This window comes from Lissotriton helveticus, chromosome 12, assembly GCF_964261635.1.
Source record: "Lissotriton helveticus chromosome 12, aLisHel1.1, whole genome shotgun sequence".
Taxonomy (NCBI): Eukaryota; Metazoa; Chordata; class Amphibia; order Caudata; family Salamandridae; genus Lissotriton; species Lissotriton helveticus.
In genome coordinates this window covers 88,469,959-88,542,047 of record NC_136073.1, presented here as the reverse complement: position 1 = coordinate 88,542,047, position 72,089 = coordinate 88,469,959, and the positions used below count along the sequence as shown (strand labels likewise).

At 42.6% G+C, this 72,089-nt stretch overlaps 1 protein-coding gene across 1 annotated transcript; it reads left to right on the top strand.

Moving 5' to 3' along the window:
• The first annotated feature begins 30,906 nt into the window (after window positions 1-30,906).
• Window positions 30,907-67,885, top strand: LOC144797900 (extracellular calcium-sensing receptor-like). The gene is made up of 5 exons (XM_078668702.1): window positions 30,907-31,091; window positions 36,665-36,956; window positions 39,448-40,266; window positions 66,751-66,874; window positions 66,981-67,885. The coding sequence occupies exons 1-5, from the start codon at window positions 30,907-30,909 to the stop codon at window positions 67,883-67,885; spliced, it is 2,325 nt and encodes a 774-aa protein (XP_078524828.1).
• Window positions 67,886-72,089: the final 4,204 nt, after the last annotated feature.

Here is a 72,089-nt window from a genome sequence, read left to right as displayed (position 1 = left end):
GCTGGAATGGATCATCTCCTTCCTCGACGGAAGAACACAGAGAGTCCGCCTACCACCGTACAAGTCAGAGGCCTCCGAAGTCATCTGCGGCGTCCCTCAAGGATCATCTCTGAGCCCCACCCTCTTCAACGTCTACATGAGCCCCCTCGCGGCCATCGTACGCAAACACAACCTCAGCATAATCTCCTACGCCGACGACACCCAGCTGATCCTCTCCCTGACCAACGACCCCGCCTCCGCCAGAGCCAACCTGCACGAAGGGATGAAAGAGGTAGCCGAGTGGATGACGACCAGCCGCCTGAAACTGAACTCTGACAAGACGGAGGTCCTCATCCTGGGCTCTTCACCCTCCGCCTGGGACGACTCCTGGTGGCCTCCCGCCCTGGGCACCGCACCCAAACCGACAGACCATGCACGCAACCTGGGCTTCATCCTGGACTCCTCCCTCTCCATGACCAGGCAAGTCAACAACGTCTCCTCGGCGTGCTTCAACATCCTACGCATGCTACGGAAGATCTTCTGGTGGATCCCCACCGAGACCAGGAAGACCGTCACCCAGGCCCTCGTCACCAGCCGACTGGACTACGGCAACGCCCTCTACGCCGGTACCACCGCCAAGACCCAGAAGAGACTCCAGCGGATCCAGAACGCCTCAGCCAGACTCATCCTCGACATCCCACGAACCAGCCACATCACCGGACACCTGAGAGACCTTCACTGGCTTCCCGTCAACAAAAGAATCACCTTCCGCCTCCTCACCCACGCACACAAAGCCCTACACGACCAAGGCCCGAGCTACCTCAACAGCCGGATCAACTTCTACGCTCCCAAACGCCACCTCCGATCAGCCAACCACGCCCTCGCCGCCGTCCCCCGCATCCGAAGAGCGACTACAGGAGGAAGGTCCTTCTCCTACCTGGCCGCCAAGACCTGGAACTCCCTCCCGACCGACCTGCGCCTGACCCAAGACCACCTCTCCTTCAGGAAGAAGCTGAAGACCTGGCTGTTCGAGCAGTAGCGGCACCCCCCCCCCAGCGCCTTGAGACCCTACGGGTATGTAGCGCGCTCTATAAGTGTCATTGATTGATTGATTGATTGAAGACAACTGATACTAAAGCTCTAACCAGGAGGAGGAGAGCAGACAAGGAGAATGATTCAGGTGAAGAAGTTATGGACCGCAAGAAAAAAAGTTGTAACTTTCCAAGGACAAATGTCTGAAAGGCTATTGTATTCTGATGAGAAAACGGAGAGTTTGCTTTTTCCCAGGAGTTCGTTATATTCTATTGGTGGATGAAGAAGACAAAGAAAATAATCTTACAACATAGAATTTTTGTGTTGATATTTGTGCATGTTCCTAGAGTAGGGCAGATCCTATCCCCAACATTCTGGCCACAGACCTTTCTCTGATCTTCTAGTTTATTTCTATATGTCTGCTGATTTATGACTGAGAATAATTTCCACTCTATTTTGCACAAGCTTTGTTGGTGTGCATTAATCTCTCTCTTGTCAGAACTCTTAATTGGGTTTTTGAACTGACACTATTTTCTCTCTTAATCTCAATTGCATTTAGAATAGTGAATTCTGTTTTGGAACATGCTAGTTGTATTATTACTATTTTGACTATGATTTTGACAAATATTTTATTCTATTTTATAATCAAATATCGATTGATGGATTATATTAACTTTTAATGCTGAAATTTAAGGACTAATAAATCAACAGAGGAAAAGCTAAAATATTTGTAAATAAAACCCTTTTAACTCATGCTAACTCTCTTTATTGACTGAAATGTAAAGTCTTTAATGATTCATTGATTATGTAGATGGTGGTGCCTCATTTCTCTTCCTTGACTAACAAAGATCCAAACAACCAGTGGTGGGGGTTATTTAATGAGTACACCCAAAATACTGAGATATATACAACTCCACTCCCTCAAGTAGTAGCCAGAGGACGGTTTGTTTCACGAGCAACAGGAGCTGAATTAAGTTTCCCCAATCTAAAATTACCCATGTTCTTTAATTTGTGTCACAAGAGAGTGGAGCTGAATTAAGTTACCCCAATCTAGAATTGCCCACGTCCTTTAAACCCAAAGCCTGAACTTGAATACTAATGGAGTTGAGGTTTGGAAGATGGTTGTGGTATTGGAGGTGTGGCTACCAATAGGGTTATGTGTCACCAGTTTCCTTTTGTGATTGTGTCCCTATGTTAAGAATATGTGTTTTGTGTCTTGTAAAATATCAATCAATCAATCGTCAATCTTTATTCTGCTGAGTGTCAGCCATAAAAGAGTACATCAAAAGACATAAAAAATTAAATGTAATGGGCACTGGACAGACTTAGAGTCACAGTGGCACAGATCCAGTTTGGCATTGCAATAGAGGTTTTGTGAGGATAAGAGACCAAAAGATGTGAGATGCCAAATATGAATCTTATAACAGTTTGGTTTGGCTAAAATGGAAGGAAAGATAGGGCTCAATGCCAGGGGTGCAGACTAGCAAAAGTGCTCTAAGACACTCTTTTTTACCATCTCTAGAGTTCCTCTGATTGAATATAGATGATTTAAATAATCCCTTTTCAATTTTACTTTTGGTATTTTAGCAATGCTACCTGGACTATAAAAACAATCTGCCAGCCCCATGGTCTCTAACTGTTTTTTTTATGTAACTAAGTCAATGTATTTTTGTCAAATGATTCAGTTTGAGACAATCTAAAATAATTGCTTGATTTAGGGCTGGTTCTTCCTTTACCCAGATAGAATGCCACAGTAATATCGGTGCTAACTGTATACAGAAGGACAGACGTATCAAATCCAATTCGCTGTGACAGATAGTGGCAGGAAGACTTTTGGGAACTGTCAACAAGTGTATCATGAAGGAGCTCTTGGCACTTTGTAGGCTCCCTACATTTCAAAACCCACATACTCCAGCTCCATACAAAATAGTAGAGCAATAGCTTGCCTTGTAGATAGTAGTGATTGTATTGATTGGTTTGGAGCCTAACTTTTTCGTAAATTTAAAAATCGCCTCCAGATATTGATTAAAACTGCTGATCCTTGAATCTACTTAATGATGCGAGGTACTATTTTGATCGTAGAGAATTCCCAAATAGGAAAAGGTGGGGACATAGAACAACTTTTCATTTTTTATAATACATGATTTTAAAACGTTGAGGGGTTTATCCACCACCATAGTATAACATTTCTCTACATTGGCCATTAAACCAAGTGTGTTCATAAAATCATGAGACCTAGTTAAAAGCCTCTGCAACCCCACCCTAGTTCTAGACATTAAAACACAATCATCTGCATAGAGTAATGCCGGCAACAACATACAACCTATCATCTTGTAAAATAGTGGTGTTTATGCTTAGATGTTAAGCAGTTGAAGTTGTTATTGGAGTCAAAGTAGTCAAAGATTCCGTGATAGATAGATGAAAAATAAAAGGTGTTACTTGTGTGATAATCGTTTATGGAGCAGATTTGTGAGGTACTATTGACCGCACAATTAAGATAGGGACCCTAATGATTTGTTGGGATTGTACTAATATAGATTGCCGCTTGTGTAACCTATTGCACAAACGGAAATCTACGTCAGTCAGGATCATTACCCACTGCTTCGAGATCATAGTGTGCTGCTCTTAGGAAAGTTGTTATGAAGTGCTGCACAGAGATTAGTTGATGAGTCATCACAAAGTAAGCTGTTTAGCCTTGAAGAGTTGGTGGTCCTCAGGCATCCAAGAAGGCCCCCACATTAATCTATTTCAGCCCCAGGGAGGCAGTGGTCCATGGGGCTGATGGGAGGAACCACCTTATATTCAATCAATTTCCCCGGGATGTGGTGGTCCCTAGGCTGCAGAGGAGCTGTGTGGACCCACACGTGTTCATTTTTTACATTTTTCCCTGGGGAGTTGGCTATCTTTAGGGTGCGGACAGACTGAGTTGGCCTGCTTGAGTACATAATCTATGAGCAGTGCCCATGGGAGGTGGCAGTCCCCAGGGCAGCGGCAGGCTGTGCAGGTGCCCCTGCATTCATTTAATTACTTTTGCCCTGGGGAGGTAGTGGTCCCAGGGGTGAGGGCGTATCAAGTGGGCCCTACTGCATACACTATAAGCAGTGTCCAGGGGATGTGGTGGCACCTGAAGCTTTTTGATAAGCCCAAGGAGGGGGCCCTGTACCCCCTCTCCTATTTTTAAGGTATGCCCCTAGGACCTGGTCAACCTCAAGCGCAGGAACCTGCACTTGTGTTTTCTTATTTTTTCCTAAGAATTTCACGAATTTGCTGTATTTGGTTTTTTTATGGTTCTTTGGGCTGTTGGGGTCCCTCTGGGACCCCAGGACCAACTTTATGGGGTCAGGTTATTTCTAGAAAATCCATTCAAAAAAGGAGGTGAGGACTACTTCCTAATTCAACCTCCCCAAACTATTAATGTCCACACAAAAGTGCGGTAGGAGTGGAGGAAGTAACAGTGTCATTTTGTGCAAGTGGCATGTGCTCAGTGCAACAAAACTGCCCTCACTCACAAATTGTGACATGCTACATCATTGGGCTTGCTAACTAACACCCCTGCACAGACCGATGCCTGGGGTGGAGCAAAGGGGAGGGGAAGACGATACAAGCATATAAATATTAATTGGATAAAAAAAATAATAGATTTGCTGTTAGTGATCATTAAAACTAGCATGAGTATATCCTCAGCTACTCTTTATTCCTGGATTACACAGCCAGGGTTAAAAGAGTTTAGGATGGTGGTGAAAAGGATTGTTAGTAACCATTCATCCCTCCTTACTGCATGTTCATCAACATCTTTTAGCTGACGCGAGGAGAGCAGTGCGAAGGCAGAGGTCTTGCCTTGAAAAATGTGTGACTACAGAGCTGCTTCCACTCCCACCCCATTTTGAGCGCAAATACTGATGAGACTCAATACCACTGGAGTATGTTTTAGATATCCCCTGAATGAAAAGGGACATTTCCGAATTACGGTAGGACAGAGGAGGTCTTAAATAGGGATCAAGCGGTCCTGATGAAAGCCATACACCCCTTCTATTGACTCCTATTTGAAACCGGCTGAAACATGTTGACGAACATGCAGTAAGGATGTTAGGATGTAAGGACACACTCAGAGAAATAATGGTCAAAGGAGGACTTCTGTTCATCATGTACCAAGATGGTGGGAAGCTCAAGGATGAGCATTGCAGTCCCAGTTTTGATGTGATAGGAACTTAAAGGAGTGTGCTGATTTCTTTCAAATTCACCAACTTGGTTGGTTCCAGTTGGTGTAGGCGAGATAATGAAGTGTTTGAGGCTACTATTATTTTAATTGGTGTTTCCATAGTTAGTTAGGCAGACTTTACCCCACTATGACAATGGGCAGACATATCAGACCGTGTTAATACCGAAAAAAACAATGTTGATAAACACAATGATATATGTACGTATAATAACAAACTTGCATCTCCATTGTTGAATTCACCTGAAATGACCTCCCCCTCAACCCTGAGTCAGAAATACGTGGTTAGGTAGGCACTGGGACTTAGGTATGAAGCACCTGATTGGCAGATCACAGGTGGGGTGGATATGTAACCCTTAGACAAAGGCGCAAACAGGAAAACCCAGCTCAATCCTACAGAATGTAGCAGAGATAATATAGTAACCACTAAACGACCGGATGTGGAGAAGAAAACGAATGAAAAACAGGTGTAACCAAATGACCTTTGAATGAAGCAATGAAGTGTCTTCAAATAGGAATAATTGTATACACAAAACAACATCACTTGGTTGTGAGATTTAAACACATGTTTACTTACGCATGAGATACATTTTACTCAATAATCATGACCTCAAATTTGTTATAGTAATGATAGCACAGAAATGTTTTTTAAACGTTCACATTTAGTTCGATAAAAGAAAGGACAATCCACAATCAACTCGATGGATACACAGTGAACATTTTTTGAAAAACGTGTGAAATATCAAAAGATAAATCAGATATACATTGTGATAACACAACATTAATACATGAACTTAGCTAAAATTGCATCTTCACCAATCCAAGATTTTACAAGAACGGAGCATAACATTCCATTCACAGAAAGTGCTCTTAGTACCGGAACTTATAAAGGGTCCAAAGGTGTGTAATATGGGCTTCCAATATTTGTTTTAAAACAAATGAATTTATATGTCCATATTTATACTGGTTGAACTAGGATCCCCTATTGATCCCGGTCTACGCGTTTAGAACACACACTTTCTTTGGGGGTTCTCTTCAGGACAAGGGTTTGGTGAAATCTTTTTTAAGTTCAAAACGATTTTATTGAAGTTTTATGCAACAAAAGAAATAAACAAGTACAATACAGAAAAAATAATTTGTACATGCGTAATGAGTAATTGATAAATATGAAATGCAATAAACCAAAAATGAAGAGGAAGGGAAGGGGGGAGAAAAGGGAAGGGAGGATAGGGGAATGAAGATATTATATAATCATAAAAACCATAACATATAGAGTTACAAGTTGATTAAATATAACAAAGATGGCAACTAAAGAAAAAAGTAATCATCAAGAGACATGAAAGCATATGAATTACATCATTGTAGAACATACGAATCAATAGGCGACCAAAGAGATTGAATGACTGTGAATTGTGAGTAACGCCTTTAGGAGACAACTGAGCCCCTCTTCTTGTAAAGGTAATCCAAGACCACCAAGCATGAACTGAAAGAGAGGAAGCGTCTTTCCAACAAAAAGTAATGGATTTTAGAGCAGCTGTAATAAAAAAATTAAATAACTTTGCCTCCGAATCATTAAGAGGATGAGAGAGGGCAACCGATTTGCATATTAACACATCATAAGAAATATCATCATGTAAAGGTAATATTTTCAGAATGACATTCCAAACATCCACCCAAAATTTCATAATAATTGTACATTCAAATAACATATACCGAAGTGATCCAGAAGTTGACTTGCAGTGCCAACAAACATCAGATGGTATTAGTTTTGCATGACTTAATCGAGATGGGGTCCATAAAGCGTTAAATAAAATATAAGCATTAGTCTGATAAAGGGACACCAGAAGCCAACCGGAGATGCTGTTGAGCCATATTGAGGACCATGAGTCATCTGATAGGGAAATGGAAAGTTCTGTGTTCCAAAAAGATGATATTGCACCAACATTGGAGCCCTGGAATGTAGAAAGTTTTTTTATAAAAAACAGAGACAGCTTTGGAAGATGACATAACAGCCGCAAGAAAAATCAAGAGGTCATTATTGGTGAACGAGGGAATACCATTGGGAAAGGAATCTAAAATAGAATTACATAAATATTGGTATTTTGAAAAGTCAGAAACCGGGATACCAAACTCTAACTGTAGCTGCTCAAAAGGAATAAAGGCATTGTTACAAAAGACATCTTTAAGATATAAAATTCCTTTTGATATCCATGAGGACCAAAAATTAATGTTTCTGTTTAATTTAAGTAGGGCGCTGTGCCATAAAGACAAGTGAACTGTAGAGAGTAAGGGTAGTTCAAAATTGGAGTCTAAGTCACTAAGTATTAATCTAAAGGATTTAATTATAGATGACCGATGAACAACCTTAGAAGCAGAGGACATTGACATCAAAAAAAGCAATGTAAAGGGGCGTATAAGTGAGGTTTCAATATCTAACCATATTGGAGGTGTGACCACATGTGAATTTGAAAACCACAAGGAACTTTGTTTTAAGATAAAAGCTTTATGGTAAAGGTAAAAGTCAGGAAGGGCAAATCCTATCTGGGACTTGGGGAGTTTTAATTTCCTGTAAGCAATACGAGGAACTTTGTTGGACCAAAGGAATTTAGATAGCAGTTTATCAACATCTTTATAAAATTTGAGAGGAAACTGAGTGGGAATCATAGCCAAAGAGTAAAAGATTTTTTGTGCAATATTCATCTTTACAGCCTCCATTCTCCCCCACCAGGTGAGATGAAGAGGAGACCATTTGGATGTTTTGTCTCTGATGTAATCAAGTAGAAAATCCGTATTAAGTTTTAATGTAGCAGGCAATGAAGAGGCAAATAAAATACCCAAGTACTTAAGCTTAATGTTTTGCCAAAGAATATCTGTGTTTGGTAGCATATCCGGTGTACAAAAAACATTTAAAGGAAATAATTCAGTTTTACTTACATTTAACTTGCAACCTGAAACTACAGAATAATGTGTAATAATGTCTAAGAGGGAGGGAACAGAGGAAAGAGGATTGCTAATAAACAATAACACATCATCTGCATATGCTAAAGTTTTAATAGTGACATCATTTATCGCAACACCCTGAATAGTATCACAGCATCGAATATAATTAAGAAACGGCTCAATTCCTAATAAAAATAACAGTGGGGAAAGGGGACAACCCTGCCTAGTACCTCTAAAGAGTGGAAATTGAGTAGAAATCTGACCATTAATAAACAAACAGGCAGTAGGGGCAAAATATAAGGCAGAAATCATACAAATAAAATGGATACCAAAATTAAAAGACAATAAAGTTTTAAATAAAAATTGCCAATGAATTTTGTCAAATGCTTTTTCAGCATCTAAAGCCATCACTCCTGCAGGAGAAGTAAGGTGAGAGCTCTGTTCAATAACGTGTAAAAGCGTTCTGGTATTATTTGCAGAGTATCTGTTTTTCATGAAACCAGATTGATTTGGATGAATGATGGAATGAAGGATAGGAGCCAATCTAGTGGCAAGGATTTTAGCATGAAGCTTACAATCCTGGTTTATTAGGGAAATGGGACGATAATTAGAAACCAGGGTAGGGTCCTTATCAGGTTTTGGCAGAACAATGATTAAAGCATCCGTAAAGGAGCCCGAAATAGTACCAGAGGAACCAAAATGGGAAAAAAGGGCACTTAAATAAGGTAAAAGGTGAGAATCAAATTCTTTATAAAACTCAGCTGGGATACCATCCGGACCTGGGGATTTATTCTTAGGAAGGGATTTGATAGCCAGTAAGATCTCATCACAAGTAATTGGGGAGTCTAAAGATAATCTATTGGAGGGAGAGATTTGAGGTAAATTACATTTATTTAAAAATGAATCAATTAGAGAATCATCACAGGTATCAGGTTTACTGTATAAGGTAGAGTAAAAAGACAAAAATTCTTGGACAATGTCATTATGGGAAACAGCAACTTGGCCATTAGCACCACGTATCGAACTAATTTGGGTCTTATTCTTCTTGATTCGTAAATAATTTGCAAGGAGTTTCCCAGACTTGTTGGCAATAAGGCGAAATTTGGCATTGGATTTTGCAAGTTGAATCCCTGCTCTAGTACTAAGTAGAGCATTAAATTCATAATGAAGCTTTTGTAGTGTAAATTTGTGTGTAGGATCATTAGAAGAAATAAATAAACGTTCATATTTGGCAATTTGTTTGTCCAAAAGTTTAACTTTAGAGTTAAATTGCTTGTTTGCATGGGCCATAATAGAAATTGTGGTACCTCTAATGTATGCCTTAAACGCATCCCATCGATTGACAAGTGAAGTTGAACCATCAGGGTTAAATAAAAAATAGTCCTTGACAGCTTGTAATAGTTTAGGTTTATGCGTGTCATTAAGTACAACATTCGCGTTCATACACCACCTATTTTGTTTGGTAAAATTAGAGGAGACATTTAAAACAAAGGAGATTAAAGCATGGTCCGAGATATCAATATTACCTACTACAGGATTGTCAGCTGATTGGAGTAAAGAAGGCAAAAGCAAAAAATAATCAATCCTTGAATGAGAATTATGGGTGTTAGAGAAAAAAGAAAACCATTTATCAGTAGGAAAGTGTATTCTCCAAATATCAGCCAACTTGGTGGATCTAAGGAAAGATTTAAAGGCATAAAAAACTTTAGGAGGGCGGAATTTTGCAGAGGAAAGCCTATCTAATAACGGATCAATAATCACATTGAAATCCCCCCCAACAATTAAAGGAACTTGTCCTAACTTTAGAACTTCAGTAGTTAAAGCAGACCAGAACGAAGGGTCATCAGCCGTAGGGCCATAAATATTAAGCAAATAGAAGGTTGAGTCATAAACTTTTACCTTAACCACAATATATCTACCTTCAGCGTCAATAAACTTACTAAGAATCTGACAGTGTAACCGTTTTGCAAAGAAAATCGCAACCCCATTTTTCTTCCCCAACGCAGGCGAGGAAACAATATTATCAACCCATTTTTTCTTCATGTATTGCAAAATCTTATCATCAACATGCGTTTCTTGAAGGAAACAGATGTCAGCTTTGCAGGCACCCAGGTAGTCCAAGATTTTCGTGCGTTTTACTGGATGCGGCAGGCCCTTGACATTAAGTGAAACAAGTTTAACAGAGTGAGTATTAGCCATTAGGAGTTAGAAAGAAGAGGATAGGAAAAGAGTCATAGGAAGAGGAACTGAAAAACAGCCATAGAGAAAAAGTAACTCTACGTAGAGAGTAATAAAAGGAAGGACACAAAAGGGAGAAACACAAAGGAAGGAAAGAAAAACAAACAAAAAACAGAGACATAAATAAGAAGATAGAGACGCACACACGTTCCTCAAGCATGGCCATATAAACTGTTGGAGCCCGTGAAGAGAGAGAATTATATATGTCAGGAGAAATCAGAGTAGACGTCTTCAAGTAACTGGATCATGAGTGTCCATTGACGGTGAAGCTTGTTGTGCTAAAAAGAGTCTCAAATCTTCAGGACGATGAAAAGATTTAGAAAAGGTGTCTTTCCAGATTCTCATCGCAGAGGGATCAAATAGACCATACTTAAAACCAAGGCTTCCCAATTGTGGACGAAAAGAGGAGAATTCCTTGCGAATAGTAACCGTTTCCTTAGCAAAGTCTTGATGAATAAAGATTTTACAGCCATCGACTAAGAGGGTGGGAATGTCTCTTGCAGCTTTCCTGATAAGGACCAAATGATGGTGTCGCAGAACCTTAAAAATCATCTGCCTGGGCTTCGAGTGGCGAGGATTCCTGTGTGAGGGAATTCTGTGAGCCTTATCTATCTCAAATTTTTCCGGAAATTTGATATTTAGGAGACCAGGAAGCAAGGACTCTAGATATAATCGGCAATCAGATCCCTCAACCTCTTCAGGAAGATTAAAAAGACGAAGATTGTATTGTCTATTACGGTTTTCCAATTCCAGCAGTTGAGTATGCATTGGTACTATTTGACTCACCAAAGGAGTAAAAGCGTCTAATTTATTTTTATTGTCCTGAATTTTGATAGTATTATCAGACACTTTCATGGAGATAGAAGCCATATCTTTGCACACATTTTTCACTTCAGTGGCAATAGAGTCTGTATTCAGACGCAGCACTTGAATTTCCTCAAAAATCAAAGCAAGGGAAGGTTCAGAAGATTCAACAACCTTAGACTTATTTGGAGGAGGTGATATCTGCTGTTTCCTCTTATTAGTAGGCACATTTTTATTTTCCATCTTGAGGTGAAAAAATAACCCTTTGTGTCAGAAAACTGCAAAAAAGTAAAAATCACCTCAGATTTTAATAAATATGTGGGAAAAAGGATGTAAATGCCCCACAAGTACTGTAAAAAGGCTTGGTGCAGCAGCTAAACAGGAGCGTGGGCGTGGCCAGACCAAAGCCAGGCCTTTTCTTTGTGTTCACTCCGCCCCTCAAGCAGAGCAAGCCGGCAGAATCTGGAGCAGAGGCAGGGGAGAGGACCGAGGAGCGAACAGAAGCACTTTCCCTCGAATAAATCTCCCAAAATTAGAGCAGCAGGTAGGAAACGGTGAAAGTAAACAAGCGCCGCTATAAATTGGTGAAACCTGACTAAAAATGTGTTGTTTTCCGGCTAATTGGGCCGGTAAACTTACGGAGCTCCGGCGGTGGCGGCCATCTTGGTCGACGCGCTCGCGCGACTCTCCTGGGTTTGGTGAAATCTGAAAGGGTGAAGGAAAAAGACTTTTGAGTTGAGTGATCAGCAAACTCCAACAAACTTTCACATGGCGCATGAGATATGAGTTGACCTTAGGGGGCATGACAAAAGGTTTGGATTCCGATTGATCAGTTGTCGAGTTTATTAGGGCCTTGTACTCATGCACCAAATCATAGGAGCAGGACAGGCTTTACTGGAGTGAGCATGTTGTTCTGAGAGGAAGAGAAGAACTTAAATAAATCAGGTATTTTAAACTTGGTAATGAAGCACAAAGTTTGTGGTAATTTACAAAGCTTCTATTACCTGTGAGTCTCTGTAGTTTTTATTTGTTTAGAAGTGGATTATAGAGCCCAATATGGTTTCTTTCTGTAAAAAACTAAACAGGCCTGTTTCAGTACTTGTCTTTTTGCCTGCGCGCTTTAAAACACAATAAACACTCAACACAGCTTGTCGTCAGGATTAGTAGTTCCGGCTTTTTACAAACTTGAGAAGCACCTTGTTGCCAAACCTTTCGTACTGCATTGTATCAAGGTCACTTTTGCTGCTCATGTACTTAAGTTGCATTTGTCTTCCCTGTTTAATGAAACTGTTTTCTCAGAGTGCATATTCACAAAAAACAAGCGTGGAAGACCAAGTGTTATAGTATTTAAAGTATGCGCTTTTGGTGTATGGCGTGTTATCACCACAGCTAAGACTCCAGGGTTGCCTGGGAGTGCAAAAATGCTTAATTCTTTTTAAAAAACGAGATGCCACAGATCTTTGTTTTCACTTACACAAAAGCTTGCTAGGGCTCCCTCTGGATTACATCGTACTCCTGCCACATGGTTAATAGGGCTGTGTTCCTTTGACCTTTATTTTGTAAATTGAGTATGCCCCACAGGAACGGTCCTGCTCGAGGATTCTGGGTGATGTAGTGTGTTGTCACTGAACTTCTATAATGGTGCACAATTCATGATTCTTTTTTACTGAAGCGAAGCCTCAGGATGTTGGTTATTAAATAATCATATGTTATTTTTGAATATTTGATGCAAAATGAGATGAGTGACGTTTTTGAATAAAGGATTACAAAGGGTGATGTAAAATATGAAATGGATCAAAGCCAGCATGGACTCTGCCTTGTTTTTAAATGGAATAAACTTTACATTTTTATTGTTGAAACAGGTGCAAGAGACCAAGTATGAATGCAGGGTTGCACTAATGGGTTGGCTAACAATCTATTTGTTTCAGACATCTCATTCAGACCTCTTAATACCGAATTAAATTTCATAATCAACCATGCTTCTTTTCGCATTAGCCTGGTGTCAATATCTCCACTTCAAGGGTCTGTTTGGATGGCACTTCGCACAGTTCAGTGGAAATCTTTCTCTATGTTTCCCATTTAATTGAAATGGTTCACCATTGGTGCTGTTTGAATGTTCATTTTGATGTGTGATTTATGCTGGATGATGTGTTGTCTCACTTGATTAGTCTTGCCAATGTAGATCTTTTGACATGGGCAAACTATAGCGTAAACCACATTTTTGTTTTGCAGTTTGAGAATTCCTCATGGGTCCAGGTGATCTTTCCATTTGAGAAGAAACCTCCTTCCAGCGTGTGTTTGCAGATACTACATGTATCACATTTGTGGTGGCCTTGAAATTGGCTTCAAATTCCATGCTGCCAGTAAATCGCTCTGCTTTTTTGCCTTGGTTAGACTTGCGCAAACTATTTGGAATCGCACAGTTGGACACTTCCTCATTGGAAACATTGGCAATTCTAGGCTGCATTCAGAGTTCTTTATTAAGTGCCCATTGTTACATATGATCCTCTTGAACTGTGTTGCATGTGGGCAAAATGTGGAAACACATACTAGTTTTGAACTAGGTTCCTTTACAAACAATGTCTCACGGGGTGAACCAGGTTCTTTTCATTGAGTTCTTTAGAAGTTTTTGTGGGTATCCTCTTTGCTTGAGTTTTTGTTGCTACACTTCTGCGTGCATGAAAAAGTCTTCTTTTATCATACAATTCCTGTGTACATGGAGAAATTGCCCGTAGGGCAAGTTGTCACGTACATTCTCGGATGAAAACATTTGTAGTGCAGGGATTTGTTTTTGTCCGTTGGCTTGTGGTATAAGGTTGTATACAGTATGTCATTGCTTGATCGAACTTGAACTTCCAGAAAAGTTAGCGATGATTTGCTTTTGGACATACTACTTTGGATATCTTGATTTCTGTTTTCTAGCCAGCTGTGAAACATATCCAGTTGTTCTTCGGTACCTATACCACGCCCCCTTTGTGATAAAACGCACGCTGACTACAAGTGCAGCGTCTAATAGCTGAATCTCCTGAGGCACAGCCGGGAGCAGGGACTAGATCGTTTTTAAAACTTTACCTGTGTGATATTTGTGATTTTAAAGCGTAATTTGCACTAACTCCTCCGCACAGCGGATAGAACGCTGACGCGGGCGGGTACTTTTTCTGTTGAACCGCCGCTATTGTCTGGATTCCAGAGGCGCGCCCACTAACTATAGCCACGCCCCCTTTGTACCTATTTCACCCCTATAAAGCATGTGTCCTTACCGGAAGCGCAGCGGATGAGCGCAGCGGGCGAGAGCAGCGGGCGAGAGCAGCGGGCGCAACGATTGCGCGCCAAAGGCGCGCTTAAGGCAAGCTCGTTTGCGCTCGTCCGCGCCGAGACCGGGCAAGGGGCAATCCCCCCTGGTCGACCAATTCCGGACTTTGAGGCACACAGATACATTAGGGAAACACTTATGCAGCTGAATCCACTGGCAGACACAGCCGACTGCCCACGCCTAGCCCCTAACATAGCACATGAGGACAAGAACCCCTGTCCCAACTGCCGAGGGCGTCTGCCAAATATTAATCCCCTCCCACTTAAATCTTTATTGAAACCCAATCTGATCTTAGATAACAGACATATCCCGTCAACTCATGCTGGATCTAAGCACACTATTAAGGGAAAATTAATCAGTGGATTACTAAATGTCAGATCCCTCCCGAAACATGCCACTGAAATACATTTACTGATTGAGTCCAACAACTTGGACATTTTATTTCTAACCGAGACATGGATGGCTGCGGGAATGGAACCAGAGCTAGGGCCAGCATGTCCAGCAGGATATAAGATTATTCATAAACCCAGGAATATAGGACGAGGAGGAGGAATAGGAATCATTTTCAAGGAGGAGCTAAACATTGCAACCTTGGATGTTGATACAGTCTCATGCGCTAAAATCCTTGGGGTTTTGATCAAACATGATTCAGGCCATTGCCTCACGGGCCTAATCTGCTACAGGACACCGGGGCATATCAATGCAACACAACAGCAGGAATTGATTGCTGTTATTAATAATATATCAATCTCACATAGCAGGCTATTGGTACTGGGAGATTTTAACTTATGGGATAATGACCAACTACACACGGCCTTTTATAACATCACTTAATCTTGTAACAATTTGGGGCTGAAACAATGGATAACTACCCCTACACATAAACAAGGAAATATACTGGACTTAATATTCGCTGCGGAGGATCTAATCACTATGGGTACCATTCTACCAGTAGATTGGTCAGACCACCACCTCCTTCTATTCAACATCCACACCCTGATTAACACAGGACCTACAAATGTGCAGACTAGGACCTTCACTGGTCATGATTGGAAGGGCCTGCTAAAAAGGAAAGAGGAAGGAAAGTTTGACTTCCATCAAGTTGGGATTTCGTTCAATTCAGAGAGCGATGTCAATACAAACTATCTTTCATTATGTAAAGAGATAACCAAGAAACTTGATGAGACTGTACCTCTGAAAACAATCAGGAAAAGAGGAAAACCCTCCGCGCCCTGGTATACGGATAAACTGAAATAACTAAAAAGTGCCTGTAAAAAGGCGGAGAAGCTTTGGAGAAAAATTATTCGGAACAGGAGAAACTGATATGGAGGCTTACAATTGTACAACATAAGAAAGAAATCACTATAGCCAAAGCAAGCCACTTCGCAGACTTAATATTAAATAGTTCTAATATGTCTCGTGACACCTTCAGGATAATCAGAGAGCTATCCCATCCTGCTTGTGCTAAAAGCCAAATCAAGCCCTCACAAGAACTGTGTGACGGTTTAGCATTATTCTTTCAGGAGAAAATCATTAAAATTATTGAGGGAATGAAAGGTGTTTCTATTCCTCCGGTGCAGGATAATAGCAATCCAGAGAACAGGGAGAAGAATGTAGAAAATGTAAGATGTCCCTCTCCAAAGGCCATCTTGGAAAATTTTGAGACCCCTACAGAGCAAGAATTCAAAAGAATAGCCCTTAACACGACATCAGGATCCCCTTTGGACCCTTTACCTCACAAAATAGTAAAGGAGTTCGAGGATGAACTCCTCCCAGTTTTGCATCAGCTGTGCAATCAATCTCTCCACACAGGCACCGTACCAAAAGACTGGAAATTGGCGGTTGTCACCCCACTATTAAAGAAACCAAATCTGGACCCGAATTGCCAAAAAAACGACCGACCTATATCGCTCCTGCCATACCCTATAAAGATCATAGAGCGGTGGGTCAGCAGATCATTAGCCCTCTTCCTAGAAACTAACAACATCCTGGAAGAGGAACAATTTGGCTTCAGACCAGCTCACGGAACTGAGTCAGCTTTGCTGACAGTTCTGGACGACCTACGAATGAGGGCGGACAGGGGAGAATCAGCAATCTTAATCTTGCTGGACCTGTCCGCCGCATTCGATACGGTGAGTCACGACATTCTGCTGACAAGACAGAGGAACATTGGAGTCAGGGGAGCTGCGCTTGACTGGTTTTGCTCCTACCTGATGGACAGATGGCAGGCAGTAGCTATCCCTCCATATCAGTCAGAGTTTGTCAAAGTTCTACATGGGGTCCCACAGGGGTCTGCAATTAGTCCAATACTCTTCAACATATATATGCAACCCCTGATGAGCATCATCAAGGCTCACGGCATTATCGTGATCAACTATGCGGACGACACGCAGCTGATGATTTCTCTTGATGGTGCCCATGCAGACTCACTTGAGACCTTCCACACCTGCATGTTGGAAATGACACTCTGGTTAAATCAGAATTCACTACAATTTAACAGTGACAAGACTGAAATAATGCATTGCACGGTAGGTAGAATCCCCAGAAGGCTACCCACAGATTTCTGGCCTCCGGAGTTAGGGGACTCACTAACCCCAGTGAAATCAGTGAGGAACCTCGGAGTCACTTTTAATAACAGTCTAAGCTTAGAGACCAATGGTAACAAGCAGGTTAGTAGCTGCTTTGCTCTAATGCGAGGACTGCAAAAGCTACTACCCCTTTTACCTTCACAGGTTAGAGCCACTATAGTTAGGAGCACCATTCTCAGCCGCCTGGACTACTGTAATGCCCTATTACTGGAATCCCCTGCCTACCTGATTTCCAGACTTTAGAGCATCCAGGCGGCTGCAGCAAAACTGGCACTTTCTCAAGAGCGAAGATCTTCTACCACCCTCGCCCTGGCGGACCTACACTGGCTGCCTATACACCAGAGGATCTGCTTTAAATCCCTATGCATTGTCTTTAGGGCAGTGCATGGGCTAGGCCCCCGACCACTTCAAAACAAATTTAAATGGTATGAACCTACCCAGTCTCTTCGATCCTCTTTTTCAAATTTCATAAGTATACCCAGGATCAAGAAAGCCACTTTTGGCGGCAGAGCCTTTAGCATAGCTGCAGCTCATCTGTGGAATGGTCTACCTATTGACATCAGAAAAACAAATGAACTGATGGCCTTTCGAAAAAAGGTAAAAACATGGCTCTTCCCGAAAATCTAACCTACCAGAATCTAATGCTACTATCCCACCTCTGATGCACAGTGTTTTTCAGCCATATGTACACAGCGCCAGGATGCCCGTAGGGTTGCAGAGCGCTTTACAAATACCATAAATAAAATAAATAAAAATAAACCTTTCCAAAGACACCAAACATCATCGATGTATCTGAACAAGGGGACTATGTGGTTCGAATGAGGGTTATTGTTGATTTCATGAGGTCATGAGTATTGAGTAAAATGTATCTCATGCATAAGTAAAGATGTGTTTAAATCTCTCAACCACCTGATGTTTTTGTGTATACAGGTGTCTAAGGCCCAAGGTGGTTGTAGATAAGGGCCAGACCCCCCAATTCATTCAAATATGAATAAAGCACAAATTACTTAAAATTGTAAGATTGGCAATTTCCAAGGAAGGTGTAAACATCAAGTCTTGGACCTAGCACAATGAAATGCAGATAATGATTCACTTTCACCAAAAACATTTCTCCCTTACATACCCTGTCATAGAGGTAATCAGTCTAAAGTCAGGCTTAAGTTCTATGCAGTTGCTTGAATTATATACAAACCAGGTATTATTTAGACCAAAATACATGCAACGCAAACTGTATTTCAAGTGTGACACCAAAATCCTAAACAAAAAATCTGCAGGCTTGCCACGATTCATTGAGGGTTAGAAACTAGGACCACAGAGAAAGCTGAGTTGGTTTGTGACAGGTATCTTAAGTCTATTGCTTTTTTGGTGCCTGATAGTGCTTCTTTCTAAAAATATGAGTGCGTAAATTGATCTTTTGGTGTCTATCATTCTTCCTGAGGCAGATAACATAATTCAGTCTCTGGGCGCCTCTTGCATGTTCTTTGTATATCATGCTTTTAACTTCTTTTCCTTTTTCTTTTCCCAAACTCTTCTGAAGTGCTATTTCCGTAACACAGTTTCTCCTTTCTCCTCTCATGTGTTCACTGTTCATGTTTATATGGTCTGTTCGTAAACATCCTTTTTGAAAAAATCTTTGCGGAGGGAGAGTAACCTGCAGCCTGGATGCAGGCTTCGATTGCGCCTTTGGCAGGTATGTCTAACTATTGCCCTAGTTCAATGCTACCCTACATGGCAAAGGTGTTTGAAAGACTAGCAAACATCCAACTAACTCAACATTTGGAGAGTAACAACTTGCTTGACCCTTTTCAAACCGAGTTTAGAGCTAAAATCAGTACCAAGTCTACCTTATTGGTGTCAGTGAATCAGGGCAAATCAGTAGCCTTGATCCTTTTGGAGCTCCACCCGCAAGAAGAAACCAGTTGACAACCATCAGCTGGATTTTAAAAGATTTGGCCAGGATCATTGTGGGAGGATGTAGTCCCAACATCCCAGGTAGCTTCTACAACCTTGGATTGGTAGAGTGGACTCTTTGGAAACCCAAAGGGACTTTCTGGAAGAAGATCTAGAAGTTTGGATAAGATTGGAGAATTTTTGGTAAAAAGCTCCACAAGTTGACCAACCCATCAACAAGAGTAAATCTGGCGACACTGAACCATCACCCGTCCTGAGATTGAGATTCGTCCAGCTGAAACTCCAGAGCTTTTCCTCATCAACGAGACATTAAGGAGTTGACTGAGGTATTGCAGTGAGTCAAGCCACTGTTGTTGACTCGAAAACCGGCATCTGGAGGAGCCTCACTCAACATCAAAAGAAAAAGCACCAAAAAAGTAATTAAGTCTGAAGATAGAGACTTAACTGGGCCATACAGCTAAGTTTGTCTGACCTGTACTCCATAGCGATCAGCCAGAAACTTTGACTTTGTCCAGGTCAAGCATGACTAGATATACCAAAGTGGCGCTTTTGGTTTTTAGACAATATAAGGGCCAGATGTGGGTCACCAAATACCGGTCGGTAACGGCCGATTTCGGCCGTTACCGACCGGTATTTGGAGTTTGAGATGTAGGGGGCCTAACTTTAATGAATCAGTAAAGTTACAGATTCGGTATATTTATCGATTTGGTAATATACAGAATCGGTAAATTTACCGATTCTGTAAATCCAGATTAGGTGGCACTGTAAACAATGCCACAGGCCCTTAGGTATTCATTATTTACCACCAAATAATACTTGGTGGTAAATGATGAATTTCTGTGTACATGCACATCTGTGCATGTACACTGGTGCCATGTAGCACACATACATGCCCTAAGGGCATGTATGTGTGTCACATTGCACACAAGCCAGAATCAGGGGTGCAACAGGGTGTCAAAGTGACACCCTGTCCCCCTTGTAAATTCGGTAATTTTACCGAATCGGTATTTACCAATTCGGTAATTGACATTGATTCCTGTGGGCCTCAAAGCCCATAGGAGTCAATGGCAAATACCGAATTGGTAAATACTGATTCGCTAATTACCAAATCTTACTGATTCGGTAATTGAATAGGTAAAAATACCTACATCCCGATTGCCAGTTCTTAAATACCGAATCGGTATGATTCGGTATTTAAAAATCGGTAATCTGGGATTACCTACATCTGGCCCAAAGTGTTTATTCTTTCAAAATGTGTATGTCCTGTTCCCGACATTGGAATTGTGTCATTTTAATCATAAAAATAGTTACTATTCTTATGAATTGGTGTTGGAATTTCATTGTGTGTTGTGTCTTCCTTTTTAACGTATTGGTGTTTTTAAATGCTTTACACACCCGTCTCCTAAATTGAGCCTGCCTGCTTGTATCCAGCTACCAAGGGCTGAGTAAGGGAATAGTTTATTGAGACATTGACTGGACCTTATATTGTGATTATGGCTGCATTACCAGCGGTAGATATCTACTTACTCCTACTAATAAACCACCTTCCAACATGTTTCTTAATTGATGATTCTCTTTTATTGCTGGAACAAGTAAGTGCAGTGTGCAGGAGCTGTTCTGAAGGACTATGCACTCCTCATAGATTATTTCAGTAGATCCCAGTGATGAAGGAACATTATTCATGCTTTGATCATGAGTCGGTTAGACTACAGGAACAGGTTATATGTGGGTATGGCAGACTATTTAGCCATGAGTCTTCAGCCTATTCAGAATACAGTGGCAAGACTGATTTGTAACAGGCCTAGCAGGGGAGTACCGCTTTGGCCTTTCGCAATTATCTCCACAGGCTTCCAGTTCATAAGAGAGTGATTTTAAGCTAGTTTGCCATGCTCACTGAGAACTTTAGGATAAGGGTCCAGTAATCCTATGGGAAAGAGTTTCTTTTTATAAGCCAACATGGGATCTCTGCATCTGCTAATTAGGCTCTGATACTCTGTAGATGAAACAAGAAATCCAGAATAGGTGGTAGCTCTTTTACATTTTTGGTTGCTGCCATCTGGAATTATCTTTCCTCCAATCTATGCCTGACTCTGGATTTTTTAGTCTGTCAGAGAATGTGGAAGACTTGTTTTCTCAGCTCCAACAACTTGGTTGGAACAGGGCAAGTATGAGGTCCAGCACCGGGATATCCCCTTGGGGATGAGGGTGCACTTCATAAATACCATAATATTAATATTAATTATAATAATAATAGTAAGATGTCTCTCTTTCTCGATCTCTTGCTGTCAATTCTATTACTTTTCTCTGTGTCGGAGTGCATTCTATCACTATGTATGTCTCTTTCACACTCCTCTCTTTCTTTTATTTCTTTATCTCTTTGTTTAGTTTGTCTATAATATTCCTTCCCTCTTCTTCAATGTCTCCTATGTTTTCGTCTTCCACTGGCTTATATCTCTGTCTATTTCCATTATTTTCTCATGGTGACCATATCTCTCTTCCCATTTTGTTTCTTTCTCCTATTCTGTCTCACTCTTCCTCTGCCCTTTTGTTCCCTTTTATTTACCTTGCACCCCACTCTCTGTGATTTCATACATACCAGCATCCTTTTATTCCTATAATACTAATGTATTTCAATTTCGCTTCTTGCTCATGCCTCCTCTCCTCAGCCACAAGCTAAAATCTCCTTTCTCCGCCCCACTATACCTGACCTCCCACACCAGAAGATATGACCTCTCCATGTTTTTTTTTACAAATGATACTATTGTTGATGTACAACATCATTTTTTTCTGATTCATAGGTTTCTGTTGGGGCATTTCTAATACCAGACAAAAGCAAACACAAATATTCAGCCTCTTGCACAGAGAGTTCTATTACTACACTTATCATGCATTCAGCTTTCCATTCTGACTCTCAATGAACCTTCTATCCAAAACCACTTGAACTGCTACAGACACACACCTCCCCAAACACACAAGATCAACTTTCAACAGATATGAACTCAAATACAGATATTCTGACCCTTGCACACTTAACTCACTGACCATTCATTTCACCTTACACTCTATCACTCATGGACTCAAAGCCAATGGTTTCTGCCAGTAGAAATGGAAGATGGACTTCAAGACAAAATTAAGTGCATTTCTCTTTGAGAAGATACCGAACCTAGGCACCCACACCTCAGGTCTGTTTAGCTGAAGTTATCTCATGGTGATGCATCGCAGCAGCTACAGGGTGCGGAGAGATTTCTCCAAAACCACATTATGGTGCGTTTTCTTACATACCTCTTACACCACGGCCATCTGTCTTGACAGCTGGGCTAGGTTAGCTAGTTATGAGAGGTGTAGGTATTGTGCAAAGCAGGCCTTATTAACTACTACATACAAGCAACTCACCTCAGCTGCTGTTGGGACTCATAATGGCGAGGAAGGCGGGGATTGGCAGGCTTTCAGCAAGCTGCAAAAGAGGCAGCAGGGTTAGTGCTAGCAGGCAGCAGTGTACGCGAGGATACGGGTAAAAATGATTGGCTAGGCCTGGGATTCAGTTTAAGCCTGATGATATCTAGAGTACACTTCATGGTCTACACCTGCTCCCAGGTGCGGTGCCACAGGGTGGCAAGCTCTATATTTACTGCCAGTATCACCCTGCCTGAGCAACCTAAGGGCTGAAAACCAATAGGAGGCCAGCTGACTTGAGAGACTGGAGGTCATTTTGAGTGTTCCTTTAGGAATACTGTTCATGGTTCACGTGGTGTGACCTGCTCCCAGGCTGCGCTACAAAGTACAGGCAACCGGGCATGCCCATGCAATTATCCAAAGAGCCAGCCAACCGCGACCCATAAGAGGGCTCAGAAAAGACCAGATGCCCTACAACTAGAGCCTGTGGGGTCCACCAGCATAGCCCTGCACAATTTAAGTACTGGATTTTCATCATTGCACTGGCTTCTTTCCAAAATTGTATTTATCATAGATTTTTAGGATTTACTGCTACTTAGATGTTTGCATTATGTGTAGTTATTATTATTGATTCAAATGTTTTTGTTTGCTTATTAGTTTAAATATATAATTGTGAGACCGTTATGCCTTAGGGTGGCCTTTCCCAAACCATTTTTGCCTTTTTCTCTCAATTTTTCCTGAATTAGTTTTTTTCGGACTGAGGACTTCAGTGCTGCTAAAGTGTTTGTGCTCTCTCCATAAAACATGGTCAAACTGATTTATACCCACTAGACATATTTAATTTACCTGTATGTCCCTTGTAGTGTGGTATACCATATACCCAGGGCCTGTTAAATAAATGCTACCAGTGGGCCTGCAGCACTTATTGTGCCCCACTCAAGAAGCACCTTAAAGCTTTGCCCAGGCCTGCCACTGCAGCCTAAATGCAGTTTTAATCTGTCATGTCGAGTTAGCATTTATACCCCCCTGCAAGCCTTAAACTCCTCTTTTATTACATATAAGTCACACCTATGGCAGGCCCTAGGCAGCCCATAGGACACAGTGCTGGGTAGTTCAAATCAAATCAAATCAAAAAAAGCTTTATTCGATTATCACAAGGATATCATAAAAGCATACATTACATTTTCAATTTATAATTAAAATCCAGATGGAAAATGCCAGAAGAAAAACATAACTTCACAGGGAACAGATGAGTTAACATTTTCCATAAAAACAATTAAAAAAGTACAAAAAGCAATCACTAAATATACAAATTCATATGTCACATCATAAAGAGTTCCTAAATTTTAGCAGCAATTTCAAATACTTTTCCATAATAAGTATCACGTCCCTATTCTCCAGTTGTTGTAAACGGTCAAAGGCGTCTTTACAAGACCGCAAACCCCAAGTCTTCAATAGAGGTTTCAATAAAAGTTTTCTAGGTACTAGATAATATTTACAGAAAAGTATAGAATGAATATTGGATTGAGATGCAATGTCATCACAAGGGCAAGGGGGCAGGTTACGGGACCAGTCGTTACAGGAAGGAAAAGTAATTAACCGAAAAAAGGAGCCCAGTCTAAATCTAGAGAGGAGCATTCTTGAGAAACAAGAAATGACAGTAGCGAGATATAATTGTAATCCCTGGATCATGGTAATTCTTTAAAAAGCCAAAACAGTTTTATTGTCCTTTTGAATAGTCCATCTTTTGGCTTCTAGATGATCCATTAAGAGCTTTCTCAGAGCTTTCCTGGAAATTTGCTCCAAACTTAATGGGTCGGTAAAAAACTCTGGACGACCAATTTCAAAACAGAACCTTTTGACGAAAGACATCCATTTTATATGTTTAGCCCCTTCCAATTTTTGGCAATCAGCAATTACTTCTCGATTAAAAGCCGTCTCTGTAGTAGTCCAAATCTTATGCCATAGAAGAATGGGCTCAGATTTAATTATATCAGAAATGAAAGGTAGCCCCAACTCTATGTGAATCAAATAAGTGGACGTTGACTTCGGCGTCCCTAGGATGTACCTTAGGAACTGATTTTCATCCTTCTGGATGGATGTAATGATGTCGATCCCCCAGAGACCAGCCCCATAGATTGCAGTTGATACACACTTTGCTTTGTAGATGGAAATAAGCTGCTTGACTGGTCTCCCCCCTATTTTGCTAGCAAAGTCTCGAAGTGCACCAATCGCTCTAATAAAAGCAAGCTTCCTCGCTTTTACAGCCGACTGCCAGGTCAACTTTCTATGGAAGCAAATACCCAAATATGGAAATTGTTCTACGGTGTCTATTTTTTTTCCTTCAATGAATAGCGAGCATGGGATTTTCTTAATTCCCTTATTACAGGCCAAGGAAAAGGTCTTACCAATATTTACTTTCAAACCCTTTTCTTGCATGAAGAGAGTGAATTTAGTGACAGTCCTTTGCAGCCCCAACCTTGTTTGAGACAGTATGGCCGCATCGTCTGCGTACAACAAGATCGGGACAGGATGACCCTCCACCTTAGGGTAGTCACATTCAGAACTCCGCATATAGTCACCAACAGCATTTATGTATAGTGAGAAAAGCAGGGGGGCTAGGATGCACCCCTGCCTCACACCTCTAGCAATGTTGAATCTTGGGGAGCATTCCCCTCTCTGGCCATACCGCACCCTAGCCCCCGCATCTCTATACAAAGCAATAATAAAATTAAGAATAGATAAATTTAATCCCATATGCTCAAGAACACACCATAGCTGGTTGTGGTTGACGCAGTCGAACGCTGAGCTCAAATCCATAAATGTGACAAATAGATTTCCGTTTTTAGCCTCAACATATTTCGAAATTAAACAATATAAGTTCAAACTCTGTTCGACTGTGCCCCTACCAGTTCGGAAGCCATATTGGAGTCTAGAAAGGACATCTGTCTCCTCTGTCCAGTTGTGAATGCGTTTTAAAATGATGCGTCCCGCAACCTTCATTAAGGCGTCAAGCAAGGAGATAGGACGGTAACAAGAGTGTAAATGCCTATCTCCTTTTTTATATATAGGTACCACAATGGCCTCTGACCAAGTTGGAATTTGACCATATACATTTGCACAATTAATGACAGATGTTAATAGCGGGGCCCAAAAATCTATTTCGACCTTGAAGACATCCACTGGGATGGCGTCTGGGCCGGGGGCCTTACCACTTGGGCTCTCCTTAATGGCAAGAATAACCTCATCACAGGAAAAAACAATATTAGGGGTACCCTCTCTCTGGCACATTGTGGTACTATGGGAGAAAGGAGTAGGGTCCGATGGAGGTATGCCGGGAGGACTTGGTTTGCTATACAGTTGTTGGAAATATGCAGCCCAAGTGTCTCCATCAATTGCCAGGTCTAACCTCCTCTCAGGCATTTTGATCCACGGAAGTGGGGCATTTACAAAAATCCAAAAAGCTGAGGAATCACGGCTTTCACAAGTTAACAAGAGTGTCTGCCAAGCCTCCGCTTTCAAAGATTTTATCCTGGTCTTTATAGCATGTCGGTAGCGGGATCAAGCCCGGCGTATCTCGGGTAATGACTTCGGGATGGAATGTAAGGCCTTCTTCAACATTTTTAATGCTCTTGTACAGTTATTATCGAACCATCCTTTAGGTATGAAAGGACCTGGCTTAAACTGGCGGGTAAGTAACTTTTTTAAGGTTTCTTGTATTTTTTAAAAAGATTTAAGGATTTTTGAGGGTGTTCAGTCGTAGACAGACAGGTATACACCTCATCCCGCCTCGTCTCTAATAGATTCATTAGGAGACTAGCAGGGTCAATTTTTTCCCATTTAAGGATATAACCATTTGTCGCCCCTATAGTGATTGGTTGATCATAGCTTATAGGATGGGAATAGTGACAAATGGTAGAAGATGGTAATAGAATAGATAAGGCTATGGGGTAATGATCACCATATATCGGGTCTAGTGTATCCCATGAGGATATCAGGGGAGCATGCATCTTAGAGAAGATTACGTAATCAATAGTGGAATTTGCGCCTCTTCCATGAAAAGAAGGTTTAAAAGGTCTCGGTGGTGAACATAACTCATTTGCAAAAGCTAAATTAAAATGTGCTAAAAAGCTATTTAATCCCTCCCCTGTTTCTGAGTGCATAAAATGATTTGAGATATCATCAATTTCATTTTCAGGGGTGGAAATAAACTTACATAATCCCCTTAGAGCAAATTGGCAAGTGTAACAATTAAAATCACCCATAAAGGCAATGGCCCATTCACCCCCAAACAGCTCTTTAACGGACACAACAGCATGGGTCAATTCATTTAACACTTTCTCTAATTCATGAGATGGCATGTTGTTATAAAAATTAATTATTAACAAGTTTAGAGATTTACCCATTTGAATGGAAATAATTTGATAACATTCCCTGAGAACATGTTTACGAACACTCAAACCCCCAACAACATTTACATATATACACAGCCCCCCGCTATTTCTTCCTTGTTTACTCTGTAGCGCCGGTGAATGGAAGGTCTGAAAACCGAGAAGATGTACCGGGGTTTGCACCCACGTCTCCTGAAAGCATAAAACTGAGTAAGAGTTAACCACATCAAGCCAAGATGGTAGACCTATTTTAGTGGAAATACCAGCCACATTCCAGCTAAGAATCTGAATTTGGGGAAATGTGACTCGATTCTCAGGATGGTTGTAGGATACCTCTGTGTTATTTACCTGATTTGCCCAGGATAGTAGAGTTAAGGGGTCTGATAAATCTACCTGACTAACTGTCCCAATAACATCTAAGCTGATACACAGGGAAGCACTATTTAAAGGTGCTGCATCAGAAGTTGTACCAGTGACATTCCCTATCTCATGGCTATCCAATCTAGATAGGGCCCTAGTATTACCTGGAGCATTGGTATCGAGCTGAGAACCAACTATAGAAAGTTGAAGATTTTTTTGAGGGACCAAAGACTCATGGAAAGTTCCTTTATTCCAGGTACTGTTTTTGCGAGAAGGGGACCATGCACCCTCATTGCCATTTAAGCTCCCCCAAGATGTTTTTTCAATTGAGTGTTTTGTGGGCAAAATGTTCGGGTGTCGATATTTAAAACGATGTTCACAGCAGTTTGTCAAATCTGCATCTAAGATGGAAAGTCATTCAATATCGTCCAAGCCGGAAAGAGGCGCATATTGATTGTAACAAGGAATATTCCACTGGGGTGTTATAGGTGGCAGACATTGACCATAAGCGGCAAAACCATGTGGGAAAGAACGGAGAAATGTGTTTTCCATGTCTCTTGGCCTTGAGGGGTAGGGGTTATATAATTGTCTATGGCGCTGGGGAAAAGAGTAGTTATCATAGAGCTGTGTTGTACGATAGTTTTTACGGGGCATCAAGGTTTCAGGATAAAAGTAGCTCAAAATTTTGGGAGTAATCGACCCCCTGTTTGAATCTGGGAACCAATCCCTAATATGCGAGATAACTCTGCTGTCTTTAAAAGTAACAATTACAACATCGCCCTCAATGTCCTTTGGACGCACTCCAACCCAATTTGTTCGCCGCACAGTGATTATCACACCATTTATGTGAGGTGGCAGTGGCCTATTATTACATAGCCAATAGATGACTTTATTATTTAGGCTAGTATGGTTTTCAAGGGTTCCAGGTGATAAGGGCGAGACCCCTGTTAAGATGATGACATTATTAGAAGCATCTGGGGGTAAATCCACGTTTCTTTCACGTAGAATTTGGGTTGGTTTAGTTTTATCCTTGTTCAGCTGGGAATGGGTATTTTCATTCCCTATTCTTGCTGATTCCATTAGTGCTGGGTAGTTAAAAGAATGGACATGCACTTTTAAGTTTTACATGTCCTGCTAGCGAAAAACTCCTACATTCATTTTTCATTACTGTGAGGATTACCCCTCCCATAAGATAAAATTGGGGATACCTTTTTACATTTAATAAATAGTCAATTCCAATTGAGCGCTCGTAGCTGTGTTTTTGGAATTGTGGTGAAGATCCCTATTTAATTTGAAAGTCTAATTTTCAATCACAATTTTAAAACGCCACTTTTAGAAAGTTGGCATTTTTCTCCCCATACCCCTTTTGTGCCTATAGCCTGCCCTTGGTCACATGACTGGCTGTAACTGACAGACTTTGTGAATTCTTCTCCATCAGTCACACAATGGAGATATTTGGCATGCCTGAAAGGGCCATCTACTGGCAGGATGGAGGGGGGAAGGTGAGCACAGGCCCACTTACAACTAAGTAGCTTGTCTTCTGACTTCACACAAAGGGCCTAATTACCCTGCATGTTCCCTACAGCCAACTTGGAGCCAGGGCAAGGGAGGCAGGTAATTCCATCTACTTCAACAACATTATCTAGAAGCTTCTCCCACCTTCCAGAGCCAGGGCACCAGGTTATAATAGAAGGACTTCAGAAACCAACTCTTCAGTACCTTTCTGGACCTTTGAATACTCTGACAGGAAGAAGTACTGCTGTGCTGCTGAAAGGACTACCACTCTGCTGGACTGCTGACCTGCTACTGAACTGCTGTGTTTTTGCCTTTTTACCCTGTTGTCATCTTGCCCGGGGAAGGAGAACTGGACTTGCAACTTCATCTTGAACCCAGGGCTACCAGAGTGACTCCAAGGGATAGTCTTCTGGTCTCCTGATCTGAGCCTCAGGCACAAAAATGCTCCCTAACATCCTTCACCAGCACCTTGTCCCAACTGAAGTGAGTTACTGATCCCCAAGTGGGTCCTCTCAGGCCCTGAAACCTTGATGTGGTGGGGCCTGTTTGCACTGAGACCTCGCCACTTGCACCGCAGTTCAACACAAAACTCTCTCAGCCCAACTCGTCACACTGCAGCATCGACCACTCGTGAAGACCACCAATGCAGTGCTCTAGTAATGCTGTCTGGAGTTCTGGCCTGCTGCTTGTGCTACATCGCCAGCCTTCCACAATGCTCTCCCTGCTCCTCGTGGCTCCCTCCAACAAGAGTGGGACTTTTGGAATGGAGTTTGAGAAGGTCAATTTCAGAGGCTGTAATCTAGTGACTGTGTCCTACCTGCACTCCATCGTGGTCAGCCTGTGACTCTGACCCGGTCCAGAGCGATCAGATGACCTGAGTTGGTAATGTTTGCTTTTTGCTGCTATTTTAACAAAAAACATTTACATTCATACTAATTGGATTTTCATAATTTTTTGTGCCAAATAATTTATTACAGTATACTCTATTTTCCTAAAGTGGGTGGGATTTTGCTTGTATTTTATTTTCACTCTACTGTTTGTGTGAGCGCAAATACTTTACACATTGAATCTAAGTGAAGCCTATCTGCTTTTTGTGCCAAACTAATCATGGTTAAGAACAGGTTAATGTGATTACTTTTTGGAGTTCACCCTGCAAGGGATTGTGGCTGTTGCTGGACCAGGGCTATTACTACAGTCAACCAGCAACGCAATTTCTTACAATAATTTGAATTGCTTAAATCTGTTTGGGGGTTAAGTAACAAATAAATGCATCTTGCCGTGTTTTACTTCATCACGATTATGCAATTCTCTTATTTCAAAATCTTTATGTCCAGATCATACAAATTATGTTGTCTTAAATCAACTTTTGAAAACAATCTATTCCAAGAAATCTCTTGGCAGTGTTGTAGAGAGAATGAGTGGATTAGTCTGAGCTCAAGCCTGACAATAAAGTCAAACTGAGGTCTCAGGGCTGAGCATTACCTCTGAGAGGGATAATTAACTTTGCAACTAATTATGGCATTACCCTTCCCTATAATGATGCCACTCCTCCCTAAAGGAATATGAATTATTTAAAGCGACAATAGTACTAATAGTGCTGAGATAAACACAAGCTGTCTATAACAGGGGCAACATATAAGACAACACAACTTTACAGGGCTGAAGCATCACAGCTTCTATAGCACCTGGCCAGCTATGATGCACATCACCGCTCTTATCCACCAACACCATTATGTCACAGATTGTGTATTAGCACAAAAGCACAAATTCTGTACTAGCACCACACCACCGTTCAAACACACATACCTCCACAGCACCAGTAGGTGGTTTATATGCCCTTTGTTAGACTTTGTAAACTGTGCCTTGTGCTAAACTCTTCACCTCTTTTTAGACTGATTTCACTGCAAAAACCTATCAATCAGAAGCGTAATCACGTTTGGAATGGTGGCAAACGGACTCTGAGAACATATTATGCCTAATTCATGCTTAAAGGAATGATAGACAGTAAGACAATTTATAAATAACCTCCAAATGAAGCATTGATACCTACAGACACTTTGCAGTCTTCTGGAGGGCATGCCAGCTCCACGCTTTCAGGGACTGCCACAAGGCTCACGCCATCTCTTTCGCCTGCTGAATACCTCCAACCTGAGGACAACTCTGGTGATGGACAGATGGCCACTTCTGCCCCGGACTGTGCCTCTCTGCATCATAGTGTCATGCCTGATGCCTGCATTTGTTGGACTGCCTCCAGAAACCATGTGCCAGCTTTGCATGGCTAGTGTGACCGGAAGTACCGGCACTGGAGATGTCCTTATTGGGGGCATCTTTCCCATCCATGCTGACAGGATTTACCAAGAAATGTCTTCTGACCCCTTCATGGAAAAACCAGCCCCCATCACCTGTCAAGCGTAAGATATGATATATTCATTTTAATGGTGTAATTTAAATATTTTATTTGGACATGATCTTTTGCTAAAATGCTAACATAAATATGCAGTATATAGGAGAACCTGGATGCCTGTCCTATTGAAGAACATATGCTGAGCTTTGCCTTTCATTCTCGTTTTGCAGAAGGGTTTTAATATTCTTTTAATGTGCTTTTTAGCAGTTAACTTCATACAGTTCTACTTTTTCTTTGTTTTTTTAAATTTGGTTCAAGAAAGTACTTTGTGTACTTTTATTGATTATGTCTGGAAACATTCTATCTTGTTCATGTGAAAGAGCAACTCACCAAATATGTTAGCAGTTTGTGTAAGGGTGATAGGCCCACATGCATCAAGCATTTTTGGAGTCGCAAACGGTGCGATTCCTTAAAATCGGCCGTTTGCGATTCCAAAAGTGCTTTTTGGGATGCATGAAGCAATTTTAGAATTCGTGACATTTTTGCGAGTTCTAAAATTGCGATTGCTTTTAAGAAGTCGCAGATGTGCGATTTCTTAAAAGCAATGCATCATTACTTTTAAAAGTGCAAAATCGCAATTAGGGTGTCAAATTTACCGAGTGGTTGAACCACTCGGTAAATTTGGAAAAAGTGTTTAAAATGCTGAAAATGTTTTTTTTTCAACATTCATGCTTCACACACACATGTCCTTAGGACATGTGTGTGTGAAACATGATGCGAAAAATACATTTCAGGGGTGCATGGGGGGTCCTTTGGACCCCCCCTGCACCCATGAAATTTTCAAAGTGCCACTCGCAATTTGCTAATGCCTTCCCATTGACTCCTATGGGCCTTTTGGCCCATAGGAATCAATGGGAATTGCGAAAATTAACTTAAGAATTCGGTATTTATTAGGGATTCGATAAAAATTGCGATTTTTACCGAATCACAAATGAATACCGAAAATAATGATGCATAGCATTTTGCAATTCTTAATTTGCGATTCCTTATTTTTCGCAAATTAAGAAGTGCAAAATGTCTCAATGATGCATGTGGGCCAAAGTGTTCTCATGCATTATAAGAAATGCGTCACCCCTGACACATTATCGGGATATTACAGGTCACCTGGAAGTTCCACCATCTTCTAAAGAAACTTACAGCCTGATTCATCAAGCTAAATTGCACTCGCAAAAGGCAAGATTCCAAGAATCTGGCCCTTTGCGAGCGCAATTTTTGCATTTGGGATTCATCATCCCAAATGCAAAATTCGCTATTAAAGAATTCGCACATTTGCGAAGAATTGCATTTAAGGAATCTCTATTTGAGATTCCTTAAATGCAATTCATGAATCATTTTAAAATTGCAAAATTGCAATTTTGGGCCGCTATTTACCGAGAGGTCAGACCTCTCGGTAAACAGCAAAAACTTAGAAAAATGCATTTAAATGCATTTTTCTAAGTTGCATGTTACACACACACATGTCCTTTGGACATGTGTGTGTGCAACACCAATGTAGATTACATTTCAGGGGTGCTACAGGGCATCCTTATTTGCAATTAGCTAATTGCTAATCGCAAATAAGGAACATGTAGGAATCGCAATATTTTTGGCAATTCCTACATGAATCCCGTTTTGCAAGTCCTTAATAGCGATTCCTTATGAATCGCTATTAGGGGCTCGCAAAACGGGAGGATGATGAATCAGGCTATTAGGCCCTCATTGCAATGTCAGGTGGACTGCCACTGACAGGCTGTCGATGATGGTCTGCCCGACATCCAGGGAATCTATCCAAAATACACATTTTGATGGAGCAGGTCTGACCGCAGAGGTCGGGGAAGATTGACTCTTCTCACAGGATCCAAGATCCCTTTTCCTGGGGCACAGCACAAGCTGCAGTAGAAAAAAGCACTTTCCAACCTCCTGCAGGGCGGTCTGATTGTAATAGGTCGGGTGGGACCTTTGACTCATTGTTTGGCGGTCACCTGCGTGGTACGATAGTGGTTGGGGGTCCAACAGACCACCGTCATAATGAGGGACTTACTCTTTGATCTTATTCACCCATATGGTCATGGAACTTCTTGATGACCTGCAATATCTTCATAATCTTCTGCACGGGTACTTTATCCCCTATATCATTGTTACTCTGGGAAAAAAGGTGGCAAAAGGGCAGCAGAAAATATATGGTACTAAATGACGCATAATACTTTGAAGGAGCAATTGGCAAAAATATTGTTCAATCTCACGCTCCCATTATCAGCACTGTGTATAACTACACATTAACCCTGTACTTGGACAGTTCACTTACGAGAGAGCTAGTTATGGCAATTTATTGCAAACACTGTTGGGCTTTAAAAAGAGCACATCTGACTGAGATGCCATTGGCAATCACTCATCCACTGCAGAGCTAAACAAGCATTGGCAAAACTAAAAGGTCTGGCCCTGGCAAGTGAGTAATTATATGTTGTGTTTATGAATAGAGAGAGAGAGTGAGAGAGAGAGAGAAAAGTAGATATTAATAGATACATTTGGATAGAAATATATATTTGTAGATATAGAGGTTTTTTTTTTTCTATTTAGATTTTTAGATATGTTTTTTATGGGGAATTGGTTGAGCAAACCAGACAGCTAAAAAGACATTGCTATGGCATAACAGTGAAATATAGTTCTCCATACAAATACTAATGATATAGAGCAAAAAATGTTAAGGTCCGCATACGGCAAAATCTGTGTACTGGCCCTGGAAGCAGCAATGTTAGTTATCTGTAGGGATAAGCTTTTAAGTGCTGGCTTGCTGATCAGGTAAGGGCATTTATATGCATGTAACTAGCACAGTATAGCAATGTCAATTTAACAAACTAGATTGTCATCAGCACTGAACCAATGCAGATGGCACTGAATGAAAAATTATTTCAGAAGCATGATTCTAGTACTCAACCCATCACATAGCAGCAATTTCATATACCACAAAGCCCATGAGTCACTTTTGTGAATACAACCTCTTAAATTGCTTATTAAATAAATACTGCTGGTATTTATTGTGCAAATCTGTGTTTGGTGTTCTTTTCACTTTCTTTACATTATGGTTGTCCAGATCATTAGGGGCCGATTCCGATTCGGGTCGGAAGGGCTCCGAACCATGTTAAGAGCCATCTGACCGAATCCGTCAGTGCCGGCCGGATTCCATTCCGACGGGCTCGGTCGGAATGGAAGCATGGGCGTAAAATCCGTTCCGCTCGCAGATTTTGCAGATTTTCGGTAAATTCACAATCCGCGAACTCTCGCGAACTTACCGAAAATTCGTAAATCCGTGCGAAGCGGATTTTTTTGCTTGGTCGCACTTGCCAACTAGAATACTATACAATTTCGCGGGAGTAAACACTTGTGAAAACGTAGATGCGGCGGGCAGCGACAATCTCGCAATTGCAAGATTGCAAAATTTGCAATTTCGCACAAGAAATCCACCAGCAGGCAGCATAAACCTTGAAAATTATGATTTTTATCAGAATAACTCCTCAGGTTGACATTTGCCTGCACTTTGTTTTGCAAGGAGACCATTTTGGGGGCGGGGGGAGGTGGGAGGAAGGAAGTGCCCCACAGTCTCCAACTTCCTGTTCCTGTCCAGCAGGCTCCTCTCAGTGCTTTCTTCATGTGCTGGTCACTTTGATTTGGATCTTGACCTGGAAGCACTCAGCAGGTGCAAAAGTTCAATCTTATCATTAGTAACCATTCCCTGTAGTGCCTGGAAGGATTACTTTTTGTGGATGCTGCTGGATATTTGGATTTTTGCAAAACTGAAAGCACTCAGCAGGTGCAAAAGTTCAATCTTAACATTAGTAACAATTCCCTCTAGTGCTTCCTGAGGGGCCCCTTCAGAGTTCAGTTGCCGACTTGCAACTATTCTATGACCCTGCTATGACCCAAACAGCAGGCTCAGAGAAAGCAATTACAGATAAGGAAGCAGGTTCCAGCCAGGAAGTTCAAATTCAGTAACACATTAATCAGCCCCTAATTCATTTATGTCAGTTGAGGCAGGGCAGGTGTGCTTTTCCACCCATAATCTACAGTGATGAACTAGAGGGTTGCATGGGTGAGCTAGAGGGTGGCATGGGTGAGCCAGAGGGTGGCAGTGGTGAAACAGAGGGTGGCAGTGGTGAAACAGAGGGTGCTGTGATGAACCAGATGTAGAAACAACATGTTCGCGACCGTTGCTACCCGAAAAGTAAGTTCGCGTTTGCGAACTGGTACAAAATCCTCGCGAACTGGCAGAAATCCTTGCAAACACAAAAAAATTTTAAAAATCCGCAAATTCGCGAGAGTTCGCGGATTTTGCGGATTGCGAATCCGTAAATACGCAATTTCGCGGATTGCCAATTCGCAAAATCCGCCCATGCTTAGATCCGACTCGGATTTCTGGATGGCCTACGATGGGCTCGGAGAGCCCGTCTGCCTTCTGGAAATCCTTCAGTACTCCCCCGGTCGCCTCATTACGACGGAGGGAGTACAATGGCAGTTTTTCACTTCCTTTTCATGCCGGTCTGTCCGGCAAGAAAAGGCAGTCGGAAACTGTCTTTGGGGTCCCCCAGCAGGGCCACTATGAGTACAAGGCTGCCGGGGGCACCTATGGTGCTCCTCTGTGGATCTCTGCACCCAGTGGCAGGCACCTTGGGTGCCGGCCACAGGGTGCAGGGATGAACTGCACCCCTGCTTTTCTCAATGCAGGCATGCATTCCGCTCGGAATACTTGCCTGCATTCTGAAGTATACGAATGCAACCGAACCCTGATCGGTCGCATCGTATTAGCAGGGCTGTAAACAACGACAGCAGGTCGGTGGGTTACTGCTCCTGACCGATGTTGGATGGACCTGAGTCCGTCCGACATCAGAATTGGCCCCTTAGTGTAAGATTATCTGTAGAGTCTTATATAGTGAAAATTAATGTGCCTCCTGATACAACAATACTTTTGATTAAGCCTTTAGGAAGTGAAGAGTGAAGCAGCGACAACCATGCAACGCATCACTTATGTTAGAACACTAGGACTGTGATGTTAGTTTTACCATACAAATCTCATAAATTCCTATACGCACACAATTGGTTTCTCCTTCTTGCTTATCGTTTTCAGTTTATTAATTGATTCACACAGCACTTAATTTGTAAAAATATAAGTGCTGGGCTGGCAATCATCTTTACATTTGAGGGATGAAGTACTGTCTATCAAATGGTAAATCAGGCAGAAGTGTATGCAATCAGAATTACATGGATTGGCAGAGTTACAACCACGTCCTAGCACTTAAGTAGCAGCACTTCGGGATACTTGCAAAAACCCATGAACAAAATCAGGAAACTGAGGCCACAAAGTAAGTTCTGCGTTTGGCACAGGAGCACCCAAGGGAACCTCTACCCATTGCATAAATCCTGGAGTAATCCAAGGACTAAAGGTTGTGCATGGAGAATTTCCACAGGGTAATCTTATGGGGAAGTGGTGCATAGAGCTGCACATGCACTTCTAACATTCGCATTCCACTAATACATTTAGCAGCATTCAAGAATGCTCCTGATCATGTGTGAACATCTAACTGACTCGCTTTTTTGTTTGACTTTCAGGTTCAGTGCCCAGAACTACCAATGGCTCCGGGCAATGACCTTCGCCATTGAGGAAATCAACCGGAATCCGGAACTCTTGCCCAATGTAAGCCTGGGCTTTTGGATATATGATTCCTGTGTGATGCTCCAGCGTGCCCTGCAGGGCACCCTCTGGATGCTAACAGGACAACCGGAGCCTATTCCCAACTACAGGTGCCGGGCAGACCCTCCTCTCGCTGGCATCGTGGGGGACGCAGGGTCCTCCAACTCCATTTTAATGGCCCGGCTGCTGGGCCTTTACCGAGCGCCTCAGGTGAGCATGCGCACAGGGGAACATTTGGAACTGTGGGCTTTGAGGGTGAACTTTTACACATGTGCCTGTCTATAGTGCCACAAGCAGCAGCGATGGGGAATTATCTGAGAAAGGCTGGTTACTTTGCCCTGTAGAGGGACCTGAACTCTGTCCTGTGGAGGAGGTGGTTGACCCCCGTGGCTCTCAGGCCAGCTTTACACGTCATGACGTTATTACGTGCGATGCTCACAAGAGGGGGTGAGCACAGTCTCTCTAAGTAACAAGGTCTTGAATACTTCTCCCCCTTTAAAACTCCGCTACATCTCACTCCATACTCATCATAGTGGCTGAGGCATTCCCAAGACAGATGCAATCACTTTACGCAGGTCTCAGAACAATTGAGTCATAAAAGACAAGGGTCACTTCAAAGAGAAGGTGAATGAACTTTAGTTTGCTCCAACCGGATTAACAACTGGTAAAAAAAAAACGTACTAGAAATGTTCATTTTTTGTATACGTATGTGCAAATCTGTCCAGGGTAGCTAGGGGTACCTGGGTGCAGCACCCGCGTAGCTAGGGTGTGCGGGGGGGCGGTCCGCCCCAGGCAGCACTGATTTGGGAGTGGCCAATGTGCTGGAAGGATCGTGCTGCTGCCTGGCAGGAAGGGTTTCGCTGCTTGGATCAACTATGAGCGAGCTGTCAAGTCGCCAGACTGCAGGTGAGGAGAGCACAGCCCTGGGCCCGCGGCTGTATCCGCGCTATGTGCCCCTCCTTGGCCCCTGTCATCCTGGTGCCTATGTGAGCGGCAAAGTCCACAGCATCGTGTTGATTTGGATGTCTGAAGACAGTGCACGCGACCTGCTCACGGCCTGCCCTGCGGAAGCACGCACGTTCCTGATACTGAGAGGTGTGGGAGGTAAAGAATGGTGTTTGCCTACGCCGATGAGGTTCATTGGGTTGCAATTAAAAGAGAGGAGCCTGTGTAAAAAAGATAGAGAGCATGAAAAAGGAAGAAACAGAAGTATACTGGTGGCTCTGCTGTAGTGGTATTGGTTGACTATTGGGTGGCCACCGTGGGAGTAAAAGGAAGTGCGTCCTGGCGTTGCGCGCGCGAGAAGTGTGACTAAGGTTGATAGGCTGCAGCCTCACACTTCTCGCGCGCGCAATGCCAGGACACACTTCCTTTTTCTCCCGCGGCCGCCATACAATAGCCCTTAAAGGGTGATAAGCCGCCGCCTCGCACTGTACCAGGCCCGTAACCGGGGCCTGCGCTGCACACATAGAAAGCAAGTCTCCGGGGAGAGCCAGCGCCGCCACCTCTTTTCGGCTAAGTGGGGACGAGGTGCGCGCTGTGTCCCTGCCTGGGGCCCCTTCCAAGACGCTTGCATTCACTCTCCCAATTCCCGGCGCCCCTCTCACCATGGTGCAGAAGGAGAAGCCGCAGTCTGCAGGAGAGGAAGCAGAGCTACCACGCAGCCCGTGCACTGCTGCCCCGCCGGCCATGGTTCATCCCCCAGAGACTGTCGGGGAGGAGACCGAGATAGAGACTGCAGGTACCTGCAAGTAGGTGGTAATGCATTTGCAAATGGGAAGGGGTCCCCCCTTTGCAAATGCATGCAAAATCATTTTTTAAGGGCAGGCAGTGATCCCACTGCCTGCCCTTAAAAAATGAAATGGAGGCAGTGATCTCACTGCCTGCCCTTAAAAAATGAAACGGAAACGTTTCATTTTTTTTTTTTTAAATGAATCCTGTTTTCCTTTAAGGAAAAATGGGCTGCATTAAAACAAAAAAAAAGCTGCATTATTAAAAATCAGCCCCAGACACGGTGGTCTGCTGAGCACAGCAGGCCACCATCCCTGGGAGGGCTGGCATTCACAATGGGCTCGCAAATTGCGAGAGGCTCATTAATATTGATGAGCCTCGCAATTTGTGACCCCATTGGGAATCGCAAAACAGTGTAAACACACAGTTGTACATTTAATTTAGCGGCTTGCAATTTGTGCCTCACAATGTGTTGCACATTGCGAGTTGCTAAACTAAAGGATCGTACATCTGTCCCATAAAGTCCAGGAGCAGTCGCAAATTTTAAACAAGTTCATTTAAGCAGTAGGCAAAGTCTAAGGGTGTGGCACGTCACATGTGTGATGGGCCTGAAACATTAAAACAAATTAAATATAATTAATAAGGTCCTTTCATGACAGGTCAGAGTCTAAAGAGGATCAAAAACAGACTTTTTGCAAGGGAAGATAGTTTAGTAATCACTGACATTGTTGAGACTTTTTAAAAAACAAATCATAATGAGATGGACCTAGCTTTGCTGCAGGGTGTGCAATACTTTATGAAGCTCTTGTCCATGTGTGATGAAGTAATTAGTCTGTGTTTGGAAACAATATTACACAACCGTGTGCCTAATCACAAATCCAACATATATATCTTCACGTTTTGCAGAATCAGCACATACCTAGTGGCCATTCCATACACAAAATATGTTCTATTTTCCGTTTCTAAACAGATCAGTTATTTTTCAACCAGTCCACTCCTCAGTGACCGGATCCAGTTTCCTTCATTTTTCCGGACAGTCCCCAGTGACAAATTCCAGTCCCTCGGCCTGGCCCAGTTGGTGGTCCACTTTGGATGGACATGGGTGGGCCTTTTGGCTGATGACAATGACTATGGTCAACAGGGCATTCAAGTTGTTAAGACTGAGCTTCTCAAAGCTGGAGTGTGCATTGCCTTCTCGGAAAGTATAATCCTCAGCCAAGCAGACAGGAATGCCTTCCACATTGTCCAAATCATTAAAGCCTCCACTGCCAACGCTATTGTTATCTTCTCCCTCGATGCCGGGTTGGTTCCTCTTCTAAATGAGTTAGTATGGCGGAATGTGAGCCACAGGATATGGATCGCCAGCGAGGCATGGTCTACTTCTATCCTGTTTTCTATGGAAAAGTACACCAACCTTCTTGCTGGTAGTCTTGGCTTTGCCCTCCACCATGGACAGATGCCAGGCTTTGAAGAGTACTACACTAGCATTCATCCTGAAACATCTCCAGGTGACATATTTATCAAAGAATTATGGAAGGAAGAATTCAAGTGTCAATGGATGGACCAAGTCTCTTTGTGGAGGAACCAGACTGGGCTGTGCACTGGATGGGAATCGCTGGTGAGTCTTCCTAAACTATACGACGCATCCAATTTAAGGATTACCTACAATTCTTATCGGGCAGTTTATGCCATTGCGTTGGCTCTACATGATCTTTGTTCTTGCAGGCAGGGAGAAGGCCCTTTCCATCATGGATCCTGTGCAGACATCAGGACCTTACAACCGTGGCAGGTGAGCTCCTACACCACAGCAATAGTGCTTACTATCTGGCTTAAAAGTGGGCTAAATGACCAGATATCACAGCTCATCAAGTACGTATCTGCCACTACAGGTGTTGATGTATGTTTTTAGGCACACACTTTGCAATATAGTTTGCTGATCAATGATAAAGTTAAAGCAGTCACCCCAAGGTGAAGTAGGTTGTCTCATATTGTCATTCATGGGCACATTTGCAGTAGAGGGATCCAAAGTGTAAATGTGCTTTTTGAAAGCCTATGCCATATTTCACAAACATCTAATTTTGATTATTCCTATTTACAGGGTACATTCACATTTATTTAGGCCTGTGTCTGACGTTTTGTGTAATTACGCAAAAGTAAATTGTATGAACTACGCAATTTTCATACACTCCTATATTTATTGTGAAAATGTGTCATTTGCCTAAGTGCATCCCCAACTTCCTGCTTTTCATAATAAGAAACCTAGGAGAACAAATGTTGAAATCCCTTTCTCCCTGTCATTGTTTTTGCTACTAGGGGCCGTATTGCACATATTCATTGTTTACGCTGGGCGCACCTTTTAACCCGGTGCGTGCCCCGAGTGCTGGGCACGACCAACGGCCGGCGTAGCCCCGCCCACTGCATTGAATGCCTGCACCACGTAAACGGGTTAAAAAGTGCAGCAGTGCAAACAATGAAAATGTGCCCTATCACGATGTATGCGCTGTCCCCACCTCCGGAGAGCCCTTGCCTAGAACTTCAACCCCCTGCATTGCAACTTTCCACCCCCCCTCACATTCGATAGTCCCTCTTCTTTCCTCAACCATACCAAGATGCCCCCAGCCATACATTACGACGATTACCCATGCCTAACCACAAACTACCTAACCCCCCACGGTCAAAACGCTTTCGCCATTTCTTCCCCCCATAGACTATCTATCAAAGCAAAAAAACTCCTTAAACTGAAAATTATCAGACAATTCCCAGAAACACTTATCCTAGACACGTACCACTGCCCATCTAGAGGTCAGCTTAAAATGGACTTCATCTTTTACACAGTCAGACCGGACCATTGGATCAACAGCCTTAATGGCCACCTCCTAGTCGCCAAAACCACCATCACAGCACTCACTCGCAAACTTACCATCTCCCTGCAAAAACACCAGTCCTCACCGGCTCCATTTCCACAACCATTTTCGATAATGGCACCATCCTGATTCAGGCAAAAAATGAGAACCTCGAGTTCTTTGACTCCCTTTTCCTCACGTTAAAGAAGACCTCCGCTCTTACCCCGCCTCAAGTTCGGAACACTTGTCTAGCTAAATTCCAACCCCTAACAAGACACAGGACCCAGCTCAAACAACCCCTCCATGCCACCCCCCGCCTATGAATGCCAACCTACACCAACCGTCCACCGTCAGGAAAGTGCCAACCGACGCCCTACTCTACCCACCCTCCACTCAGACTCAACACACAACAATAGAGCCCCACTCCCTTCTCCTCCCACAATGGCCCCAAAAGCCGCCCACATATACTCCGACAGCGCAACCTACCACCCTCCTTGAGATAACTCCTACCACCATCCAATCCCACCCCACCACCAATCATAATCATCACTCCAGAGTAGAGCCCTATTCACATCCACAACTAGAGATTCCTCCCACTACCGCTACACCACACACCCCCAACAATCATATTCAGATCACCAGAGAAGAGCCCCACTCACATTCCCATCCCCAATGGCTCCCTGGCCCTCACACCCAACCCCCCACAGTGCAGCCTACCTCCCAACTAGAAAGAGCACCTCCTCCCACCTCTATACCCCCTAGAATTATCTTCACCCGTGGCTCACCCTCTCATATCCCTCAAGATGAGTCGACAGCAATTCACCCACGCCCTCCGTTCCTTAACAGTAACACCACTCCATGCGCACTCACAACCCCAACACAGAACACCATCCTCCTTCCTCCTTCTACTCACACAAATAATATATCGCACCGTCTCACTCTTCTGGAAGCTCAGCTCGAAACGCTGGTCCGAGGCTTGAACGATACCCTTTGTTCCCTAGCCAAAATCGAAGTGTCCACCCAACAGCCCGCACACCCCCCACCCCTGCCCTCCCCAGACTGCACAAATCGCCTCCTCCCATCCCGACCCTCGCCTCCACCAGATCGCTCCCACACGTCACTATACCAGAGGTAGAGAAGCGAACAGACAGACCGAGTAGAGTGAAACCCTCCCTCTCCCCTCAGTAAGTGACCACACTCACCTCTTCCCACGTCCACCCCACGACCTCTGACCAGAGCACCTCTCAGCCTTCACAGAGAGGGACCCCTCCTACCCTTACACTGGTCCCCAGGCTGATCTCCTCACCCAAGTCCTCTATTCAAGTAATTACAGGAGTGGGCAGGGAACATCCCCCCTTTAAACCGACACACCTAACCTCTCTAACTAGAGCCCAACCCAGCAAGTCGTTGCACAATGAAGAACCCCGCATCAGATGCATGCTCATCAACAGCAGATCTGCCTCCAAACACGCAACAGAACTGACAGAAGCTATCCTTTCACATGATATTGATGTAGCCTTTATCACAGAAACCTGGCTCAACTCCTTGTCAGCCCCCATCATGGACATGCTGGTACCACCAGGATTTTCAATCACTCACAAAGTCCGCCATAAGCAGAGAGGTGGAGGTGTAGCTATCATTCATAAGACTAACCTCGCTATCACAGAAAGCTCACCATACCTGTACATCTCCTTCGAATGCCTCTCTATCAACATCAAATCCTGCGCAAAGAGCTCAATACTTTACCATCTCCTCTACCACCCACCAGGCAATTCAAAGGAATTCGGAATGCAACTATCTGACCTAATCACCCAATGCGTGCTCAACAACGCCAATAACATATTACTGGGCGATCTCAACATTAGATGGAACGAAACAAATAACCCGCTCATCCAATCCCTCAACAACCTTCTGCTAGAAAACGATCTGACACAACACTGCTCTGAAGAAACACACTACAGAGGAGCGATACTCGACGCAATCATTGCGGACAATTACACAATCACCATCGACTATATCATTCCAGTAGACTGGTCAGACCACCACTTAATTCTTCTCCACATCAACCAACCAACGCCAACTCGACACATAAAACAAGCTCCTTCCAAATGGATAAGGAATATTGCCCAAGTCCCACACATCATCCTAGAAGAAGAATTAAGCACTCTTCTTTCGAACACGACGGAGCACCTCTCAACCACAGATCTCACCTCTCTCTACCACTCCAACATAATGGCCACCCTTGACCGCCTGGCGCCCTTGAAACTAAAAAAATCCAGAAACATTCCATCGAGATCGTGGTTCACCACGGACATCAATGACGAAAGATGACTTCTCAGATCCCTTGAAAGAATCTGGAGGAGCAATCCCTCCACCCATCACCGCGAACAACTCAAGACAGCACGCAGAAACTACTACAAACTCATCAAGGAAAAACATTTTTCTTTCTTCTGTTCCACTCTAGATGTTATGTTGTTATGTTATGTTAGGTTGTCTTGTAAAGCGCATGGCTACCCCAGCAATGGGGCGTCCCAGTGCTGTAGACCACTGGGGAACCCGTCCTGGCTTTCCCTGTGAGATGATCCCTGCTGGGTATCTCCAAGGTGAAACCAGGCATCCCCGGTGTATGTGTGGGGCCGTTGTGGAGATGAGGCAAGCTAATGCCCAGAGTTGCCGAGTGTGATCCCTGGTTAGAGTAGGCACCGAAGCGAGAATTATCGAGTCCGCCGACCCTGGTCCACGACCCTGCTGTGTCGGGAATTGAACCCTGGTATCGGGCCGTCCTCTGCTTCCGGGTCTGCCGCCTCTAACCAGTGAGCCACACCACTCCACTGATAATGCAAAAAATCACCCCAAAGAGCTCTTCAGCATCATCAGAAGCCAAACTGCCAAACCTATCACATCCGATTCAGTGTCCTCCAAAAAACAATGCGACAACTTTGCCAGCTTTTTTAACGAAAAAATCATCAAGATCGACCTCTCTCTCAGCACAAACCCCTCTTTTCTCAGGGAGACCAAGACTCCATCACAGACTGACCACACCTTATTGACCCCGCCCACTCAATGGTCCGTCTTCACGCTGATTCTGGAAGCAGAGATCATCACCCTGATCGCCAACGCCAAACCATCATCTCACTGCCTGGATCAGATTCCTATAAACCAGGCCAAAGTCCTGAAGCACACCCTAGTCCCAATCTAGTGCAAAATCATCAACAGCTCTCTGAGCTCGGGAATTATCCCAGACTGCCTCAAGGTCGGCCAAGTCAAGCTGCTACTAAAAAAACAGGGTTGGACACGAAAGATATGAACAACTTTAGACCCGTGTCAAACCTTCCTCTCTTATCCAAAACACTGGAAAAATGTGCTCTCCCACAGTTAACCCAACACTTAGAGAACATCAAGCTCCTTGACCCCCACCGATCGGGTTTCATAAAGGAATGCAGCACTGAAACTGCCATCCTAAACGTCATAGACGATCTACACAAATCCCTTGCCTCAGACCAATGCTGCCCTTTCATTCTCCTTGACCTATCGGCCGCATTTGATACTGTCGATCACACACTGTTCCTAAAAGTCCTTCAAGAAATTGCAGGCTTGTAATTGACGGTACTGAACTGGTTCTCCTCCTTTCTACACAATCACTCGCAAAGAGTAAAAATCAAAAACTTTGAATACGACTCCCTACCCGTCAGTAGAGGAGTCCCACAAGAGTCAGTACTCTCCCCCCAACTCTTCAATATCTACATGGAACCCCTCACCACAATACTCAGGATTTCCAACATCCCCTTCCACCTCTACGCTGATGACACGCAGCTCTATCTGGAAACCACCTCTATGGACGACATTCTCAAACTCAATGACACGCTCAAAGACGTTCAACAATGGCTCTCACAAAACCACTTGAAGCTTAATCAAGAAAAAACTGAAGTTCTACTCAACTCCAACAGAGATGAAAACCCCCAAATTGAAGAATGGCTCAAAGCCATCGACGCCCTCAATGGCACCCTCAAGCCGAAAGATTCGGTCAAGTCCCTAGGTATCACCTTAGACCCCAAACTAGACATGAAAAAACACATCGCGAACTCCGCCAAAAGCGCTTTCCTCAATCTGAAACTTCTCTACAAAACAAAACCCTTCCTGCCTCCAAAGGACCTTCAACAGGCCACTCAAGCACTGGTGCTTTCCAGAATTGACTATTGAATCGCAGCCCTGACCGGCTCAGCCAAATCACACCTAGGCCCCTTGAAAACCAACCTCAATGCCGGGGCTAGAATGGTCACAGGAACCAAGAAATTCAACCACATTTCCCCCGCGCTCAAGGATCTGAAATGGCTCCCTATTGAACAACGAGCCAACTTTCGAACAGCATGTCTTACACACAAAGCCCTTCATACAGGCAAACCAGAATACCTGGCCGTGAAACTCAAAAGGGCTGGCCAATCCAAGAACCTCAGAAGCTCCAACACGCTTCTTCTCATTCCCTTAAAATCGCTGCAACGCAAAACTATAAGTAAATCCTTTGCGGGCATGCACCCAGGATATGGAACGCCATCCCTCCCCACATCAGAATGACCTCCCATTTCCCGAAATTCAAAACTTTACTCAAAGCCCTTTTCCTTGAGGCCACCTGAACTCTATGGGGATGATCATAGTACCCCTCACCCTTGTAGACCCTATGATCTGTATGATTATGTTATTTGCAATGCCCTTAAGTTGTCAAGTTATCAATCTTCCATCGCCGTTAAGGCACATTGTTGTACCTGCTGTGAAGCGCTCTGATACCCTTGGGTCCAGCTAGCGCTATACAAAACTTATAATAATAAAAAATATATATAATAAAAAAATTAATTCATGTGAAAACACAGAGCGGATATTGGCAGCCGCTCCATGTTTTCACAGTGCAGGCAGCAACCGGCATGCACTTTTAAAGGGGATTAGAGATCCCCTTTCTCCCCTACAGAGGGCTGGAGGGGATGAGCCTGCATCTGTAATATTGCGCGGGCACAGAGGCAAAGGAATTCCCTCATTTGCTTTGGGCATGTACCTATACAAACGAGGGGATCCCCCCTTGGAAGGTAGCGCTGTCGCTTTAAATGCACCTGTGCTATCGGTATTACAGAAGTGGATGCACAAGCGTCTGTGTGCCTTTCTGTATATCAAAGTGCCCCTGGGGCAGCAAAGTGTGCACAAACGCCCTTTACGCCCCCAGGGTAATACAGCCCTAGGAGCGCAACCTCCTTGATTTCTGGCCCTGCCTGACAAACTTACACAGCAATGTACACATCAAGCTAGATTATGAATAAGTAATTTTCTCGGGAATAATTTCTAATTGAATGATTGCAGTGACAGAGCTACTAATTGACACATTGATTGATAAGATCTTACTTTTAATACCCGCGTCTTAGCATTCTAACCCGGCAACATCCAATAATTATGGAAACAGAACATATATAACAAACAAACAACAACCTCATGAAAGCTCAGTGTACTTAGAACCCAGGGGCCTCATTTATGAAAAGTGACGCATCACTGCGTGAAAACAGCGATGCGTCACTTTTCACTGCGTCTCTCCCTGCGACACTAATGATGCATCATATTTACAGTATGATGCATCATGTCGCAAAGAGTTACAGATACGTCAGTATTTCTGACGTATCAGTAGGCGCAAAAGTGACGCATTGCTGGAGTTTGTCAAAAAAGTGACGCAACTCCAGCAATGTGTACTTTCACATGGGGCAAGCCCCATGTGAAAGGGCCTGCGTCAGTCTTACGCCTGCCATGAGGCAGGCGTTAGATTTTGACGCATTAGTGCCCAAGAAATGGCGCAGTGAAATCTTATAGATTTCATTGCGTCACTTCTATGACTCTTTCTTGCAACAAAACGCCCCCGTTGCATACATTATACCTGGCGCAGGTATAATGTGGCGCAGGGGTTTACAAAGCGACGCATCTACCGAGATGCGTCGCTTTGTAAATGTGGTGCAACAAGGCACAGTTTTTACTCCACTGGTGCGTCACTAAAAGTGACGCACCAGTTGCGTAAAAGTGACACAAGGGTTCATAAATGAGCCCCCATGTGTTGATAAACTCAAAGGTTCAGCACTCTCTGCCTTTCTCAGATTTGTTGTGAGCTACTATATTAGTTGGCCTTCCAGGCATCAAAATTTCAGGGGTGCAGAACTCATTAATAAAATGCAATTTGTCGACCACAAGAATGGAGGCCAAGGTACATGCGTGGTAAAAAAAAAACTTGAGATATTTCATAGAATTCCAAGAAATGTCACTAGAAAAAATTATATTTTGTCCAGCTTTATTTTTTCCCTGGTACTGCACACTACCCCTAACCACCCTTTACTTGCTTGTGAAGATCAAAGATTGCACACTTTGGTAAACATGGCTTCGTTTTCTTACCTGTATCTTCTTCATGAGCTCTGGGGCACATTTATGAACCTGTGACAGTGCACAGTGGCCGCACTGCACTGAGTGACAGGGTAAGGAGGGGAATACTGTGTATTTAAGGCAATACCGCATATTCCTGTCCTTTTCCTTGCACTGGCGCCTTTTTGGCAGCCTAGCATCAACACAGGCATCCTTTCACCACGGTGCAAGGGTGCCCGTGTTGCATGCAGGATTCCTTTTGTGCAGAAAGGAGCACCTTCCTGCACAAAATCTACCCTGGGAGTCATATTCTTCTTTCAATGTGTGCTGCAGAAAGCTGTCCAATCGACTTTCAGTGGTTGAAATGTATTCAAGCATTTCATCTATCACCTTGTTTGATGCTGAACTTCAGCATCCTGAACCTGTGATAGTCATTACCTCTCTTGATAGCAGCAGCTAAATGCTGTCTCAGCAATAGTTAAGTAGAAGGGAGATCTGAACTTGTCCAGGACGCTGACGGCTTGGAGAGGAGGATACTGCTAAAGTCAGAAAGTTGTCTTGATTGGCTTGCTGTTCTTGACATTAGATACCTATCCAAGAGCTAAAATGCTCAAACTCAGCAGAGGTCAATGTAAGATCAGGAGTACATTGTCCATATCACAATTTCAGGCTGCCCGCTGTCTATGTGAATGAGTTTCATTTCATTACATTGGACATACTTATTAAAAAATGATGCAGAGTGGCAAGTCACTTTGCTGCAGTGCATGGTTGGGAAAGGGCAGGAATGAGCTGTACTTATACATTCCTGTCATCTCCCACCACTGGTGCAAAATGTGCAGCCTAGCGCTAATGTAGACAGTGCTTTTCATTGTAATGCGGATTGCTTTTGTGCAGGAAGGGAGACCTTCCTGCACAAAAACAATCACCTGATCCATTTTCCATGCGTGTTGCAAAGTGCAGCACACAAAGAAAGAGCAAAAATTGAGAACTACAAATATTTCTCCTCGTTACACTTCACCAGGGAAGGCGTAGCATGTTGATGCATTCCCAGGTCTACCACCAATAAGTAAATCTGGGAATGCACCCAAATCCATGGGTGGATGCGTGGAAACACCTGCACTCCTTTCATGGATGTCTCCCTGGGGCAGGGTGAAGCAACAATGCTATTTGCTTTGTGCTGCGTACTCTAGATTTATCAAGCCATGCAGGGCCACACAAGGTGGCCTTTTGTGGCTCAATAAATCTGACTTAAGAGAGTTTTGTCGCTCTTGCGCCCCCTTTTGTGGTGCAAGGGTAACACAACTCTTAATAAATATCCCTCATTATATGTAAATCTTTTCATGTGACTGTCTTAACAAATCTGGAAAGAATATGGTCTTGCTGGCCTGCGTTGCATATCTCTTCTCTTTGTACTGTGATAATCTGCGACGTTGCAAATCAAGAAATAAAAACATAACATTTATTTTCCTTTTTGCAAAATATGTATAGAAAAGTGCCGTCAGTAAATTGCTCCTTCAATATTGCCTCCTCTCAGGTGCTGCATTACCTAAAAAACAGCACATTTCAAACCAAAGATAGCAGCACTGTGCTCATGGATGACAACACAAACCCCATCGCACAGTATGACATCATTAACTGGCAGAGGAGCAATCAAGGCACCCTCAGACATTTGAAGGTGGGTGGCTATGATTCCAGTGCCCAGCAGAGGCAAGTCCTCACTGTGAATGCCAGCGCCATCCAGTGGACAGCAGGGGAATCAAAGGTACTAAATTGGAACTGCAAGTCTTATTACATAGATGACCAGTTAGAACATGTACCTGGTGCAGCAGTTGAATGGTTTACAATGTCCTCTTACCGAAGTCCATAGTCTCTGGAGGAGAATGAGTGAGTGAGTGAAGGTATTTTTAAAGCTCACTAATGCTGAGGCGTCTTGGCGCTGTGCAGGGTAACTGAGTGCGTGCCGGACAGTGTCCTATCGCGTAAAAAGCCAGGTCTTGACCCCCTTCCTGAACCTCATGTTGCCAGACTACTAAAGGGATGTCCGATTTCTAACACTGGGAAGAACGAGCACAGACATTATTTTCCCTCCAGGTGCCAGAAGATAAACTGTGACTGCACAGCTGGCTTCAGAAGACATGCTTTTACAAGAGATGTGTGTAATTTCTATTATGGAAGTGTAATTTGTGTGGATTTGCATGGTGTTTTTCTCCCAAAAATAAAGCATGGTACCTCATAACACTGATTTTCGTTACCTTTCATTGGAAGTGTTCCGTGCGTGCAGCATGGGCGTTCCCGTTCATCCAACCCTGGATTTTGGCACATTCCCAGATTTATACAAGTCAGTTAATCTGTAAATGCATCAAAATGCTACACCTCCCTCAAGCAGGTGTAACAAGGAGAAATATCTTTATTTCTTCTTGTTCTATGCATGCTGCATTCTGAAACACACATAGAAGGAGAAATATCCCTCTGACGATTGTTTTGTGCAGGAAGGTGTCCCTTCTTGTACAAAAACAATTCTAGGAGAAGTGTGGCTCAATGGTTAGAGCGACAGACCCTGATGCAGAGGTTTAGCCCGGGACCAGGGTTCAATTCCCCGCCTCGGCGGGTCTAGGGCTCAAAAATTCCACGGACCTGATAATTCTCGCCTCGGTGCCTATTCCAATCATGGAGTCCCACTCTGCAACTCTGGGCAATAGCTTGCTTAATCTCCACAATGGCCCCCACAACGCTAAGGATGCCTGGCCTCCAACTTGGGGGTGCCCAGGAGTGGACACCTCACAGGGAAAGCCAGGATGGGTTCCACAGCGGTATTCGTACAAGCGCCTTGAGACCCTTGCGGGTGAGTAGTGCACTATACAAGTATCAATTTACATTACCTGTAACTCAGACACCCTTGCCTTGCACCTTGGTCTAAGAGTGTCTGAGTTACAGGTAGCCTGCACACAGTGTGCCAGGGTGAAGAGATAGCAGATATGCACCATATATGAGTAGATATGGTGCTTTTCTTTGCATCTCCCTTTCATGCAATACAGCACAGGGCAGCTGCTTTACTTGTTGCCCTGCGTTGTGTGAAATTTTAGTAAATCTGCTGTTCGATGCATGCAATGTCCCGAGTCTAGACCTGATGGCATTCACCATGTGACTTAAGCTATTGTAGGGACAATAAATTGAAATGATTTACTGTGAGCTTTTCATATGTAAAGTGTGCGCTCGCATTTGACTTTCAAGTGGAAGAAGGCCCGAATATAATATACGTAAAATCTGTACTTTTTGCATAAATTGTGAGGAAAAAATATGATTTTTCTCCAGCTCTTAGCTGTAACACCACCCAGGCATCTGGCACCTTACTTTGGCATCACACGTAGCACCACTTTTAAGACATCTAAACATATTTGAACTAAACCAGGAAAACAGCATAAGGTATATTAGCAAAGCAACTATCCCTTCAGGTACTGCCCTCAGCTGGTTCATATCAATTCAAAAGTGGAGAGGGAGTCTACTTATATCAAACAGATCCACAAAAATTAAAAAAAACAGAACAACATACATGAAAATCGGGGGATGAAAGAAGTCATTCTGGCCCAGATTTACAAAACTGTCATGAAACAGAGCATAGCATTAAAAAATGCTGTGCTGCATTGCGCGACAAGGATAGAGCAGAAACAGAACTGCTGGACTGCTATTCGGGGCAATCTGAATTGCAGCCTTTGCCGCTAGGTCAGCTGCACAGTTCTCTTTTGCGTGAATGCCATCATCCTATTGGCCCAAAGTGTGCTTCACATGGACAATTGGAAGTTTGTCTTTGAAGACAGCTACCTTTACCCAAAGCTGTTTATTTAACATAGATTTTCCCTTTGCATCCTTTATTCCATTCATTCTCCAGTGCTGCAAATTGACTGGACAAAGGGGGTAGTTCCTGCTATCAGAACTCAGCAAATCTGCTGTGTGGCCTCCGAATACTTCTTAGCAATCCCACCGTGTGAGACTTACTGGAGGTAATAGGAGGGGTAGTTGGCCCCCAATGGCCTCCTTGGGGGCGAACTACCCCTCCTGTTGCCCCCAGTATGTCCCACACAATGGGATTACTAAGAGGTCTTCAGAGGCCTCTCCCCCTTCCTCCACCACTTTGCAAACTGGCCTCCTGGTGCACTACTTATTGGGGGAAGAAGACCACCTTACTCCTAGGGGACCTTGTGGGCCAAGACGCCCTCCCACTGGGTAAGTCCAACACAGCAGAATTTCTGAGCACTGCCTTGAGGCCCATACCCCTTTCTCCACCACTTTGCAAACGCAACTGCTAGTTAAAAAAACCCATAGAAATTCACTGCAAATATGACAGGTTTCAGGTACGTTATAGTTGGAAATTAGCATTTAAAAAAACCTTAAAAATTCACTGAAAAAAACCCACAGGTTTCAGGGACGTTATAGTTAGAAATTACAGTTAAAAAATGTTAGAAATTCACAGAAAAAAACAAAGGTTACAGTAACATTAGAGTTAGGCTGACAATTTACTCGCACAAAACCAGAGAAATTCAGCTGTTATAGTAAGCTGAGCTAACTATAACTTGCGCCCCTGCAATGCACTACTGATGACGTCACATATTACATCACTCATGACATGGCAGTGATATCACTGATGACATCAAGTGACATCCCTGATGACATCATCCAGTGACTGAGTGTTTCTAAGAAGTTTAAGAATGTTATATGTATATATATGCCAAGATATATTAGAATAATGAGTGGGTGTATGAGTGTCTGTAGGGATGATTTAGTGGGTTTGTGACTGACTGTTTAAGTGTGTGAGTAAACGTGTGTTAATGAATGTATGGGTGAGTCACTAATCTGTGTGAATGTGTGTATCAGTCTGTCAGTTGGTGTGTAAGTGGCTGCATGGGTTGGTGAGTAGGTACATGAGTGTCTAAATGGGTTATTGATTAGTTGTCTGAGCACCTGCATGGGTGCCAGCCCGGGCCCGTGGAGGGAGTTACGGTGGGACAGAAAGGCAGGGCGGGGGAGGGGCAGGTTGGGGGGTACTAAAAACCGGATTATGGATAATTGGAGGTAAGAAAACAATTTAATTAATAAAACGAATTTTGTAGCGCGCGCTGCATCGCATTTTGGGATGCAGGGCGCGCTACGAAATTAGTTGTATTTATTAAATTGTTTACTTACCTCCAATTATCCATATTCCGGTTTTTAGCACCCCCTATCCTGCCTCTCGCCCGCCCTGCCCTTGTGCCCCACCGGAACTCCCTCCACGGGCCATGGCTGATGGGTGCCTGAGTGTCTGTGTGGGTGGGTGAGGGGTGCATGACTCCCTGCAAGGATGTATGAGTGCGTGAATCCATAGATGTGCGGGTTCATGAGTAAGTCTGTGAGAGACTATATGGGCGACTGAGTGTGCATATGGTCATGTCGGTGAGTGAATGGATGTCTCACTGGTATGTGGGTGAGTAACTGCATATGTGAAAGGCAGTATTTGTAAGTGTTGCAGTATATAAGTGACTGTATGTGTGAGTGAGTGATTGTGAGAGTGCCTGTATGGGTGAGTGTGTGCTTGTGTCAGCGACTGTATAGGAGAGTACGTTTTTGTTAGCATCTGTATGAGTAGTAAGTGTGTGTGTGTTTCTGTAAGGGTGAGTACATGGCTGTGTGATTGAGTGTTTGGGTGAGTGAGTAGGTGTGTGAATAGCTCTATGGGTGACTCACGGTATATGAGTGGCTGTATAGGTGTATGTGTAGATATATCTGCGGCTGCATTGGTGAGTGACTGGCTGTATGAGTGCCTGTATGGGTGAGTGAGTGGATGTATATGTATGAATCAGTGAGTAGGTCTGTACATACTAGTATTGGTGTGTCAATGGTTTCAAGAATGGTAGTCTGAAATTTGGAGTCAGTGTATGAAAGGTTATATTGGAGTGTGTGTAGGTACATCAGAGAATAAATGGATTAAGATTAATTTAACAATTGTGTGTTACGTATGTTGTGAAAGGTGATATACTAATATATATATATATATATACAGAAATGTGCACCCATCAATATAGACATAAATTTGCATTTTTCTATACGTATTAAAATATATATATTTTTTGTTTGTGTGCACATATATGTAGCATACAAAAACACAAAAACACAAAAACTTGTATACACATATTTATTTATAGATATGAAATATTGGAAATCCTACCCTCATTAACATTCTGAAGTCTTGAATGGGATTCAATGTCGACACCTGTCATTGGTTTTCCTACTACCTATGCAACTGTCATTAGGTTGTTCACATGGGCCCCTCCAAGATCCTTACCCTTTGCAGAGTACCCAAAGTTCCCATCTTGTCACCCATCATCTTCAATCTCTAAATGGAGCCACTTGGGCCTCTACACATCATTAGCAGAAACAAACATCACCAATATGCAATGAACATGCAACTGTACTTGCAAGTCTTGTAAACTACTGACATCCATGATCAAAAACAGTGCCTGCATCTCATTCACACCTGGATGTCCAGTACTTACCTGAATCTCTACTGCAACAATATATAATTCCTGCTGTTCTCTAATAGCAATAATTATTAACTTGTCTGTACATAGCTTCACAACTTCAACCTGGACAAATTCAACCCCCAAGTTTTACCCAATGCAAGCCAGTCGCAATTATATTTGACACTGAACTTACACTCAAGGTACACATCACAAAGAAAACCAAGGTAAGCTGCTTGTAACTAGCTCAACTAAAAAAAGTAAAACAAACCTCCCACACATAGACTTCAACATGTCGGTTCAAGCCTTCATACTTTTAGTGGTGGCAATGCCATGCTTCATGGCCCCCTATATGCCACACTTGGCCCTGTTAAAGGCATCAGACATGCTGCAACATGACTCATTAAGGCCAATAAAATAGACTACACTTGCCAGCCCTCATCATCGTCAAAATCAGCTGCAGCTTCTACAAAGCCATCAAGACTGCAGCATCCTTCCATTCCTATCTGGCAGGCAACCTCACCACCTCTGAAGACTCTTGCACACCTGCAGCCAGAACACTTTCAGACTAGAGACGAAGAAGTACAAAAACTAAAATGGAAGGTAACAGGTCTGTGCACCAGGATCTATAATAACATGTGCACCAGGATCTATAATAACATCCCTGTATCCATCACCTTATGGAAGAGCTGAAAACATACCACTTCAAATGCCATCCAATCAAGATCCAGTACAGTGCACTTCTACTCTAAGAACTTAGTTAGGCCTCCTATAACTCACCTTTGCATTGTGCATTTATGCTGCCTTTCAGTTTTTTCTCTACTATAAAAATACAACAGACATACATACATGTTTACATGCGTACGTATATGTATACATACTTTATGCCATCCTAGTGAGGGGATCTGGGAAACCTTCCATCATGATTCCCTCTCTAGCAGGACACATCGAAATGTGGCCAAACACAGCTCACAAAACACATAAAACTGTATTTTATACCTTGAAGCTAAGTCCTAGTGGCTCACCTCTTGATGGTGAGGTATCAATCCTTCTCCCATTCAAACAAAGGATATAAAAATTCTTCCATCAATACTGGATTAGACTTTACTTCTCCTTTGGAGTGATAGCACAATCAATGGTGAGGCAACCACGACATGCCTCTGTTAGTTTGATTCCTCCTAATAATCTCGTATATCATGGTAATTGCTGGAGCCGGAATAGGTTGGTTGGTGGAAAGTTTCCTTTTGTTAATATTTGGGACACAAATGCAATAGCAGAATAAGTTACTGTGAATATTGGGACAATGTGCAATGTTGGTATTTTTTTACTTTGTAATTAACCGTACCTTTGTTGAAAGTGGAATATGTTATGTTATGCTATGATATGAATTTTGATCTGAAGGTCCGTATGAACTTTTCCAATAATAAGAATAATTTATAAAAAATAATAAAACATATCATAGTATTTCCTGGCTTAAAAGTTGACACATTATTGTAGTGACTGTTAGTCAAAGTCTAATAGGAATATCTGCCCCTTTTTTTAAAGTTCAGAAAAGTTGAAGCAAATAAGATAAAAGTATACAAAATAAGTCAATGAAATTGTAAATGAAAACATACAGCAAAACAAGTGATGTTAACAATAAAGGTAGAGAAATCCAAAGACAGAGAAAACGACTGTAAGCATAACCGGCAATTGGTCAACTCTATAACAATGAGATATATAGGAATATACAATATAAATAAAAAGAGAATAATAAGAAAAGCATATATAAAAATCTTAAGGAAGTCATGGAGGTTTAGTAACTTCTTGTTGCAACGGAGATAGAGACAGAGAACATCTAGCACTCTCATCAAAAAATTATGTAACTGGACCCCACAATACTCTTCTCTTCGTGGCCAAACTCATTGGATAAACAAATGTTGTGTCTAATCTATGATTATAGCATACAGCATACCACCAAGCCTGATATGATATTTTGGTAGAGTCTTTCGAAAATTTAGTGATTTGTTGGAAGGACACTGCTAACAATAGGTCAATTATTCTTATATTAAAAGTGCAATGATCCCAAATAGGAGAAGCGCTCCCCTGGAAGATGTGAGAGATAGAAAAGGAGTGAGTGGAGGAAAAATTTGTGTTAATTTGAGACCATACCTTCACCCAAAAACTATGAACTAGGGGGCATTTGAAAAGCATGTGGAGGAGTTCTGCACCAGGAAGATGCAATATTAGAATACATCAAGTCCTCCAAACAAGGGACTTTCCTTTTACTCTTCTGCACACTGGACCCCTGATGTCATCACAGATTCAGCCGGCTATGCACTCACAAACTCACCATAGGGAATAGTCATTTGGCTGACATATTGCAGGATGGGTTCCACAGCGGTATTCGTACAAGCGCCTTGAGACCCTTGCGGGTGAGTAGTGCACTATACAAGTATCAATTTACATTACCTGTAACTCAGACACCCTTGCCTTGCACCTTGGTCTAAGAGTGTCTGAGTTACAGGTAGCCTGCACACAGTGTGCCAGGGTGAAGAGATAGCAGATATGCACCATATATGAGTAGATATGGTGCTTTTCTTTGCATCTCCCTTTCATGCAATACAGCACAGGGCAGCTGCTTTACTTGTTGCCCTGCGTTGTGTGAAATTTTAGTAAATCTGCTGTTCGATGCATGCAATGTCCCGAGTCTAGACCTGATGGCATTCACCATGTGACTTAAGCTATTGTAGGGACAATAAATTGAAATGATTTACTGTGAGCTTTTCATATGTAAAGTGTGCGCTCGCATTTGACTTTCAAGTGGAAGAAGGCCCGAATATAATATACGTAAAATCTGTACTTTTTGCATAAATTGTGAGGAAAAAATATGATTTTTCTCCAGCTCTTAGCTGTAACACCACCCAGGCATCTGGCACCTTACTTTGGCATCACACGTAGCACCACTTTTAAGACATCTAAACATATTTGAACTAAACCAGGAAAACAGCATAAGGTATATTAGCAAAGCAACTATCCCTTCAGGTACTGCCCTCAGCTGGTTCATATCAATTCAAAAGTGGAGAGGGAGTCTACTTATATCAAACAGATCCACAAAAATTAAAAAAAACAGAACAACATACATGAAAATCGGGGGATGAAAGAAGTCATTCTGGCCCAGATTTACAAAACTGTCATGAAACAGAGCATAGCATTAAAAAATGCTGTGCTGCATTGCGCGACAAGGATAGAGCAGAAACAGAACTGCTGGACTGCTATTCGGGGCAATCTGAATTGCAGCCTTTGCCGCTAGGTCAGCTGCACAGTTCTCTTTTGCGTGAATGCCATCATCCTATTGGCCCAAAGTGTGCTTCACATGGACAATTGGAAGTTTGTCTTTGAAGACAGCTACCTTTACCCAAAGCTGTTTATTTAACATAGATTTTCCCTTTGCATCCTTTATTCCATTCATTCTCCAGTGCTGCAAATTGACTGGACAAAGGGGGTAGTTCCTGCTATCAGAACTCAGCAAATCTGCTGTGTGGCCTCCGAATACTTCTTAGCAATCCCACCGTGTGAGACTTACTGGAGGTAATAGGAGGGGTAGTTGGCCCCCAATGGCCTCCTTGGGGGCGAACTACCCCTCCTGTTGCCCCCAGTATGTCCCACACAATGGGACTACTAAGAGGTCTTCAGAGGCCTCTCCCCCTTCCTCCACCACTTTGCAAACTGGCCTCCTGGTGCACTACTTATTGGGGGAAGAAGACCACCTTACTCCTAGGGGACCTTGTGGGCCAAGACGCCCTCCCACTGGGTAAGTCCAACACAGCAGAATTTCTGAGCACTGCCTTGAGGCCCATACCCCTTTCTCCACCACTTTGCAAACGCAACTGCTAGTTAAAAAAACCCATAGAAATTCACTGCAAATATGACAGGTTTCAGGTACGTTATAGTTGGAAATTAGCATTTAAAAAAACCTTAAAAATTCACTGAAAAAAACCCACAGGTTTCAGGGACGTTATAGTTAGAAATTACAGTTAAAAAATGTTAGAAATTCACAGAAAAAAACAAAGGTTACAGTAACATTAGAGTTAGGCTGACAATTTACTCGCACAAAACCAGAGAAATTCAGCTGTTATAGTAAGCTGAGCTAACTATAACTTGCGCCCCTGCAATGCACTACTGATGACGTCACATATTACATCACTCATGACATGGCAGTGATATCACTGATGACATCAAGTGACATCACTGATGACATCATCCAGTGACTGAGTGTTTCTAAGAAGTTTAAGAATGTTATATGTATATATATGCCAAGATATATTAGAATAATGAGTGGGTGTATGAGTGTCTGTAGGGATGATTTAGTGGGTTTGTGACTGACTGTTTAAGTGAGTGAGTAAACGTGTGTTAATGAATGTATGGGTGAGTCACTAATCTGTGTGAATGTGTGTATCAGTCTGTCAGTTGGTGTGTAAGTGGCTGCATGGGTTGGTGAGTAGGTACATGAGTGTCTAAATGGGTTATTGATTAGTTGTCTGAGCACCTGCATGGGTGCCAGCCCGGGCCCGTGGAGGGAGTTACGGTGGGACAGAAAGGCAGGGCGGGGGAGGGGCAGGTTGGGGGGTACTAAAAACCGGATTATGGACAATTGGAGGTAAGAAAACAATTTAATTAATAAAACGAATTTTGTAGCGCGCGCTGCATCGCATTTTGGGATGCAGGGCGCGCTACGAAATTCGTTGTATTTATTAAATTGTTTACTTACCTCCAATTATCCATATTCCGGTTTTTAGCACCCCCTATCCTGCCTCTCGCCCGCCCTGCCCTTGTGCCCCACCGGAACTCCCTCCACGGGCCATGGCTGATGGGTGCCTGAGTGTCTGTGTGGGTGGGTGAGGGGTGCATGACTCCCTGCAAGGATGTATGAGTGCGTGAATCCATAGATGTGCGGGTTCATGAGTAAGTCTGTGAGAGACTATATGGGCGACTGAGTGTGCATATGGTCATGTCGGTGAGTGAATGGATGTCTCACTGGTATGTGGGTGAGTAACTGCATATGTGAAAGGCAGTATTTGTAAGTGTTGCAGTATATAAGTGACTGTATGTGTGAGTGAGTGATTGTGAGAGTGCCTGTATGGGTGAGTGTGTGCTTGTGTCAGCGACTGTATAGGAGAGTACATTTTTGTTAGCATCTGTATGAGTAGTAAGTGTGTGTGTGTTTCTGTAAGGGTGAGTACATGGCTGTGTGATTGAGTGTTTGGGTGAGTGAGTAGGTGTGTGAATAGCTCTATGGGTGACTCACGGTATATGAGTGGCTGTATAGGTGTATGTGTAGATATATCTGCGGCTGCATTGGTGAGTGACTGGCTGTATGAGTGCCTGTATGGGTGAGTGAGTGGATGTATATGTATGAATCAGTGAGTAGGTCTGTACATACTAGTATTGGTGTGTCAATGGTTTCAAGAATGGTAGTCTGAAATTTGGAGTCAGTGTATGAAAGGTTATATTGGAGTGTGTGTAGGTACATCAGAGAATAAATGGATTAAGATTAATTTAACAATTGTGTGTTACGTATGTTGTGAAAGGTGATATACTAATATATATATATATACAGAAATGTGCACCCATCAATATAGACATAAATTTGCATTTTTCTATACGTATTAAAATATATATATTTTTTGTTTGTGTGCACATATATGTAGCATACAAAAACACAAAAACACAAAAACTTGTATACACATATTTATTTATAGATATGAAATATTGGAAATCCTACCCTCATTAACATTCTGAAGTCTTGAATGGGATTCAATGTCGACACCTGTCATTGGTTTTCCTACTACCTATGCAACTGTCATTAGGTTGTTCACATGGGCCCCTCCAAGATCCTTACCCTTTGCAGAGTACCCAAAGTTCCCATCTTGTCACCCATCATCTTCAATCTCTAAATGGAGCCACTTGGGCCTCTACACATCATTAGCAGAAACAAACATCACCAATATGCAATGAACATGCAACTGTACTTGCAAGTCTTGTAAACTACTGACATCCATGATCAAAAACAGTGCCTGCGTCTCATTCACACCTGGATGTCCAGTACTTACCTGAATCTCTACTGCAGCAATATATAATTCCTGCTGTTCTCTAATAGCAATAATTATTAACTTGTCTGTACATAGCTTCACAACTTCAACCTGGACAAATTCAACCCCCAAGTTTTACCCAATGCAAGCCAGTCGCAATTATATTTGACACTGAACTTACACTCAAGGTACACATCACAAAGAAAACCAAGGTAAGCTGCTTGTAACTAGCTCAACTAAAAAAAGTAAAACAAACCTCCCACACATAGACTTCAACATGTCGGTTCAAGCCTTCATACTTTTAGTGGTGGCAATGCCATGCTTCATGGCCCCCTATATGCCACACTTGGCCCTGTTAAAGGCATCAGACATGCTGCAACATGACTCATTAAGGCCAATAAAATAGACTACACTTGCCAGCCCTCATCATCGTCAAAATCAGCTGCAGCTTCTACAAAGCCATCAAGACTGCAGCATCCTTCCATTCCTATCTGGCAGGCAACCTCACCACCTCTGAAGACTCTTGCACACCTGCAGCCAGAACACTTTCAGACTAGAGACGAAGAAGTACAAAAACTAAAATGGAAGGTAACAGGTCTGTGCACCAGGATCTATAATAACATGTGCACCAGGATCTATAATAACATCCCTGTATCCATCACCTTATGGAAGAGCTGAAAACATACCACTTCAAATGCCATCCAATCAAGATCCAGTACAGTGCACTTCTACTCTAAGAACTTAGTTAGGCCTCCTTTAACTCACCTTTGCATTGTGCATTTATGCTGCCTTTCAGTTTTTTCTCTACTATAAAAATACAACAGACATACATACATGTTTACATGCGTACGTATATGTATACATACTTTATGCCATCCTAGTGAGGGGATCTGGGAAACCTTCCATCATGATTCCCTCTCTAGCAGGACACATCGAAATGTGGCCAAACACAGCTCACAAAACACATAAAACTGTATTTTATACCTTGAAGCTAAGTCCTAGTGGCTCACCTCTTGATGGTGAGGTATCAATCCTTCTCCCATTCAAACAAAGGATATAAAAATTCTTCCATCAATACTGGATTAGACTTTACTTCTCCTTCTCTCCGACCCATCTCTCTCCTTGCAGCCCCCGGCAAAATGCTTGAAAAAATAATCCAGCGGCAGCTTAATAAATTTATTGAAGATAGCGGCGCCCTACATGAAACTCAGTCGGGCTTTAGGGCCGGCTTCAGCACCGAGACGGCCCTCATTGAGGTTGCCGAGTCTATCAGGTGGTCCTTAGATTCAGGGGCATCAGCAATGCTGGTGCTCCTGGATCTATCAGCTGCTTTTGATACTGTAGATCACAGCAGATTGCTGATCCGACTTAAGGACATTGGTATTGGAGACAAAGCTCTCAACTGGCTACTCTCCTACCTCTCTAATCGCTCCCAGAAAGTGGCCTTGGGCCCCTTCTCTTCTGGACCAAAAAATCTCTGGTGTGGCGTCCCACAGGGGTCGGCACTCAGCCCCCTGCTGTTCAATGTCTATTTGGCCCCGCTTTTCACCTTGATTGCCAAATGGGGGGTCAAGGCAATATCCTACGCGGACGACACGCAATTAGTCTTCCCATACACAGACACGTCCGAGGCAGCATTTAGCAAAATCAGGGGCTGTCTGCAAGACGTGGCCAAATGGATGAATACCAACAAACTCAAAATGAACGCGAGCAAAACGGAGGTGCTATTCTTTGGAAACCTCAAACATCCCCCTCCGGATTTGTGGTGGCCAACGGAAATGGGACCTGCCCCATCTCCCAGCTCCCATGCAAAAAATCTAGGAGTAAAATGGGATGAGAATTTGTCTTTCTTGCCGCATATACAACAGCTCACTGCGGGCTGTCTGCATAAACTTAAAAATTTGCGGAAATTTCTGCCTCTGCTACCAGTCGAGTGCCGGAAAACGGTTGTTCACGCAACAATCACTTCCCGACTCGATTACTCTAACGGCCTCTACCTTGGTCTACCTAAATATGCGGTGCAACGCCTACAAATCGTGCAGAATGCGGCTGCGAGATTAATAAAACGGATCCCTTTCAGGCAGCACATCTCTCCGCATCTGCACGAGCTGCATTGGCTACCTGTGGCAAGCAGAATTAAGTTCAAAGTGTTAACCCTGGCTTTTAGAGCACTAAAAGGCACGTGTCCAAATTATCTGAAACTCCGACTCCCCCGCTACCACCAAAAACGTGAGCTGCGCTCCAACTCTCTACTCAAGCTAACTGTACCGCGCTTGAGGAAAGCTAGACTTGGAGGCAGGTCCTTTTCGGCCGGCACGGCGAAACTTTGGAATACCCTGCCTCCTGCCATCCAATCCGCCACGTCAGAAGCAAGCTTTAGGAAGCTCCTAAAAACCTGGCTTTTTATGCAATAACTCTGCCCCCCCTCCTGACTACTTACTCTTGCTGTGGGATTCGTTAGCGCCGGGACACCTCCCCAGAGGTAGCTGTTCGCGCTCAATAAGTTTCTGTATTATTTATTATTATTATTATAGCACAATCAATGGTGAGGCAACCACGACATGCCTCTGTTAGTTTGATTCCTCCTAATAATCTCGTATATCATGGTAATTGCTGGAGCCGGAATAGGTTGGTTGGTGGAAAGTTTCCTTTTGTTAATATTTGGGACACAAATGCAATAGCAGAATAAGTTACTGTGAATATTGGGACAATGTGCAATGTTGGTATTTTTTTACTTTGTAATTAACCGTACCTTTGTTGAAAGTGGAATATGTTATGTTATGCTATGATATGAATTTTGATCTGAAGGTCCGTATGAACTTTTCCAATAATAAGAATAATTTATAAAAAATAATAAAACATATCATAGTATTTCCTGGCTTAAAAGTTGACACATTATTGTAGTGACTGTTAGTCAAAGTCTAATAGGAATATCTGCCCCTTTTTTTAAAGTTCAGAAAAGTTGAAGCAAATAAGATAAAAGTATACAAAATAAGTCAATGAAATTGTAAATGAAAACATACAGCAAAACAAGTGATGTTAACAATAAAGGTAGAGAAATCCAAAGACAGAGAAAACGACTGTAAGCATAACCGGCAATTGGTCAACTCTATAACAATGAGATATATAGGAATATACAATATAAATAAAAAGAGAATAATAAGAAAAGCATATATAAAAATCTTAAGGAAGTCATGGAGGTTTAGTAACTTCTTGTTGCAACGGAGATAGAGACAGAGAACATCTAGCACTCTCATCAAAAAATTATGTAACTGGACCCCACAATACTCTTCTCTTCGTGGCCAAACTCATTGGATAAACAAATGTTGTGTCTAATCTATGATTATAGCATACAGCATACCACCAAGCCTGATATGATATTTTGGTAGAGTCTTTCGAAAATTTAGTGATTTGTTGGAAGGACACTGCTAACAATAGGTCAATTATTCTTATATTAAAAGTGCAATGATCCCAAATAGGAGAAGCGCTCCCCTGGAAGATGTGAGAGATAGAAAAGGAGTGAGTGGAGGAAAAATTCGTGTTAATTTGAGACCATACCTTCACCCAAAAACTATGAACTAGGGGGCATTTGAAAAGCATGTGGAGGAGTTCTGCACCTGGTGAAGAGCAGGACCAACATGTGTCTGTGGTGTCTGGATACCGTTTACTGAGAATGAGTGGTCGTAATAAAAGTCGGTTATAAATAAAAAATAGTGTCTGAGTTGTGTTAGCAGCTCTGGAGGATTTGCGAATCTTCAACCATAGTTTGTCCCACAATTCAATGGGCCAGGAAACATCTAAATCTTCTTCCCAAGCTTCTTCTGTTTTGGTTTTGATGCGAGGTGAGATTGGAGTTTGAAGAAGTGCATACATTTTGGAGGCCTTGGTATCTTTAAGAAGTAGAGATCGAAGTGAAGATATATTAGAGGTTTATGCAACGGACAGGGTTCTTATCGTAGGGATTAATTGCGCTCTGCAGTATTTTCTGAAAATGCCTGTAAGGCTCGATCAATTGTGGTAGTGGTGCTACAGGAAAAGGGGGACCCTAACCCCTTTGGGGATGTTGTTTACACAACACCTGGAATATGAGACACAATCCTATGCACACACTAACGTTACATATACAGATACATAATTGGTTAAATCATGCAACAATGCTGAAAAAAACTCGGATCCAATCTTCTTGTTTTTGAAGTTATTTTTCTTTTATAATGTTCAAGTACACTGCGCCAGCCGACACGTGTTTCATCAAAGCAATTATTGCTTTGACTCTTCAGGGCTGGAGAGTAAAACAAAAATATAAACATTCCTGAATATTCTGGCCAGAATATCCGTTTCGTTAGCCATTTCATGATGGACTTATATATCTTAGCATTATATTATCTCCCATTTTCTAGTACAAAAATTATTATTATTAGTGGAAGTACTGTTTTACAAGTGGAAAGCTTGAGATATTTCTCATACAAAGTTAAGAGAATATGAGTCTATGCTCTAAACATTATAAAATTTCATCCTATATTGGTGTGAATTCTGGTGCTCATATATTGCTTTGAGTCGGCTGGCGCAGTGTACTTGAACATTAAAAAAGAAAAATAACTTCATAAAGAAGAAGATTGGATCTGAGTTTTTTTCAGCATTGTTGCATGATTTAACCAATTATGTATCTGTATATGTAACTTTAGTGTTTGCATAGGATTGTGTCTTGTAAGATATATTAGAGGGTTCCTGACATGGAGAGGGAGGAGAGGTAAGGTATGTATCATAAGCAGATTGAAGTGCTAACATATCTGCCCCTTTTTAATGCTGCGATCTTCGATGAGATCTTGTGAATATTAAGCAATTGAAAAGTCCATGTCTGTCAGCTCATATCCTTACTCTGTACCTTCATGCACCTAATGAGGAGTTGGCGACCCCTTTGAAACTGCCAGATTATGGCTCCACCAAGCCTTGTGCATAGCCACCCTACCCTTAGATTATCTCAGGTCTGGTCTTTTTCCTTAAGTGCAGCCCTGAGGCAGACATGATACATACTATAAGGGATAAAGGCAAGCTCCTGACACTCACTGCAAGTTTCACATGAAAGAGGCCTGCAGAGATGCCTCCTGAGCAGCACCCTATAGGATCTTCTCTAGGTAGTCGAAAGCCAGCTCTCAACTTCCTATGAAAAAGTGCTCTCAACAACATTCTGATGCAAATAGAGGCAGTGAATTCGACAGTAACAACCACTCGCAATTTCTCTGAAATCAGTAACTTACATAAGGAAGATGCAATATTAGAATACATCAAGTCCTCCAAACAAGGGACTTTCCTTTTACTCTTCTGCACACTGGACCCCTGATGTCATCACAGATTCAGCCGGCTATGCACTCACAAACTCACCATAGGGAAGAGTCATTTGGCTGACATATTGCAGTCTTACTAATTAGAAAATGCATAATACCTTACATTTGAGTCAACAGGGAAGCAAACGCCTCCTTGGATCTTCCTGTGTCAACTGGACATTGAAAAATAGCTTCACCCTGGCTGCCTGTCAGCAAGAGAGTAAAATTCAATTACCTCTATATGGTCCACAAGGTCCTGTACAGCGGGGGTCCCACACATTTTGAAAATATTTTTCTTTTGGTATGCACCTAATCGAAATGTGAGTTCTGGCACTGCCAAATTAGTGTCAATTCGAAAAATAGAGAACCACAGATTGGGAGGCAGAAGCTTCCCTTCTTGGCATGTAAGCTCTGGAATACCATGCCTCTTGCTTTGAGATCCCTTTTAGAAAATTGTAAAAACACGTTTCTTTACTAGTTAAACCAAGTAGACAGTCTGGCTTACTAATGGAACGCTAGCACAAAGACCCCTCAGCATTCAAGAGCTTTATAAAACATGTACTTACTTACCATGGGACCAAAAGAAAAACAATTACTAGCGTAATAAGGAAAAGTATGCCCTAAAAGTGCAATTGATTGGACACAAATATAACAAACCAGAGCTATTACAGATATTTTCTTAACATTTTAGTCCTCCCTGGAGGGTCTAAATGGCTCATAGCTTTTGTGAGGAAGAAAGATTTAGCTTTCACAGATATATTTCATCTACTACGGAAGCACATAAATTCTTAAACACAACCATTCCTAGAGTTAAAAGATGTTCATGTACCTCAACCAAAGATGTCTATGCCTGATGGCTTTCAATGTGACACAGTGCAGCATTGCACCATTCCACCAGGCATAATTTGGTTATCACCCTTTCTCTTTGTGCCTATTGTTTCCTACTCCAAACTGTCACCATGATTGGCATTGTTTTCAATGCCAGAGAACACAATGGTTACCAATAGCTGCACCCTTTGCATGTTCTTGTGTGTCTGTTGGCAAAAGGTTCATAATTAATTCTACTGCTACTGACTTGGAAAGATAAGAAGGACCACAAGGCATTACTTGTCAATGCATTACTGTAGGGTTTGTTATGGTTTCTCAAAGGAATTACATCTTTCTGCCTCCAGATCCCTCTCTCGGCATGCAGTCCCTCCTGCCAACCTGGATTCAGAAAAGAAGCTAAACAAGGAAAACCTGTCTGCTGCTTCCATTGTGTGCCATGTCCTGCTGGGGAAATCTCAAACCAAAGTGGTAAGCAGAAAGGGATCAGTGTGATTGCTACACAAGTTTACCTCTGTTAAATTCTCACAGCTGTCTTATGATCTCTTATCAATGCATTCTTTCCTTCTTTCTCCAGGGTCTTCTGAGTGTTCTAAGTGTGCATCTGATCACTGGCCCAACTTCAGACAAGCACAGTGTATACCCAAGACTGTGCAATTTCTATCCTTTAAAGAACCTCTAGGAATCATTTTGGCAGCAACAAGTATTTTCTGTTCAGTTCTTCCTGTTGCAGTTCTAGGACTTTTTGTCTACTACTGGAACACACCCATTGTCAAAGCCAACAACCGCTCCCTCAGCTACCTGCTGCTCCTGTCCCTGACCTTGTGCTTTCTCTGCTCTCTGGCTTTCATTGGATATCCCACATCAGAGAAATGCCTTGTCCGCCAGGCAGCCTTTGGCATCACCTTTGCTCTTTGTGTTTCTTGTATCTTGAGCAAAACTATCATGGTGGTGATTGCCTTCAATGTCAACAAGCCCAATAGTAACTTAAAGAGATGGATTGGACCTCACCTGTCATATATGGTCATCAGCATCTGTACACTTGTGCAGGTTCTCTTGTGCCTCTGCTGGATATTTCTCTCTCCTCCTTTCACAGAATATAACTCTCATCCCCAGCCTGAAAAGATAATAGTTGAATGCAATGAAGGGTCTCCCTTGGCTTTCTGGTGTATGCTGGGTTATCTGGGGCTTTTGGCCTTTGTTTGTTTCATTGTAGCCTTTTTGGCTAGAAAACTGCCAGACAGCTTTAACGAAGCTCGATGTATCACTCTCAGCATGCTTGCCTTCCTCACTGTGTGGCTCACATTTGTCCCAGCCTACCTCAGCACCCGGGACAAGTTCATGGTTGCCATGGAGATCTTTGCCATCTTGGCTTCCAGTGCAGCCCTGCTTTGCTGTATATTTTTCCCAAAATGTTACATCATCCTGGTTAAACCAAAAACAAACTCGAAGAATCATGTCCTGGGCAGAAGAAAGCACTAGTTCAAGTTTTTAAAAACACAAACTTTAATTATGGTTTTGCCATTATTTGCATAACCATGATAATTTCATTAGGTTGTACCATATGCAGAATTGATGGTACACCATGTATTATATATTTGCAGTCTCTGACGATATCTCAGTTTTCTTTAACATAAGCAGGATTACAAATAAATGTATAATATCTTACTGTAGTTTATGTTTAGGGTTTCAATTATTCAGTTAAAACTGATTATAACTGAAAAACACCATCAAAGAAGTTATATAAATTTCAGTAGGAACCTGGAAAACACCAGGTTGTGCCTCAGTTTACTGCTGAAGTGTCTTCTAGGCTCCAAAAACATAAGTAGAGCACATACATTCAAGCATTTTTCTGTGATTGATGGTCCCGCTGTGACCCACTCATCCTATGATAAGTTACATAATGTACCCTTATGCTATTCTTAATGGTCTTGATTCCTATAGGATCTGCTTCTGCTCCTGTTGTGGTCTATATGGCTTGTGCTCACTGTTTACTGCTAGTTAATGTGTAGTGGGCAGCAGGCTTGCAGCTGAACTCTAAACAATATCTCAGTCCTGGGCAGTAACATCACTTTGAAGTCATTGTCATTTATTGAGAGGGATAGAGGTTTGCATTCTGAAAAACAAAGTATGAGAATTGTGGCAACAAATATGACAGTGAAAATGGATACTTCCAGAATGAAAGTCATCCAATTGGACACTGCACCAAAAAATGCTATTGTTAGGTTTAAATCATAATGGTCCAAACATGCCTATATTAGCTGCATCCCTTCATACAAAAGGTTTAGGGACTGAATCGTGAACCTTTTCAGTGTGCTTTTGCATTCCAGAAGAGGTCCATGTGATGGCTTTGGTAAACCTATGCTGTGTGTAGCACAGACAATAACTGAAGGAAAAGGCAACCACTTTCCTGCAATTCTTTGTATGAGCAGCAAACACCATACTTTCTGCAAAAGCAGATGCTTAAACCTGTTCAGAGCCTGTGCACTGTATAAGATCTGCCACCTCATTTTTTCCTGCCTAATCAAAGTGGAGCTTGGAACTTCAGGTGCTAGAACACTGCTTGGCACTTGTTGGCATCACCTGTAAAAACCACTGTGACCACATTTAATGGAAACATATTGAGCTGTGACCATTTTTACTCCAAAGATGGAAAATGCACTAGAAATGTGCACACTGCGCTGAATAAAAATATAAAGTGCACTGTGTGATCTTCACACCTTACCTAAAGGTAGACAGCCCTCACATCAATTTGAATAATACAAAGGTTCACCCACTTACTTGGTAAAGATATATTTCTAGAAGTCCTTGGCTAGCCTTTAAATAAACACCAAGGACCCAGTTTATATGTTGCGAAAACAGAGTACCCTTCCCGCCAATACAGCTGCCTGTCCGCAAGTTAAAAAAGCAGAGAGACCATAGTTTTACAGTGGTGGAGACTATTCCTTCACTGCCATGGCCAAACGTCTCTGATGGCCCGACCGAGTAAGGGCCATAAGAGAATTGCCATTATGTTGGCCCACCCAATTTAGAAGGGCAAATATATAGCCATTTTTTACTGCTCATCAAGGAAACCCTCCCATTAAGGGGCAGTAAAAAAGTATCCCATGGAAAGGATGCTCTTGTTTTTTGTTTTTTTTCAAAAACAAAATCCACTTGGGGTTTAGTGTTTAAAAAAAAATAAAAAGCTTTGTAAATTTGCTGTATGACTCCATAACGGTTTGGCAGAGCCATATGATAAAATTAAAATGCATTCGTAGGAACCTCCTTGACAGTGGTTTCTGTAAATGCTACAAATGTCGGTCGGCTTGACGTACATTTCCAAAATTGGTTGTCAGGACCCCAGCCAGGACGATGGAGTAAAATACTCTGTCACCCTGGCAGAGCACTGCCTGTGCACCTATATTTAAATTGGGCCCTAAATTGCTTAGACACATAGATCAGCAAGAAGGTTTAGATTGATATCAACTATTAAGCTTTTATCTGCTGAAACCAAATATTAATTAGATGTAAGCATATCTCTATGCTTGCTCATCCTTGTCATGGGGTTAGACAGGACTGGTGAGAGAAATAATGAAAGTATACATAAACTAACACATTTTGGAGTTTGGAGCAGTATAGAAGGGAGTCATATTTAACAAAAGGAATTAATTGTACAGGTAGGAAATAAAAGCACCTTTCGTAGCAAGCACAGAAAAAATGCCATCTATGTTATTTTGTAAGAAGAAAAAAGAGTAGACATTGCTAACCACTTTCTTTTATAGTCTTTGAAAGCATTGGAAAAAACCATGGGAATTTACAATAAATTGAAACTAAAATCATGAAAGCCTATTTACGATCCTAGTGACCAAGAAGGTTCAAACTAGTTGGGTTCAAGTGCTCATTATTGATTTAATATGAGCTTTGAATTGAAGGAATGTGTAGTTATATCATCAACTGGATGCCCATTGCTGAAGTACTGTAGATTCCCTGCATGCATGACCCTACATTTGGCACAGACTGCTGTACAGGATCAATAGGAAACTCCTCATTGCTCGGTAAACAACCAATGGAATCTCATCTTCTGTAACAACCAGGATAGTGTAGAAACTACTGACAGTTTTGTAACTGGATGGTATAAATTATTGCCCTTTAAAATACATTGGCAGGAATAAAATTGTCAACACATGCTTTAACATTAGGAGATAAATATTCCGATGTTGAGTGGCATTGGAGTTCAAGCTATTCTAAAAACAACAGGCAGAGGTATCAGATGAGTAGAATTAGTATACAGTATTTGATATGCCTCTTTTGCAAATATTTGTGGAAAATCTTAGCACTATCCATTCAAAAGAGAACAGGAGTCTGAGTAGCTCTTACAAAATGGTGAATTATTGCAGAAAACATTATTCCTGGCAACGGGTTCCTAATTGGAGACGGCATTGAGAACATAGTTCCATCATATGAACTCTGTCTGGTACAGCTCAGAATGGGGAATACTCCTAACAAATGCATATAGTTACCAGAAGGAATCATGGATATGTGAGAGCCACTAAGCCAAGAAGATCATGGCAGCAACCCAAAGGCAAGAATGGTATTGGATCTTAAAATTGATGTAGTCCTAATGGAAATAATCCTGGATGGCAGGCATTTTTCATTCTGGTAAGAATTACTTTGCTCACCATGGGAGTCATTTAGATCATAGTGAGTGACTCTCCACGTCACCATCTCAGTGGATACTCTGGACTCCACTACCTTAGTGGAGGACCACCAGCATATTTCGAGTTACCAACATGTGTGTCAGGGATCATTATGCCTTCAGAACACCTGCAGAAGTGGAGTTTGCTCTGATGACAAAAGAGTTTGCTGAGAGATCATCAATCTGCATTAGTTTGTTTTTGAAAAACAATGGTCCTAACACACAGGGATTTTTTTCCCCTTTTCGTCTGGATCACTGTTTCCCCTACCCGATATTATCATTTTATACAATGCGGTCCTAGGCAGGAAACTCTTGTGTTGTTTGTTGTCTCTAAATAAAGTGAAACACGGTCATGTGATCCAGCAATCCAGTACCGAACAGGCTGCCAGGTCAAGGGTTTCCCCTGATGCAGGGGTGTCAACTAGGGGCCTAATTACGATGCAGTCAGAGGCTTTCCGAGTGTCATTGCGGTTTCAGTTTTGACTGCCACATTACGATGCAGGTGATCGAAAGTGATTTCGGCTGGATTCAGAGGAGCACAAGGAGCCCATTTCCAAGTCGGTTAGCTGCCTGAGATCCCTATGGACGGCGTTTCCGCTGTGGGGATTATGATGTCAGTTTACGACAGGCATTCCATGTCCATAGCAGGCCCCCCTTTGCCCTGCAGCCTCCGGGTTCGGGGCCAAGGGGGCACCTATGGTTCCCCCCTGTTATTCCTGGATTGTGAGGCAGACACCATGAGGCGCCTGCCACATGGTGCATGGAAGAATAGATTCTCCCATTTGTCTATGGGAGCTGGTGCTATGGCTGGTTTACGGCTGCAGCACAAGCTCCGATAGAAAAATGGGAATATGTGACCGCACCATGGGGCTGTTTACATTGTCGGCGGGGATCCCTCTGCCTGATTTTGTCTCGGACATGGGACTGACCGACACCCAGTCGGCAGTCCTGAATGACCGATTAGGATGGGACCGAACACTGTTTGGTTGTACTCCCACGTTTCATAAC

Excerpts from the sequence above, each read along its gene's own strand:
- LOC144797900 (XM_078668702.1), top strand. The coding sequence starts at position 30,907 with ATGCCTGCATTTGTTGGACTGCCTCCAGAAACCATGTGCCAGCTTTGC. Across the intron at positions 36,957-39,447 it reads GCCTTTACCGAGCGCCTCAG|ATCAGTTATTTTTCAACCAG; the intron begins GTGAGCATGCGC and ends GTTTCTAAACAG. Across the intron at positions 40,267-66,750 it reads GGACCTTACAACCGTGGCAG|ATCCCTCTCTCGGCATGCAG; the intron begins GTGAGCTCCTAC and ends TTCTGCCTCCAG.